General features: G+C 38.0%; 2 protein-coding genes across 11 annotated transcripts; one reads left to right on the top strand and one right to left on the bottom strand.

Annotated features, from left to right (window-relative positions):
• Window positions 1-290: 290 nt before the first annotated feature.
• Window positions 291-52,072, top strand: LOC148861789 (uncharacterized). Its single transcript, XM_088982305.1, has 9 exons — window positions 291-773; window positions 5,339-5,400; window positions 19,334-19,388; window positions 38,142-38,240; window positions 38,714-38,800; window positions 39,711-39,827; window positions 40,041-40,133; window positions 41,060-41,090; window positions 51,656-52,072. The coding sequence occupies exons 1-9, from the start codon at window positions 678-680 to the stop codon at window positions 51,838-51,840; spliced, it is 825 nt and encodes a 274-aa protein (XP_088838431.1). The 5' UTR covers window positions 291-677; the 3' UTR covers window positions 51,841-52,072.
• Window positions 52,073-57,063: 4,991 nt separating this feature from the next.
• On the bottom strand, window positions 57,064-64,594 carry LOC148861790 (transcription factor LRL2-like). 10 transcript variants are annotated; one of them, XM_088941778.1, is made up of 9 exons: window positions 64,456-64,594; window positions 63,720-63,903; window positions 63,473-63,572; window positions 63,279-63,356; window positions 62,997-63,152; window positions 62,718-62,783; window positions 59,799-59,864; window positions 58,194-58,253; window positions 57,064-57,506 (listed from the first exon to the last, which is right to left on the bottom strand). In XM_088941778.1, the coding sequence occupies exons 2-9, from the start codon at window positions 63,869-63,871 to the stop codon at window positions 57,339-57,341; spliced, it is 846 nt and encodes a 281-aa protein (XP_088797904.1). In that variant the 5' UTR covers window positions 63,872-63,903; window positions 64,456-64,594; the 3' UTR covers window positions 57,064-57,338. The 10 variants fall into 10 exon arrangements, with proteins under 10 accessions (XP_088797904.1, XP_088797907.1, XP_088797906.1 ...); XM_088941781.1 differs by having other exon boundaries at window positions 63,279-63,381; XM_088941780.1 differs by having other exon boundaries at window positions 63,473-63,576.
• Between the last annotated feature and the right edge of the window lie 7,495 nt (window positions 64,595-72,089).

Below are 72,089 nucleotides of genomic sequence, written 5' to 3' on the forward strand. Positions count from 1 at the left end.
TAACAATCACCAACAATTTTAGATTTTTTTTTTAATTTTAAGTGCATAAAAAACTGAAAAATCGAATCGCGATTAACTGATTGCACCGGTTCGATTTGAAAAAATATAACGGAACCGTGAGCACCCCTTGGAAACCCTCGGATCGTAGGATCATGCTCAGATGATGAATCCGAAATCCGGATTCTGTATCGACAAAGTTACAAGGTGGTCAGTCTCATCATGGCTTTTGGAAGCGTACACGTATACGTTAATTGATATGAAGGTTGTAGGATATTGTACTCGTCCTTGTCGTCCGATTAAATGACCAGCTTTAGAAGGAAGCTAATCAGATCCGTGCGATCGAAGTCTCAGATGGGAGTGGGTCAGTGGGTCCTTCCTGCGTAAAAGGAAAACTAGAGAGAGAGAGAGAGAGAGAGAAAGTGGCGGTGGCAAAAGGAAGGAGGTGAAATTGGTCACCTGTTTACCAGTCTCTGCTATAATTGGCGGAGCTTTTCGTTTTTCTTCCACCAGAGAGAAAGAGGAAGGGGGGTTTTGTGTGCTGGTAAGGGGATAATCGGCTAAATTTGGGGAGCCTAAATCTGGCAACCTTTGGAGGATTGAGGGCAAGGTCCTCCCTAAAGCAAGCCATAGCGGAAGACGACGAAGAGGAGTGTAGGCCTTGGCGTCGAAGGTTGTCCATGGCGGTAACACGGGGCTCCACCTTCAGGATCGCCCTCCTCCTCCTCCTTTTGGCCGCCATTATCACCGCTTGCATTACTCTCCCCATGGAACAGGTTCGACCCTTTTATGGGTTTTTCCTCCCTCAATTGGCTGTATTTTATTTCGTGATTCATCACATTTCGCCCTTGTTCGGTTGCTGGAGCTTTTATTTGTTTGATTGTTTCTTTTAATTTTTATTTCCCAAGCTTAATGCAATGTTGTATTTTCTGATTTTATGGCCTTGGCACTTAGTTCATCGATTGGATTATGCATTTCGTGGTGGTGCTTCCACTGGTTTACTTTAGAGGATTGCATTAATGCATGGATTCTGTAGTGTTGAGTTGGGGATTACTGGTTCAACTTATTATTTGGTTTACAAAGTTGTATACTTGCATTTTATACCACCTGTTTTTTATTGGATGAAATTGGGGAGACAAATGAGGATCTTCAGTGTTTAGATACTTAGGCTCTTCGCTTATTTTGTTCTATTCGCATTCTTTGCAATTGGTGTTCTGTGCTTTAGGTTTCAATAGCTTCATGATTACATTTTTCATTACTAGCAGGAAGATGTTCCATAGTCTTCTACAAAAATAAGGCCGTGAGTTTGGTTAGAATAACAAAGCCACTAATGGAGCCATGGATTTCAATTTCAGCAGTCTTTAGTTTTTACTCTGGTTTCCAGGGCAGCTGTGATGATACAAGTTGGAAGATAAAACAAGAGAAAAAAAATAGAAGTGAAAACTTCAAGTTTTATTTACTTATTACTAGAACGATATTCTTGCAACTTCAAGCGGATCTCAGAATGCCTCTAAAGTTTGGGCCAATTTTTTCATCTTCCAGTCAAATCAAAAACCTAGTTTTTAGGCAATATGGATAAATGGACTTCCTATGTGAAACATAATCTGTAAACACAATGCTTAGGTAGTTCATATATTCTACTTTCCTTTTAAAAGTTAAAACATTTACAATTGGAATATGAATCATCTGGGATTTGGGATTGTTCAAAACAAGTAGAGCTTCTGAAAATGAGGGTTTCCCCACCCCTGGAATGAGGTCGACTTGGATAGCATGCCCGAGCAGGTATTCTACTCATGGTTCAAAGTATCTATTATGTACGATACACATTGATTTTCAGAATAGGTGATACATGAAATACTATGAAATAGGTTGTATCTAGATCTTTGAACATTGGTCTTCATTAGGGTGTATCAATTTTCAAAATAGGCAATACGTGGAACACTAAGAATTAGAGAGTATCAATTTTTTGAATAGCATGATATGTGGAAACTACTGATTTCAAATTAGGGAGTATTGATACATTGAATCTTGATTCTACTTGAATTATGTTTTTGAAGCTGGGGGTTAGTGGAGTTTCCACTTATTAGGACTAGCAGTGTGAGTATGCTTTCTTAAACTAAAGAGATAGTAGGAAATTTTGAGAAAAAAAAGAAGAGAGAATACCACTTTGAGGGCGTCAGACCACCTTAAACACTTCTAGGGCATTCAGCCTCCTAAAATAGATCCCTTCTTCATTCATAAATAAACTCAACAATACAACCAATTTATAGAATCCAAAAAACTTAAACAACTAACTCACACCTTAAATCCACCAACACTCATAACATCCCATTAACCCACAAATCCACTAACCACCAGTTGTGTAATGTAGTGAGAATCAATCTAAACACCAACACTAGACGACCAACTTTGTTAGTGTTCCTATACATAATGGTATCGACTCCACCATGGGGTCTCTTGAAGGGATGAGAGATCCATCATATGGATGGCCGAACCCTACAGGAAGGTTGGGCGAAATTTCAAAAATTTCTTTCTCCCATGTGGGAATCACATTCCCTATTTTAAAAAACTGCATTTTCAAGGATCAATCTTGAACCTAAACCAGACCATATCTGAAACCAAAAGGGAGTGGAGGGATATACCTGATACAAAGTAGTAATAACCTCCAATGAAGGTGTTCACGCCCAAGGAAAGATCCAAAGACTGCTTTCACCGAAGATGACACGGTGCAGGATGAAGCAGAATCAGTAGGATGGTTCTTCAACAAGAATCGAATTCTTCAGCAAGAATTTGATGGAGGGTTAGTGAGCACTACTTCAGATTACCTTTTCTTCCAAAAGGTAATATCAAGAACTCTTCTTGATCTCTCCCACAGGTGGAGATCAAACTGGTATGGCAGCAAGAGCAGGAGAGAAGGAGACAGGTGCAGTCAAACTGTGTTGTCTCTCTCTGGAAATCAGCAGTCAGTCAGATGATTTCTGATGTGTACTGAGGGTTCGCCCTGCTCTCTCCTATTTACAGCCTTAAAGAGAGGTTCTCCTAATCCAAATATTTTATTTGGATCTGAACTCTCTTTAAGAGATAAGGATAATCCCTTATCTTATCTGCCGATAAAGATCAGCCCTCCTAATCTAATTAGGAGTTTCCTGATCCAAATCTTTATTTGGATCTGGACTCTCTTAGTGGATAGGGATAATCCCTTATCCCATTTGCTGATCTAAATCCTAGAACCGCCCTCTTTTAATTAATCTTATTAAGCCAGTTTGAATTGGACTTTAGGCCCATTAGTCTATATGCTCATTTACCCTCCAAATTGCTGCCCAGTTGGATATCCTTGTATAGCATGGGACCCAAACATTGATCTACACATCAACCACATGGGTTCAGCCCAGCCTCTGTTACAAGGCCTGGCTGAATTCACTGTAGGAGACAGTGAACCCCTGAGTCCATCACCATGGGCTCTTGATGGGCCCAACATTTACACTAAATGGTCCTTGGGTCAAGCCACCTTATAAGATCCCAAGGACTGTGGGCAGATGCAAGATTAGCCCATCGGGTATTACCCTCAATGGTCTTACACTTAACCTCTCAGCCCATAATGATCAAACACTGCCCGACAAGAGAGAACCTCTCCCTCGACTGCAAGGTACAGTGCTGCACTCTCTACTCACTTGGATCCCGGGAATTAAAACCTTTTGCAAACATTTTGAAACCAATAATATATATATTATATATATATATATATATATATATATATATATATATCTACATAAATATATTTTGCAAAACAAATTTCAACGGTTGAAATCGACTGTCGGCAGTTTTGGTTTTCATCAGAGAGAGTGCATCCCCGATCATTCACTCTGTCCAACAAAGGGGCTGATTCTGCCACTATGATTATCCACTCGGATGAATTCTCAGACTGTCCCAACATACCCAGGTTTTGACCCCCTCTAAGGATCTCACTAATTGGCATATCAAAGACGGCCCAATCCGACACCTAGTGTAGTATCATAATCGAGTCTAGGGGTCAGGTGTAACATTCCAGTTTTGCCCATCTATCTCCAAGGTCCAGGGCAATACTGGAATTTTGGTCCGGTTCAGGGTTTCAAGAAAACCCACACTGCATGTACCTCAGGTCTCACCCTAGCAGCTGAGACAGGCCACCCCAACTAACTTGGCGGCACATCAGTGTCAGCCTTGGCAGGATAAATCTCCCCAGATCTATCCAACGGCTGTGAATATTCTAAACTAACACGAGTCTCATATGTATCCAGTTTAAGGGTATTACATAGAAACACACCATAATAACATAAATCAAATATGTACTTTATTCATTTACATTAAATATTAGTACATCATTCTAATTGGAGCTAAGGGCATACATTGTCTAACATCTCTAACATGGTGTTTTAAGTCTCAACATTTGTATCCAAATTATGGCATTAATAATCAAGAAAGTTAGTTGTTTTGTCACATAATACAATGCACAGTTGTTTATTGTAGTTTAACACATATAAACACCACTAGGCACCACACAAGACAACCAAAGTTGAAACACCCACTCTGTTGGGGGATGCCAGAAAATGTTTTCCCCAAACACTCCCATGCACATAACCTGATGTAAAGGATGGTACAAACCTTTGAGGTTTAATATACCCAATCAAACATGATTTTGGTCCTAATGTCCTATAAAGTTAAAGCACCTATATGGTATTTACATGGACTCTGAATGGGAAAGCAACACTATGGCTTCAAACACCAATGAGTGTATCAATAAAAATTCTGAAATGTAAGGTCCCCCTTTTTATATGCATTGATCTGGAAAAGAGTAGGCAATTGTCATGACAAAGAAGAATTTCTAAAGAAAAATGCTAAGCCCCTGGATCATCATCTTTTATTGAAGTCAATGATATCTCATGAAGTTCAAAGCATGTTTTTATTCAATCCTTCTTGCTTAGTACTTTCCACATCATCATCTAGGGATTGACAATCTATTTAGTATTCCTTTGTCAGGATCTTTTTACCCAAACTGCCAGTATATATATATATATATATATATATATTTTCCTGCTACATCCTTTATATTTTGACTGTCTAACTCAGTGAACTATTACTACATTAACTTTTAGTTGTTTGGTTATGAAAAATAGCATTATTTGCATTTGTAATGCTTACTATCATCACCATATTACCATATATGGAACATTGTAATTTATAAATTGAACTGCAGAGTTAGGTACTAAATCTATATGCATGTGATGATCATTGTATTATGTTATTTTCTCCCCATCCCCTTTCTTTTCTACTGTTATATACTAAACTGAATTGATTTATGCAGATCTTAAAGGACTTTTTGCTGTGGATTGAGAACAATTTAGGGCCTTGGGGGCCACTTGTTTTGTAAGTAATGCTGTAGCTGCTTCTTTATATTGATCTTTCCTATTTGTTGGTAGTGGACCTCTATTGTAACTTGGTCTTAGCTCTCTGTTTCATTTACGAGTTGATGTTAATCATAATCCTTCTCCCAATTATAGTAGCAGTTGTTTGTTGATCTGGGAAATTTTCCATCAACATCACGCTTTTCTCCCAATTTTTTTCTTATTTTTGAAAATTATGAACTTCTTAACTTAATTTCCAGGGATATTTTCTGGGCAACCTGCTGGGTCCATTAGTTTTTTTATGATAATAAAAGAAAATTTTATTAAAGAAAAAGAAAATACATGGTCAGGTGACAAGGAATCACCAAAAGATAAAAAAAGAAAGACAATAATCCATCTCTTTTTTTAATAAAATATCCCCAACAAATCCAGTAAAAATAAACCCCCCCATCAAATCCAATAATCCAACTCTGTTCAGTTGAGCAGAGTTCAGAGGAAGAGGTCCCCAACATCTCTTTTATTCTACCACTGCTGAACTTCTCATGAGCAAAGCGAGTGCTAATTGGAGTTATCCCCAAAACACCACGGTCCATGGAAGCCGACTATAGACACAGATATATTCTGGTTCCTTCCCTCTAAACCTTGGGCAGTTTGGCCCATAAACCCCAGTGAAAATCCAAGTAAAACCATTTCTCTATTAGAGAACAGAATCAAGACTGAAAAAAAAAAGCTCCATATATCTGTCCCACTTCATCCCAAATTATAAGTAAACCACTAGAGGCACCATTCGGAGGAATATCCAGCCACTTCTTGTTAAACTGGATGTTCAATCAGATTCTGTTTACTTAAGAGTATGTGTACTATAAATTTAAGGAACATTTCTTTCTGTCCAATATATGGCATACTTGTGTAGATCTGGCAGCAGTATATTAAAAATCAGCTAGTGCTATACATGGTCACTAATAAAATTTGTTTTTTGTTTTTCGTTTTTTTTTTTTTTTTTTGATTGGTAACCAGAAGAACAAAGGGGAAGCACTTATTAAAAAGGCATATAAAGAATATTGTCTTACCTTCCCAGTTGTGAGGGAGTAGATACCAATGTTCCGAAAATCGTAATTGTATTGTAAATCATAGAGAAAATTGAATCGAATCATGACTTGCATCGTAAATTGTAAGATTAGATAATTTCTGTTGAGGCACGGGATGCAGCTTCACTCTTAATAGAAAATTACATCTAACAAAATAGAGATGAGATCATACTCAATTATAAAGCATCCCAAAACAAAGAATCCCTGTTAACCCCTTGTTTTGCAAGAGAGTCAGCTATCTGATTTGTTGGTCTTCTTATCAATTGGACTTTCACTGTCATATTCCTTGTTAACCAAATCACTTTCTTAAGAAGATCCCTAAAACCCCACAAAGAGTCGAGTCTGGATCCAGAAACCATCTCACAACTATCTTGGAATCACCTTCAATTAACAATCTTTCTACACCAAGTTGATTGGCAAGCTGAATCCCCTGTACAGCAGCTAGTAGCTCTGCTTTGATAGAGTCTCTCAAACCCACTGGGCATGGGAACAAAGCTAGAACAATGCTGTCCTTATTCCTCAAAACCCTTCCTATGCCAGAGAGGCCAGGTTACCTTCGCTGCTCCCATCAAAGTTCAGTTTAACAAAACCTTCAAGAGGGACCCAAACTGCACCATAACTCTTCTTTGAGGAGGAACTACTAGCCATTGTTAACCAGTTTCTCTAAAAGTCATCAAAAGAAAAAGAAAGGAACATGTTTGTTGTTCTCAACCAGTGTATTGCCCATGTCAAAATGCAGTCTTTGATCCCTGGAAGGCTTTTCTCCTTATTGTGGAAAATTCTAGTATTTCTTTTCTCTCAAATAGTCCATAAAGAAGCTGCCCTAGTACACCTCCACATCAACCTTCCTCTTTTTGATTGCTGGCCAAGGATTGAGGGTTCAAATAACCGAGAAACTTATGCTGGCAGCAATCACATACAACCAAAGATGACAGAAACGAGATAGCTGTAGCAAAGGGGCAGGATAAAAACAAGTGGTAACACTCCTTACCATTAGATTTGCAGAGAGAACACCAATTTGGGGATAAGCACAAGTAAGGCCTTTTCTTCTGCATTTTGTCCAAAGTATTAACCTTCCCATGGAATACTTCCCAGCAAAACACCGAGACCTTTGGGGGAATGAGCTTAGTCCAAACTTCCCTTACAGGGAAGAGTAAAGAGAAAGAGGACGAGCAAAGGATTTTGAAAAAAGAAGCAGCTGAAAGGAACTTTAGGCAAAGGAAACCAAATCTTTTTGTATGGCTTAAGGGGGTTCGAACGAACATTACCCAAAAGAAGCAGAAGATCTGTAACAGAAGCCAATTCTTCCTCACTTAGGCCTCTTCTAAACCCAAAATCCCAATTCAAAGAATCAAGGGTGATAGGAGAAGAAAGACACCTAGCAACAAGCTCATTTTTTCTTGCAAGGAAACTAAGTAGAGAGAAGGGAACAAATCCTTAAGGGATGAATTACCCACCCAAATGTCTTCCCAAAACCTTACTAGGTTCTCAGAGCAAACATCATACTTGATATAAAGGAGGAATTGGGGGAGGATCCTTGAATTTGCTTTCCATGGTGAAGCCAAAGTAGCCTAACAAGATGATCCAGCATCTCATACATTCTCTAAGCGTCCATGTATGCTACCAATTATCTCATGCCACAAAGACCCTCTCTCGGGGCACCTCCATAACCATTTGCCCGACAAAGCCACATTCTTGCACACTATATTTCCTAGGCCCAATCCACCTCACTCTTTGTTCCTACAAACTAAGTCCTGACTTACTAAATAATCCTTTTTCTCTTCCCTGGGTTCCCAAAGAAAACTCCTCATTAATCTCTCTAAGCTCTTAGCTTCCCTAGAGGGGATTCTATAGATAGAGATAAAATAAACTGGTAAGTTAGCTAAGGTGGCCCTAATCTAGGTAACTCTACCACCCAAGGAGATGTAATTCTTCTTCCATGAGGCCAACATTTTTTCGAATTTCTCCAAAAAAGGAATCCAGAATCGACTCTCTTTAGGGTTTGCACCAAGATGAAGACCTAAGTAGGATGTAGGCCAAGAGGAGATGGGGCAATCTAAACACTCTGCAATAGACACAACAGCCCTATCCTCCAAATTAATGCCCATTACACAACTTTTGGTCCAATTGACCTTCAAATTGGATACACTTTCAAACAAGATGATCAAATCTTTGAGATTCCTCACCCTCCTTAAATCGTCTCCTTCACAAAAGATTATTATATCATCAGCAAATTGGAGATGGGTGATCGGAAGATTATTCCTACCTATTCTCCAACCCCTAAGGGCCTTCTCTTCATCAGCTTCTAAGATTAATTGGCTAAGCACATCACTGACAAGGGTGATAGGGGGACCTTGTCTTAGTCCTCTACAAGATGGAAAGAAGTCCCTCACAACACCATTAACTAAAACCAAATAATGACAAAGCTTATACATCCAAAGGCCCACTTACACCACCTCTCTCCAAAACCACAATTCCTAAGTACCTCCACAAAGAAGGTCCAATCCACCAAGTCAAGGCCTTCTCTGAATCCAACTTACAAACAAAACCTTGTTGGCTATTCCTTCGTATATACTCCACACATTCATTGACTATCAAAGTCTGATCAGTTATGTGCCTTCCTTGTACAAAAGCCCGAGTCTGACTAACAATAGAGGGAAGCACAACTTCAATCCTTCTTGAGGGCACCTTTGCCAAGATTTTGTATAAACTAGTCATTGGGCTGATAGGCTTAAAATCCTTGGTGTGCCGAGCTTTTTCTTGGGGATTAGAGTGATGGAGGTGGCATTTACTCCCGAACTAACCTTAAATCCATCTTCAAACTCTCTAAAAGCATCAAAGAGATAATCTATAATCACCTCCCAAACAATCCTGATAAAAGGCCATAGTGAAACCATCCAGGCGTGGTGCCTTTGATCTATCCATTGAGAAAACTGCTCGTCTAATCTCTTTTCTTCAAAGCTCCTCTCTAACCAAACATTAAAGTCCTCTTTCAATCTTGGCCATTCCAAATCTTCCAAATTCTGCCTAAGATTTAAGGGCCTCTAAAGATTGATTTAAAGTACTCCACAAAAATACCTCCTATTTCATCTTGGGAAGTAAGCTCTTAACCGTTGACCTCTAATTTACCCACAAAATTCTTCTTCCTCCTCCTTCCATTGGCCAATGCATGAAAGAATTTAGTATTCCCATCACCTTCTTTGATCCAATTATGTCTTGATTTCCATCTCTAGGAGATTTCTCCTCTCAATAGGACATCTTCCAACTCCTTTTTTAGTTTCCATCTCAAATCTCTCTCTTGCACACTCAAGGAATTCTGATTCTCCTTTCAATTTAGTTCTTCAATTTGGGACATTAGGAGGGCTTTTTGTTCCTCTGCTCTCCTAAACTGACCATATTCCACTCTTTCAAATTGGCTCTAAGTCTTTTCAATTTCTTATGTAATCTAACCCCTTCCACTTCACTCCTCTCAATTCTTCATTGCACCACTCCTTTATCTTATCCACAAAGTCTGGGTATGTTAACCACATACTTTCAAACATGAATGGTCTTGGTCCATTTTGAGAGGACTCTTGGCCTATTTTAATGGGATAGTGATCATAAGTGACTCTAGGAAGGTCTCTAGCCACTAGATCTCTCTAATGATTCTCCCTTCCTTTTTCAGGTGGCACATGAAAAGGGGAAGGGCTATGTGGAGAGGTCTGAGGGCTGCAGTATGCTGGACATTATGGGAAGAAAGAAATACTAGGATCTTCTTAGAAAACGAGAGAGGGGCTGTGATCCACATAAGGGCAGTACAGTGGCTGAAATCACTAGAACTATTACAGATTACACAGTGGAAGACATGTTGAGAAAGTGGGGCGAGATCGCAAACTGCACTCTGGTCAATCCAATAATAAGGGTGTCCTATTGATAAAAAAAAATAATAATAATAAAATAAGGGTGTCCTGGACTCCCCCACCTGCTGGCTTCTTAAAGTTAAATTTTGATGGGAGTTGTAGGGGGAATCTGTGACAATCAGGGATTGGAGGTGTTTTTAGGGATGAGAATGGGGTCATTTATGCCCTGTTCTCAGGCCCAATTGGTGTGGGGGATTCCCTTGGAGCTGAGATCTTTGCAGTTATGGAAGGAGTTCAGAAAGCCAAGGAGATGAATGTCAAGAAACTCATAATTGAAGGGGACCCGGAGGTGGTGGTAGGGTGGCAGATTAAAGATGACTGTGGTTTATGGAACTACAGAAATGAGAAGAGGAAATTCAGGTGGCTGGTGCGGTGGGAGATGGAAATCAGGATGAGTTGGCTTAAAAGATCATCTAACTCTTTAGCTGATGGATTAGCTAAAGAAGGGATAGAAAGGGAAGCAATGTTTTGGGCTAAGCTGTAACTTAATTGTTTCTTTTTCTCTTTTTCTCTCTTTGGAGGTTTTAAGTTGTATTCGGAAGATAAGAGTTCTTGTCTTCCTTGCTGTAAATATTTTGATATTTCAATGAATTGAATGAATTTGTTATTGATAAGAAAAAAAAAAAAGAAATCTATACAGCTTAGAGCAGACAAGATTTTATCAAAAATTTGACCAAGTGAAGATAGGTTGCAACAAGGGGATCTCCTTCAATTCACAATTATTAATGAACTCATTAAATTTTTGCATGCTAGTTGTGGTAGACTGATGTGGGTTGTTGGTTTCATTATGGAATCTGATTACATTAAAGTCTCCACCTACGCACCAGGGTCTCCCCCCCCCCCCCAAAAAAAAAAAAACTGTGCATTCCATACAACTTCCACATCTCGTTTCTTTTCCTATAGCTGTTTGGCCCATAAAAATTGGTTAGTACCCAATTGAATTCATCATCCGCATTTTTGAATTTTAACAAAATTAGAAATTGCCTAACAACTCCTCTAAAGGTTCCACTACATCTTCCATCCAAATGGTAACCGAACCTCTAGATGCTCCCCAGAGCGGCAATGAGGACCAATTCACTCCTCTAGCTCTTCACACACTTCTGATCCGATTTCTGTCAAGCTCCAATAACTTTGTTTCCTATAGCAACCTCTCTTTCCTTAGCAGCATAGTTTTCAAGCCGTCTAGGCGATTCTGGGCGACACTGGGGTGCCTAGTGGCCTAGTTACCGCCTAGGCGATAAAAGTTTTATAATATAAAAAACCGACTTTTGGTTAGATTTTTTTAATCAGCAAATAAGACCTTTTATTAATCACAGAGAAATATTGAATTACAATAGTTATAGGTTGCAGCACTGTGTTAACCCAATCTACATACACATACAAACAGTTACAGTTCTGCCCAGTACAAGGTAGACCTATTTGCCCCCTATTTTGCTAGGGTATCCGCCAACCCATTTGCAGTCCTTCTGACACAACCAAACTGAGAGTTGAACCTCCTAGTGAGTATGCCAATTTCTCTGTAGATAAATTTGAGCTTACAGGGTGCTGATGTGATGTGTTTAGCCCAAGAAATGACCAGTAGTGAGTCTCCTTCTATTTTTAAATCTGTTGTTCCAATCTGCTCAGCCAACTTTAAACCTTGAAGTAGAGCCAGAGATTCAGCCTGTTTTGAGTCACCAATACCTATTGGTCCTGAGAAGAGTGCCACAACTTCTCCTAGATGATTTCTAATCACACCCCCTATACCTGCCCTTCCCGGGTTACCAAAGGAACTCCCATCAAAGTGTAGTTTTAGTTTGTTCAGTGCAGGTGGTTTCCATTCCGCTCTCACAACTTCTTTGGGTACATCTGTTTGTGCTACTTAAGTCCAGTTTCTTAGAATGTCATTCGTGGAGAAGTTTTTGAATAGTTCCATGGTCATCACCCAATGTGTAGTTTTGATTTTTATGGCATGACTTCTTTGGTTTAGTTTTTTCAGAGAAGAGTCTTTGGTTTCTTTCCTCCCATACCACAGTAGCTCTTGCTGCCTTCCATAAGCACTTTCCTGTTTTCTTCTGTTGCCTCAGGAAGGAGGGGCTAAATAGACTTACTTACTACATCATGTGGGGGAGCCCATCTGCATCCAAAGAGAGAACAACCAATTTCCCAAATACAAGAAACAAAAGAGCAGGATAAAAATAAGTGGGGTAGGGTTTCACCACAATCCTAACAAAGGACACACATGAGGAGAGAGGCATTTTTTTGGCCTTCTTTTCTGTAGCACATAACAAGTGTTTACCTTCCCTACGAATACTTCCCAACAGAAGGCTTGTACTTTAGGAGGGATTGGTTTACACCAGATTTCTCTCATTGGGAAGTTCACCTCCAAAGGATTGTAGTGAGTGAGCAAACTGAAGAAAGAGGCACAAGAGAATATGGAAAGGCTCCTCAGATGGTCTCTTCTCTTGTTCCTCCCTTTTTAGTGTTCTTGCCACACCTAATAACCCGGATGGAGACTTCCTTGTAAAAGAAATTTGGAGTAAGCCTATCCCCCCAAAACTTCAAGCCTTCTGTTGAAAATTTTCCTTGGCAAGGTTAATACTTGTGATATGCTGCAGAGAAGAAGGCCTTTTGCTTGCCTTTCTCCTCACATGTGTTCCCTTTGTAAGGAAAGTGGTGAGACCTTGGCACATCTATTATTATCTTGTTCCTTTGTGCATCACATTTGGGAATTCTTTTGTTTTCTCTTTGGTTGCAAGTGGGTTTCCCCTCAAGATGTGGTAGGACTTTTCAACCGAGATTTTTTGAGGCAACCAAAGAAAAGGGGGAAGGTTATGTGGAAAGCTACAAAGGCAGCTATTTGTTGGGTGATTTGGGAAGAAAGAAATAACAGAATATTCCTGGACAAGAGTAGAACAATTGAGGAGGTAATCGACACAATTAAAGTTAAAGTAGCTCATTGGGTAAGATCTTTGCATATCTTTCAAGATTTCTCAGTAATGGACATTATAAGATCCTGGACAGAAGTAGCACAATCTTCAAGAGTGAAAGAGAGAGTAAGGATGGAATGGAAACCTCCAGATGGTAATAGAATCAAATTGAATTTTGATGGAAGCTCTTTTGGAAATCCGAGACTATCAAGTATTAGGGGAGTAATCAGAAATTCTGATAGGAGAATATTAGCATTATTCTTTGGACCTATTGGCATGGGCAACTCTCTAAAAGCTGAGTTAATGGCAATGCTACAAGGATTGAAGACAGCTAAGCAACTAGGAATGAGGCATATTGAGGTTGAAGGGGACTCCAAGGTGATCATCTCTTGGGCTAAAAACAATAGAACTACTCCATAGACTTTCAAACAAGTGATAAGGGAAGTGGAAAAAGGTTGCAAGGGAGGTAGAGGCTGGATTCAAATGAGTAGGAAGGAGTGCAAATGGGCTAGCTGATTATCTTGCTAAACAAGGGGCTTTGAGGCAACAATTGTTTTGGGCTGCAATGTTAAGAGGGACAGAAATATGTAATAGTGTGGGAGTTCGAATCCCATATACAAAGTTGTGAAATTTTAAATCTAATTTCAAATAAAATTCTTTTTTGCTGATAAAAAAAAATAAACCATTAGGAGTTGGGGACCAAACTCTACTATCATCTGTAGTTTGGTCTAAGTGGACCTTATCTAGGGTTGGGATCAAGAGCAATAGGGACTCACATTCATTTTCCCTCCGCCCCCTTCTGAAGCCAAAGTCCCAAGAGATACCCAAGTCTGAAAGCATGCCAACCCTAGCAATCGGTTTGTTTTTAATGTTTGACAAAGAGTAGAGGTCCGGGAATTTAACCTTAAAAGGTAAATCCCCAACCCATAGGTCTTTCTAGAATAAAACTTTATTGCCACACCCAACATCAAAACGGATAAAGTGAAGAAAGGTTGGTAGTACCTCAAAGATTGCCTTCCAAGGGGAATTTGGAGCTGCATTGGAGGCTAGTTTTGCATCCTAGCTGTTTTTTGCTTCACCATGAATGCTTTTAATGACCTTGTGCCACAACCTATCTTCTTCACAAGGGATTCTCCACAGCCATTTCCCTACGATGGCCACATTTTTCTTTAAAATGTTCCCAATACCTAGGTCACCTTGCTCCTTAGGTTTACAGACTTGCTTCCACTTCACTAAATGATCCCTCTTTTCATTGCCAGGTTCCCACAAAAAATCCCTCATTATCTTCTCTAGCCTCCTTGCTATTTTCATCGGGATCTTAAAGGTGGAGAGGAAATAAGTAGGCAGATTTGGTAGGGTGGATTTTATTAGAGTGATTCTTCCCCCCAAGGAAATATAACTTCTCTTCCACATTGCCAACTTCTTTGTGAATTTCTCTAAAACTGGCTTCCAAAAGCTTTCAGCTTTCGGGTTTCCCCCAAGGGCATACCTAGATATTCTAGAGGCCAGCTTTTCACTTCACAACCTAGCAAATTTTCCATGGCTTGGATGCCCTCCTCTCCTAGGTTTATTCCAGCTACATAGTTTTTTCCCTAATTCACTTTTAGTTTGGAGTCCTACTGAAACTTATCCACCAAATTTTTCAGATTCCTCAAACTAGATTCATCACAACTCTCACAGAAAATGATTGTATCATCAGCAAATTGTAAGTGAGACACCACCACCTTTGAACTAACAATCCTCCAACCTTTAAACTGATTTTCTTGGTCAGCCTTGATGATTTGTCTACTCAAAACCTCAGCAACAAAGGTAAATAGGAATGGGGATAAGGGATCACCCTGTCTCGGTCCTCTTTTAGCCGGGAAGAAGTCCTTTGCTAGCCCATTTAAAAGGATAGAAAAATGTGCCAAGCTAATACATCCTTGATTTGATCCACCTTGTTATGGACTGATTGGGGTTGTATTTCTCGTTTGTGTACCTTACCACATTGAAATCCCATCCCAAACACCATGGTCCCTCTCAAAGGCCCCTAACTGCATCTAGCTCTCCTCAGAAGGTATCCCTCTCTTTGTATGAGTTTGAGTCATACACATTGGTCAGCATCCAATCCCTTCCATCACTCATCCTCTTGGATTTTATTGATACTTACTGAGGCGCCCCAAGATGGGGCAAAAGACCAACTTAGACCCCTACTAATCTCGATACTTCTTATCCATCTTCCATCCAAATCCGAAAGTTTTGTTTCCTGGAGCATGACTATAACCGGTCTCTCGGTTCTTATCACATTCTTGATGATTCTTCTCTTCTTTGCACATCCTAACCCTCTTACATTCTAACAAAGAATCTTCATTCCACTTTTTTGTCTAGACCCTTCCTTATTTCCAAGTTCTAGTCTCCTCTCTTTTTCTCCCTCTTGTTTACTGTCTTCTCATAGGACACTCCATAGGCAAGCTTTTCCACCCCATTCATTCTTCTTTTTCTTTTTTTTATCATCTCTGCTTCTTTTCTAAGATAGACCTTTCCTTTGGTGAACTTTCCTCTAGCTTCTTTTTGTTCCTTCCCTTTTAGTTTAGATGGTTCTTTGCAATCATCTTTTTTCTCATCTAACACACCAAGTTCCTTCCCCTTTTCTTTTGTGCCTACAATAGTTCCATTTCCTCCTTCTTCCTTCTCAAATTCCTTCTCTTGAGCCACATTCAGGATTACTTCCCTCTCCTTGTCTTTATCTCCTCCCCCATCTTCTTTTCCTGCCGCACAAGGGTCATTATCCGCCACCGGTGAGGTTTCAACAGCTGGATCTGCAAAAACCAAAGGCCAAGGATTACTATAAGGACCAATATCAATTGAGTTTTGAAAGGAAAGAGGGGAGTAAGAAAGGATGGGAGTGAGGGGAAGGGGGGAAGAAACTCCCTGATCCTGGTTTTCATCGACCACTCCAAGTACAACCCTTGATGGTTCGAGTTCAGGTTCAGTAACCACCTGTGCAGCTGGAGGGAGGTGTTCTTCAAGCGGTTCCGCATTTGGTCTGCAGCTGGTAAGGTTTCAATAGCTGGATCTGCAAAAACCAAAGGCCGAGGATTACTATAAGGACCAATATCAATTGAGTTTTGAAAGGAAAGAGGGGAGGAAGAAAGAATGGGAGTGAGGGGAAAGGGGGAAGAAACTCCCTGATCCTGATCCTGGTTTTCATCGACCACTCCAAGCACTACCGTTGATGGTTCGAGTTCAGGTTTAGTAACCACCTGTGCAGCTAGGGGGAGCTGCTCTTCAAGCGGTTCCACATTTGGTCTGCAGTGGAAATCCCACTCCTTAAAACCGCTACCCTGCCTTTGTTCTTGACTTGTTTCTACTTTCTCCTCTCTCTGAGAATCATCTGAAAGGCTCCCACTTTCCACTGTAGAGTCACCATCCGCTGATTCTTGTAGTTCCAGAACTTCCATACTAGCTTCTTCACTAAAGAGGAGTTCAGTTCCAAAGACCTCAAGGTTTGTGAAATTATGGGCCTTTGTTGAGCCGAGGCTACCTATACTCGACGGATGATTCACTTCATCCTCTTTCACATCTCTCAAATCCTCCCAGTCTGAGTCATCTTCGGAGTCCCCTTGTGAGCCCCTATTGTACCGAGGGTTCGGCTTTTCAGGGGTCGTGGAGTTCTCTTCAGCTGCTGTCCTCTACTGTAGTTTCTTTCCTTGCGCGGATGAGGCACCTTCTGCCTGGGAAAGAGAGGAGGGGGGGTATCTCTGTTTGTCGTACCCATTTGGGGGAGAGAAGAACGAAGAGAGACTGAGGGGGACGATGATAGACTACGATTATCGTCCCCCATAGGCGCAAAGGACCTTCAGCATGTTTCCTAGTTTTATATACCATTCAGCATGTATGTTAATTGAAAAAAATAGCAATTCTCTTTATTAAGAACATTAAATTTCCTCTAAAAATGTGGCAAATCATCACATCTAAAAGAGAAGGTTATTAACTTTATGTGGTAAATATTCAAGATGGAAAGTAAAATAAAAAAACAAGGATGGAGTTTCTGTTTTATTTAATTAGAGAGAGAGAATAAAAAAAAACTTTACTATTCTATTCTTTCCTTCCCCTTTCTTTTCTTTCGTTCTTTCTTTCTTTTTTTCTCCTCAAAACCCTTTGATCTTTTAAATTTAATAGTAAAACATTAAAACAAAGTATAATTGATATATATATATATATATATATATATATATATAGCATATAATAAAATGTATTAACACACATTAATAAGATACATCAATATAAATGATATTATAAAAGGCGCCCACCTTGACTTTTAGCAACTAGGCGCCCTTCTAGGCGACTAAGCGCCCAGCCAAGGTGACAAAAATGACAAGGCATTTGGGCGAGGCACCCAGCCAAGGGTGCCTAGTCTAGGCGACGTCTTGACAACTATGCTTAGCAGATCCTTAATTACTCTCCTTTTCCCAGCACTCCCTAGACCTCTAACATTCCAACTGACAATCTTCATTAACTTGCTAGGTAACCCTTGTTCTACCACTGAATGCTCCCTACTTGGAATCTTTCCTTCTAACCCCTCAGGCACTGAACTCAATGTCTCCCTCAATATCTGAGATTAATCCTCTCCACCTCTGACCTTTTCTTCTTTTTTTCTTTTTCCTTGTCCTTCCCTCTTATTTGAAATCCTCACTTCTACTCCCTCTTTCAAGATCCGAACAAACTTTCCATTAGTCACCTTATTTGGACTTCTGTCTGAAATCTCGTTACTTATCCTTTCTGCAATGAACTCTCCTTTCTCTCCAAGGGTCCTAGTTGGCTAGGATGGCCTAAAGCTTCTTCCTTTGCACTATACTCCTCTAATAACACACAAATTTGTTGACAGGTTCTTTCCAACTCCTCCTGGTCTCTCCTATTGAATAAATCCATCCCCTGTCAATCCTGCCAACAACCTCAGGTCTTGCTTCAGATACAACGGTTTGTGGCTGGGATGCTCTATTTTTTGATCCGTATCTACCATATATGTACCTAAAACACTTCAAATTTACCACGTACAATAGAAGCATAAGATGATATAACCAAGTGAAGAGAAGTTAAAGAAAAAAACTCTGGTGAAAGGAAGCGAAGCTTGGAACGAGGTAGTTTCAGATCAGGAGGATGTGTTCGTGGATGAAGACTGAGCTTCTCTGTACCAGGGTTTTCAAGGTTTTTAACTTGAGTCTGGTTTTGTCTGAGTCTTTGGTTTGTAAATTGTGTGTTTGTTTTTTCGGTGTTGTTAAAGGGTCTTGTTGTTTGTTTTGTTAGGTCCATTAGTTGTGTTCCCCTTGATGATATCTTATCATCTCTTCTGTTGTATCTCTTTTTTCTTTTTAATGAAAATTTCTCTTTACACTTAAAAAAAAAAAAACCAAGTTTGACTTGAAATTCAAATAAACCAGTAAAACCACATAGAATGGCTCTTTAACCTACATATAATGAAAAATAAACTCAATATCAGATCTGAGTGCCATGTCTACTTTCTACTTGCTGTAATTCTGTAACTGATTCTCTTAACTGAATAAAATTATTCTCCTTTTGCTGCTCAGAAAAAAAAACCGATCGTAAATAATGCATATAAATGATTTTCTAGTAACGACTTTTAAACAAGTCTCCTTTACAAAACTAAATATAAACAAAAGAAATGACAAAGTAGAGAACTAATTCTTATTTGAATTTATTTGAATCACATTAAGTCTTAGGAATTGTATAAGTTGATAAAATTTATGAATCAAATTTTAGGTTTCAAACAAAAATCGTAAGATTTTGTTTAAATCATGAATCACATTGTAAATGGTAAGATTTTGATGACATAACAAATCCCAAAAGTTGGGAAAGCTAAAACATAGCCAAACATAGCCAAAAGCATACAAAGGCAAATGCCATATTGGGAATAGATCCCCCTAAGCCAATTCTATCTCTACCCCTCTAAACATGCTATCATCCATGGGATTTATTGATCTTTTGGTGTTTGAAATTTAAAAATTGTCTTTAATTCTGCACTTCCCTAATTGAACTTTAATTCGTTGGAATTTGTGTAGGGCTGTTGCTTATATCCCTCTAACAGTTTTGGCAGTTCCAGCTTCAGTACTTACTGTAAGCATCTAACAACTACTCCTGATAATCTGTGCATTAAATTTTTTAATGTTGCTTATTATAGACAATCTTTACGAAGCTTATGGGCACTTAGGGTTTCTAGTTCAGTAATGGTCCTTAAAATTTGGCTTTTTTTGGCTTTAGATATTGCTTGTGATTAATGAAACATGTGTAAAGTGTGTTATTCTTTCTTGTCAACAATTATAGGAACTAGTATTTTTAATGCATATATTCTCTACTACATTCCCTGATGGGAAAATCTTGATATTAGTAGACAAAATATATCCTAGTATAATCCACTACTTCATATCAATTCATACATATATTCATTTATCCTTTCTCCCATAGAATGTGTGTAAGCTTATTCTAAACATGCAACATTAAGATGTTTTTTTGTGTTTTCTTAGGTATTGTGGCTATTGCCTCAATTCTCAGAAGTAATATGGGAATTAGAGGACTGTTTTGGTGAGGGGTGCTCACAGTTAGAACTGAACCATGGGCACATATTTGATTTTTGATTTTTCATGAGCACCCCTTACCGGACCAATGATAGGTTGTTAATGCAGTGATTATATTTAGGGTAAAGTGAACCCATGGACATTGTACAATTCTAGTTTCTAATAAGATCTGGACCTGTGTCTTACTGTTAGGAATGTGTGCCTGACTGGTACACTTAACATATTACCTCTTTTTCATTCCTTTATTAGACTTGATATGGGTAATGGTTGTATAGTTAAACTTAAGGCCTCTCTGCTTGGCTTCCCCACACATTTTCTAATATAAAACATAGTGCTTGTATTGATATATGGCAAGAATCTATATGCTTCTACACCTGTACCCTCGTACACCAAAAGCCTCGTACAATGAGAGGAAATATATGAAAAGAAATTTATACATCAATTTCTAGTTATAAACAAAGGATCAAAGTTAAATATGAGGAATGAGATATATCCCTGAAGCATTTTTCCACTGTCTAAGCATTACTTTGAATTTGCCTTGTTTCAGAGATAAGAGTGTTCCTTTCATAGTCCTTCCAAAAATAGTGAAAGGTATCATGGCCCAAAGAGCTTTTTCCCTCTTTTGCTTAAACTTCTGAACTGCCATCTGCTGAAGAGGGAGCAATGGTATTCAGGACTGCACTTTAAAGATGCCAAGAAAGTGAGACCACATGCTCGAGGTGAACCGGCATTGTATGAAAAGGTGTTTGCCAGATTCAGAGGTGTTGGAACATGGCAAAAACCACAATCTGTGCTCTGCAACTCTATTCCTTTTCTATTTAAGATGTAAATAGTTCGACACTTTACTAAGGCTTTTGGCCATGATTCCTGGAAACCTTTTCAAGGCTAGTATACTGGTGTTGCACATGATACATAAACTCATTAAACACCTCTTTTAGATACTTTTCCAAAAATTCCCAGCAATCTTGGGAAAAAGTCATAGTAAGCCCATCTAGCCCTAGTGCTTTTGATCTTTCCATGGAGAATACAGCCTCTCTAATTTCCTCAATGATAAAGGCACTCTCCAACACACTTGATTGACTATCTGTCACCCTATCCCAATCCAAATCAGAGTCTTCTTGTCCGTTTCCCTCCGTTCTGCAAAAGATGCTCTTAAAGTGGTCCACAAACACCTTAACAATCTCCTATTTTCTTCTTACCTCAACTCCATCCATTTTCACACTTTAAGTTTTTCTTTCTCCTCCCATTTGATAAAGAGTGGAAGAATCTTGTATTTTCATCCCCCTCCTGAAGCCACTTACACCTTGACCTTCGTCTCAAAGATATTTCTTCCATTCTTAAAATGTCTTCCAACTTCACCTTCATTTTTCCAGCGCTTTTCTCCTACCTCAATCATTTCTCTCACAGCTTCTTTTCTGTCCAGTTCCTCTATCCTAGAGGAGATTCTTTCTTGAGCTTCTTCAATTCTTCCAAACTAGTCTCTATCCCAATCTTTTAATTTCCCCTTTGAGGCTTTCAACCTCCTCAAAAAGTTAACACCCTTTATTCTACTTCTCAGCCTTTCCTCGATCCACCAAGATTTTACTTTTTCCTTGAAGTGAGGGTCTTCCAACCACATATTCTCGAAATGAAAAAGGTGATGGGCCATCAAACAACTCTTGGCCAAGAGAGATAGGGCAATGATCTATGGTTACCCTAGGCAAGGCTCTAACAGTCGGATTTTCCCACAACATTTCCTAATCTACCGAAAAGAGGAACCTGTCCAGTTTGGAACAAATTGGGTTGGCCTGAAAGTTTGTCCAAGTGAAGTCAGCTTGTAAAAGTGGGGGTTCCTTTAGCTCAAAAGATTCAATCAAATTATTAAATTTCCTCATTCTAAGAGTAATCCCTTGGTTTGGGTTGTTTGTTTCCCTTGAAAATCTTAAAACATTGAAATCTCTCCCTAGACACCAAGGTTCCTCCCACAATCCACTTACTGCACTCAACTCTTCTCAAAACTAGTCTCTCTCTCTCTCCCTCTCCCTCTCCTCTCTCTCTCTCTCTCTCTCTATAAGAATTTGGACCATACACATTAGTCCAAACCCAGTCCCTCCCATCGTTTGGACTTTTAATTTTGATCGAGACTGAGTAGTTCCCAATGAACTCCTCCAGGCACTCCATTTCCTCATTTTTCCATACAGTGAGTTTTCCCCTTGAGGTTTCCCAAGGTGCATAAATCCAGCTTAGGCCTCTAATTCCCCAAATGCTTCTAGCCACCTGCTATCCATCCCTGAAAGTTTCCTTGACCAAAAGAATATATCTAGCTTCTCTTTCCTCTGTACGCTCCTTATTAGTCTTCTTTTCTTTGCACCCCCTAGACCCCTCATATTCCAATTAATGTTCTTCATTCTCAATCAGACTACAGACCTGTACCTTTCCTCTCTCCTAATGCACTTTCCTTTTCCCCTTCCTTTTAGTGCCCTCTTCATAGGAGATCTCTGTGGCCAATTTCTCCACTTCACTTTTCTTCTTCTTCTTATTGGGATTCTTTCCTTCCCCCTATCCTTTTTCTGTTCTAATATATACTTCAACATCTGGAGGTGAAATCATGACATTCTCCCTTTGGGTCAACTCATCTCCTTTTCTTGGTTCTAATGCTTCCCCTCCTGGGCTACTAGACTCAGCTTCTGCTTCAGTTTTCCTATCCTCCTCTTCCAGCAACACTGATAGGTTCTTAACTACTAGTCTAAGATTCTACCCTCGCTCTTATCCTCCTTCACTTCCTCACTTAGTGTCCCTACTTCAGGCTTAAAGGCGCAAGGGTTCTCATCATTCACAACCGGCTGGTCTGGAACTGGAACTACATACATAGAAAGAGGAGGGCAAGAGGACACAGGGTTAAACACGCAAATCGAAGCGGAGGAAGAAGGAAAAACAGGAATTAAAGAAGAGAGGGAGTTAGAGTTTCCCTGTTTCCCTGTTCCAATATTTTGCAAGCTTCCCTTAAATCCAGCCTTTATTGGTCACCTTCCTCTTGAGAAGCCACCTTGACAGCATCTATTTCTGTTCCTACTGCGCTTCTCCACTTTAAACAAATGATTTACCAAGAATCCCAAGTCGTTGGTTTTGTTCATGGCCTTGTATAGGTTGCACCGTGCTTTGATCTTCAGGTTGTAGTGAACTTGTCTCACAGGATGGGATGGGTTCTTCTCTTTCTGCTGCTGTCAACTGAATCGTCCTTTCCAAAGGTTGTTCTTCAAATAAAAGCTCAGTTTCCAAGCAATCTTTGTCTGAAATTCTGCAAGCTTTTATGGAGCCTATACTTTCGACGCTCAAAGGTTGATTTACCTCCTGGTCTTCTTTGTTTTTAAAATCTTGAATATCTTCCCAGTCATTGTCTTCTTCCCAGTCTCCTCTAGGTTCTTTGAAGTATCTTGGATTTGGTTTATTAGGTGTTGTGGAGTTCTCTGCCTACACTGGTATCTAAATTAGATTTGGGCCTCCTAACAAATTTTTGGAATTTCTGCTAGCATTGCCTGAGGAGAGTTACTTCAGGCCCTGTTTCATTGAGCACTCGAAAGGAGGGCAGATGTGTTGCAACAGGGATGATGATAGACCCCTGTTGTCATCCCCTAAAGAGATTTGGGGGTTAAGTGATCACGTGCCCTAGTTGCCCTCACTGCATTAGGAAATTTAGTTCAACCTCCCATTTCAACCTCCACTTTGTTAATTTCCGGTTCAGTTGGGTGAGCAATCTTAGTACCCGATTCAGCCATGTCTTTACATCTTCCCGTCTCCCTTATTTCCTTGCTGAGGATGTCAGGTGGGTCTGACACCACCTTTGCATAAGATTTAAATATGCCCCTTTGGTTGACCATCAACAGTTCACCTTGCCTTATAGAATTAGTAATCTGCTCTCCTTCTTTTGCTAAGGCAGATGGTTGGGCTACTTTTGTAGTTGACCGTTTACTTATACCAACCAATGGAAGGGTGCGACATAAGCATCTCAAAACCACGTCATCTTCTTCCATTGCCTCTTTCCATAGCTCCCTCTCCATTGCTACTAATATCCAAACTTGGTAAGCTGTCTCTTCCACTGTAACTTCAATCATCCACGGTATGTTCTTCAATTTAACCCCCAACAGCTAGAGAGATGCTACTTGGAGATTTGTAGTGTTCATTCCTGCAAGCACACTGCAGCAGAGCTAGGCAATTCTTTGGAAGTTTGAAAGTGACCGGAGATGGAAAGGTAAGCCCACTATTTTCTCCAAGGCATTTTCCTCCAACTCAATCGAGTTTGAGCCAGGACTCATGAAATAAGTATAAATCCCGTTAGTGTCGACTGTATAGGGGTAGTTTTGTCAATTTGTTTATGTTTGGTGTGAGGTGTCATGTTTAAATTAAGTAATGCGTCCCATACTTAAGTAGGGGCACAACAGACCTTTTGTTTTTTCATTAGAAAAGTATAAATACAATATGGCCGACTAGGGATAATAGAACTCTCTCTGTAGTTCAAACCTGTTTTTCCTTCTCTCTTCTCTTCTCTTCTTCTTGTTGGACAGTTTTGTATGCCCTTAGCTTCAATCAGAATGATGTACTTTATGAGTTTATTGTAAATGAATAAAAGTGCATATTTGATTCATGTTCCCTTGGTATGTTTCTGTGTAATACCCTTAAATTGAACACTTAATGAAACTCGTGTTAGTTTAGAATGTTCACAGCCAGTGGGTCGGACTGGGGAGACCTATCTTGATAAGGCTGACACTGTTGTGCCACCAAGTCGGTTGGGGTGGTCTGTCTCAGCTGCCAGGGTGAGACCCTAGGCACATACAGTGTAGGATTAATTGAATCTTTGAACTAGACCAGATTTTCAGTATTGCCCTGGACCTTGGAGATTAATGGGCAAAACTGGAAAGTTACACCCGACCCCTAGACTCGATTATGATAATGCACTGGGTGTCAGATTGGGCTGTCTTTGATATACCAATCAGTGAGATCCTTAGTGGGGGTCAAAACCTGGGTATATTGGGACAGTCTGAGAATTCATATGAGTGGGTGATCATAGTGGCAGGATCAGCCCCTTTGTCGGACAAAGGTAATGATCGAGGATGCACTATCACTGATGGAAACCAAGACTGCCGGCAGCCGATTTCAATCGTTGAGATTTGTTTTGCAAAGTATATTTTATATGAGATATAAAATTATATATATTATGGTTTCTAAAATGTTTGCAAAAGGTTTTAATTCCCAGGATCCAAATAAGTAGAGAGTGCAACGTTGTTCCTTGCAGTCGAGGGAGAGGTCCTCTCTTGTCGGGTAGTGTATGATCATTATGGGCTGAGAGGTTAAGTGTAATACCATTGAGGATAATACCTGATGGGCTAATCTTGCATCTACCCACAGTCCCTGGGTGTTACAAGGTGGCTTGGCCCAGGGACCACTTAGGGTAAGTGTTGGGCCCATAGAGCCCATTTGATGGGTTTCAGGGGGTGGGTTGTCCATAACAGCGTATTCGGCCAAGCCTTGTAACAAAGGCTGGGCCGAACCCATGTGGCTGATGTGTAGATCAATGATAAGGTCCCACTCCATACAAGGAAGCCCAACTGGGTAGCAGTTAGGAAGGTTAAGTGAGCACATAAGCTTAATGGGCCTAAAGCCCATTTCAAACTGGACTTATTTAATAAGTTAAATATGGGCGAATTCTGAGATGGATCAACAGATAGGATAGGGTCTTAACCCTATCCACTCAGAGAGTCCAGTTCTGAATATGATTCAGATCTAGAAACCTCCTGATGAGATTAGGAGAAGGTTGATCTAATCTACAGATAAGATAAGGGTTTATCCTTATCACCTAAAGAGAGGTCTGATCCAAATATGATTTGGATCAGCAGCTCCTAATTGGATTAGGAACTGATCCTTTGAGTTTACAAAAGGAGGGGGCGGCAGCCTTTAGAAACATCACATAATCAGGTCCTCTTTAGAGCTGAAATCAGAGAAGAAAGATTTCTGCAATCCCTGCGAAGATCTTTCTTGTCGCCTCCTTCCTGCAACCGTCAGGCATCCAGTTCGATCTCTAGTTGTGGGAGAAGTCAAGATTCGATCTTGACATCAGTTCTTTGAGAAAGAATTGATAGGAAGCTGTGCTCACGTGCCATCCTGTTGTTTCTTGCGAAGGACAGAATTCTTGGAGAAGAATACTGCTGATTCTGCTCCATCCTGCATAGCGCCATCTTCAGTGGGAGCAGTCTTTGGATCCTTCCTTGGGCGTGAACACCTTCGTTGGGAGATACTTTTTCTCCGTATCAGGTATAATCCTGTCCTACTCCTTTTGGTTCAGATCTAGTTCGGTTTATGGTTCAAGATTGATTCTTGAAAATATGAAATTCTAAATAGGGAATGCGATTCCCAATTGAAAGGGAGAGAAATTTTTTTGAAATTTGCCCCTTTATTCCGCAAGATTTGGGCGCCCATACAATGGATCTCTCATCCCTTCAATTCTCTCTCTATCATTTTTTTAGTTTTCTGCTACCGTTATTTCTTACTGAATTCTAGTGCAGGTCTGAACTTTATCATGGTATCAGAGCAACTGTGACAAATTCAGATCTTCCCGGAATTTTCTTTACCACCACTCAGCAAGGAAAAGGGCTGAAAAGGAGTGATCGCCCTTTTCCTTTGGAGGCTTTCATGCCTTTAGTTGGTGGTTTAGTGGGTGTTTGTGGTGGTTTGTACTTTGTAGGGAACCCTCTATTCGATAGTACGAAGAGGGTTATTTCGGTTGCTGCAGTGGACAGTTGAGTGCAGGTTGTTTCTTTGCTGATCGAATAGGTGGATTTTATGGGCGTTTTAGTGTGAATCGAGTGGTTGGTGAGTTGCTATTTTGAGGTAGGTTTGTGGTACTGAGAACAAAGAGTATCAACAACTGTTGTTGCTGAAAACCATCATTGTAGGTGTTTCCACTTGTGTGTAGTGTGGTGACAAGTGGTTGTAGGTGTGAAGTGAAGTAGAGGTGTGATATATAGGTGAAAAAAAGGAGGAAGAAAAAAAATCAGATATGGGAGACAATAGTGAATACAAATCTAGTGTCATGGTTCCCATTGATTACCTGAATGTTCAGATGACCTCTATCAAATTGAATGGGGAAAATTATGTGCCTTGGGCGAAATCTGTAGAGGTCTTCCTTAGGGCCAAGAAGAAAGTGAAGCATGTAAGAGAAGAAAGACCTCCCATTGATTCTCAGGAGTATAGTGATTGGGAACAAGAAGATGCACAGATTATGACCTGATTGTGGAATAGCATGGAACCCAAGATCAGTGTGAATTTTATGTTCTTAGATACAAACCGAGGAGATTTGGGACCATGCCAAGAAGCTGTACTCGGGACAAGGCAACACTACTAGAGTGTACCAGCTTCATCAGGAGTACTTTAATTTGCAATAAGGTAGCTAAAGTCTTGAGGAATACTATACTAGCATGAGGAACCTTCGTAATGAGTTGAATGTGTATCATCCCCTTACTTCCGATGTTAAGATTCGACAACAGCAAAGAGAACAACTAGATGTAACTTGATTTTTAGTAGGGCTAAAACCTGAGTATGAACCGGTGAGAGCATAGGTACTAGGTGGGTCATCTCTTCCCTCTCTAGAAGAGGTGTTTGCCAGACTTCAGAGGATTTTTGTTGGACCTACAAAGACTTCTAATATCTCTAACAGGTTTGCCTTTGCAGTGATGAGAGGGGGGAGGTCGTGGAGTTAGAGGTGGAGCTCGGGGAGTTCAGCCCGGTTGTAGTGGTGGCAGTGGACCCATGTATGGTCGTAGTGGTGGTGGTGGACCCATGTATAGTCGTGGCGGTGGACGTATTGGAGGTTGAGATTCAGGAGTTCATGGCAGAGGATGTAGTAATGGTTCGAGGAGGTGTACACATTGTGGTATGGAAGGCACCATCAACTTTTCTTATGATTTGCATGGCCCACCTTCAACTTGGGCAAATCATGCAGTGTGATCAATGATAGTAGTTCCAAACAGGATAGTCAACAAGTTGATCAGATGCTTTCTACATCTATAGATGTTTCTGGGATGGAGATGATGAGTGTCCCACGTGATGAGTATGGACGGATTATTTAGGCCACATCTCAACAGAATACAACTACCCTCGCATACTCAGGTATGGCGTGCTTGGCATCCAAACCCAACCCTTTGATTATTGACTTTGGAGCTTCCGATCACATGACTGGGACTCCGGGTGTGTTTTCCTCCCTTTCTCAATGCTCCATACCTCACTTTGTTACCCTTGCTAATGGTTCCACATCTTCCATTTGTGGTGTTGGTAATGTTTACATAGACTCTTTATCCTTGTCCTCAATTTTGTATGTTCCATAATTCCCTTTTAACCTTATGTCTGTTAATAAGCTGACCAAGTCTCTTAATTACTCAATCACTCTTTACCCTTCTTCTTGTGTTTTTCAGGATCTCAAGACGAGATGAAGATTAGTGGAGGACCTGAAGCTGGTGGACTGTATTATCTTGACAGTGGTGGTGGTTCGTCAACAGCTCTTCAGACATCTCTTTCTCCTCTTCAGTGGCACTATAGACTTGGTCATCCATTGCTTAAAGCACTGAAGTCACTTGTTTCATCATTGAGTCATCTTTTTGTTTTGGATTGTGACTCATGTTAGTTGGGGAAACATTATCGTGTTCCCTTTAGTCCTAGGGTTGATAATCATAGGTCGAGTCCTTTTTCTTTAGTTCATTCAGATATTTGGGGTCCATATAAAACAATGTCATACAATGGGTACAAATGCTTTGTTATTTTTATTGATGATTATTCAAGAATGGCATGGCTTTACCTTATGAAAGAAAGGAGTGAATTGTTTTCCATTTTCCAAAAATTTTATGTTGAAACTCACAACCAATTTGGTGTACACATTAAGATTCTTCGTTTTGATAAATGTCGAGAATACTTTTATACACTGTTTCAGGAGTATTTAGAAAAACATGGCTTTATCCATCAAACTTCATGTACCTACACCCCACAACAAAATGGGGTAGCTGAGAGAAAGAATCGTCATCTTTTGGAAACTACTCGGTCCCTTATGCACCATATGAATGTACCCAAGCATTTTTTGAGTGATGCTATGCTTACATCTTGCTTCCTAATCAACCAAATGCCCACACCCATCCTTGAAGGTTCTTTGGGTCAAGTGATGTCCCTTCTTTTTCTTCTTCTTTACCTCCTCCTCCTCTTCTAACTCCCATTGAGGACCCCATTCCACTTGTTCTAGTTGTGACTAAGTCATTGCCTCTGGTGCAACTTCTTGTTGAACGACCACCATCCGTCATGTGTATACACATCGACGACATGTACTAGCTCCTCCAGCTTCGTCACCGTTGACAGATCCGACAGTTGTTCCTACACCAGCCACACCCCCTGTTTTTGACTTTGATCTTCCCATTGTCTTGCGGAATGGTAAACACAGTTGCACACTTCATTCAATTTCTAATTATGTTTTTGTCTCTCACCTTTCTGCTTTCCATCACCAGTTTTTCTCTATTTTCTTCTATTTTTGTTCCTATGGATGTCCAGGAAGCCCTTGCCTCTCCAGGGTGGCACCATGCAATGGAAGAACTCTTTGCTTTAATCATATGTGGAATCTCACCACGTTCTCTCCTGGTAAGCATGTTGTAGGTTGTAAATGGGTATGCACTGTCAAGTATTTACTTGATGGTAGTGTAGAGCGGTTGAAAGCTAGACTGGTTGCCAAAGGATATTCCCAAACATATGGTATTGACTACACAGAGACCTTCTATCCTGTTGCTAAAATTGGTTTAGTTCATGTTGTGATATCTCTAGCTGCTATGTATGATTGGCCTCTATTTCAGCTTGACATCAAGAATGCCTTTTTACATGGTGATCTCGTTGAGGAGGTTTATATGGAGCAACCATCGGGGTTTGTTGCTTAGGGGGAGGATGGTAAGGTGTGCAGATTAAAGAAGGCTATTTATTGACTTAAACAGTCCTCCTATGCGTAGTTTGGTAGATTTAGTGAAGTGATAAAGAAGTTTGGTATGAAATATTGTTAGGTTGATCACTCAATATTCGACTATGATTCACATGTTGGGAAGATTTTACTGGTGGCATATGTAGATGATATTGTCATTACCAACAGTGACAGATTGGGGATTGATAGGTTGAAGAGCTTTCTACAGGAGCACTTCCAAGCAAAGGACCTTGGTAAATTAAAATATTTCTTGAGGATAGAAGTAGCAAGGTCTAAGCACAATATTAATATGTGTCAGAGGAAGTATGTTCTTGATTTGTTGGAGGAAACAAGATTGCTAGGTGCCGAATTGGATGAAACACCTATGGAACCAAATATCAAGTTGAGTAGTGATGTGGGTGAGGAGTTCGAAGATTCTAGAAGGTAAAGGCGGTTGGTGGGTAAACTAAACTACCTAACCATTACTCCGCTAGATATTTCATTTGCAGTTAGTGTGGTGAGTCAGTTTATGCAAAATCCTCGGGTTCCACATTGGGATGCAACTCTAAGGATTGTAAAGTATTTGAAGGGAGCTCCTGGTTGTGGCTTGTTATATAAAAGTGGAGGAAATTTTGAATTAGAAGGATACACCGGTGCTGATTGGGCTGGCTTTATATTTGACAGAAGGCCCGCTAGAGGTTATTGTACCTTTCTTTGGGGTAATTTGGTGATATGGAAGAGTAAGAAACAGATAGTGATGGCAAGAAGCAGTGCAGAAGTAGAGCCATGGCACATACAACTTGTGAGCTAGTGTGGTTGAGAAATCTTCTACAAGAGATGGGGTACTCAATTGACACTCCAATGAAGCTTTATTGTGACAACCAAGCTGCAGTCCACATTTCTTCTAATCCGGTTTTTCATGAGAGAACAAAACATACAGAAGTTGTCTGTCACTTTGTGAGGGAGAAGGTGCTAAGTGGAGTGATGGCCACTGCATATGTTAACATAGGAAATCAATGGGCAGACTTATTCACCAAAGGGTTGAGTCGGGGAAGTGTTAGTGTCGACTGTAGGGGGGTAGTTTTGTCAATTTGCTTATGTTTGGTGTGAGGTGTCATGTTTAAGTTAAGTAATGTGTCCCATACTTAGTAGGGGCACAACAGATCTTTTGTTTTTCATTAGAAAAGTATAAAAAATACAATCTGGCTGACTTGGGAGAATAGAACTCTCTCTCTAATTTGAACCAGTTTTTCCTTTTCTTCTCTTCTCTTCTTCTTCTCCTTCTTCTTCTTCTTCCTCTCTCTATTCTTCTTTTAGTTTTTTGCTATTGTTATTTCTTACTGAATTCTAGTGCAGGTCTGAACTTGAACATATTTATGAGTAGAAAAATAAGAAAGGCAAGAAACATACAAAACATAAGGGTTGGGCCCTTGTTTTGGTCTTTAGGAAGAAGAAGAAGAAGTTCTATTGATTGTTCTTGTGTGTCAATTGGATAAAATCTTCAAGTTATTTTTTACTTATCAATTCAGGTTTTAAAGTCCTAAAGGGTTCAAGACTATGTCACTGACTTGTGTCTCGATTGAACCCAAACAAATAAGAAAATAACAAAAGGAAACCAGTATAAGAATAACAATATTAATACTATAACCCCACAATATGAATAATTTAGTCAAATTAATAACATAAAATAAAAATATAAAATGTTATGTGGTGTCTTACATATAAATATGTAGGTGTTTAAGCGAGGTGACCCTCCAAGAATGCCTTATCACCCAGGCGTCGCCTTGACAACTATGCATTAACGTGGCCTTCTTTTGTTTGGATTTGGGTTGTGAAGAAATCTCTTAGAGGGATTGAGAGATCTAGGATTGCCTTGCAATCACAAAAAGGGGTAATCGTAAAGTTGCCCTCTGTATTTTGCTTCATTTTCAGGGCTTCATGTAGCTCCTCTCAGTTCTTTATTTTATGCTTCTACCACCGGTTTTTTCCCGCAAACAATTTGAATTTGGGTGATCGCATGCAACATGACATTTGCACATCATTGTCTTCCTCCTTAGTTTGTGTAGGAGTTAAATTCTTCTCCGTAACTTGCTTTGCCTCGTTAATTCTAACAGCAACCATTTGAGTGTTCTGTTTGCTTTGTTGAAACTCCTGTAAAGTTTTCAATATTATGTTCCATCCTTGCCTTTGTTTTCTGATTGGGAGATAGATCAATTGTTTCTATCTTTCCCAAACCACATTATCAAAGCAATATACCAGCCCTTTGTGTTATATCTTGTTTCTGCTACATAAGATTCACCGTTGCTTTTCAAGCTTTTCTTCCATTCCCGTACTTTAAACATCTTGTACTTGAACCATAGCAAAGTTTCCTCTGCGGTAGGAATTGTAGCCATCTTACCTTCTCAAATCTGCACCATCTCTAGACATTTTGTTCTATATTTTCGAATATGAAAACCTTGGCTCCCACTTTCACTATCTTTCTCTAGTTTCATGCATGCTTGAAATGCTTCTTCCCCTTTTGGAGATGGAAAACATTGATCCAAGCTTGAAAATAAGAAACGAAAAATTCGTCGGTGGAACCCTAGCAGGTAGTTGGCATAAACAGAGCAGGTTTCAAGGAAAGAGAGATGGCCAAAAAAGTATCATCTACTCTTTTCTGGGAGGGAGAAATGGAAGAGAGAGAGACCACCAACGATGATATTGGCATTGACGTAAATAAGGGTTTCAGCTTTTCGAGGAAGGAAGAGGAGGTTTCAGTGGGAGAGAGTAGAGGGAGGGGTAATTTAAGAAAGCTAAAAAATTCAAAAGGTCTCAAGGTTTCATTTGATTGTAGTAGTGATGCTAAGGAGGAATTAATTGAGGATTGGGTTTGGGTTAGAACGAGATATGAAAAAGGAGAACAAGAGAAGTTGAATCCGAAATGCTTTGAGTACATGGAAGGTGTTTGTAGCAAGATTCCCACAGCAAATGGTAACTCAAAAGCCTTGTAGGGGGAGGAAAGGAAAGGTTCATGTGTAACCACAAAGGAGAGTGAGTGATAGGGATTACAGTTTAATTTCTACCCAAGTAGTATTAGAGCAAGTGAAGGAGGTTTTCATTGGTGGTCAAGAAACCTAGAGGAATAGGCAAGTCCTTAGTGCTGTACATAACTTAAGTCTTCTTGCATTTAAAAGAGGGGCTAGTTGGGGCTGGCCCTAGTAATAAATATAAGAGAGCGTTCAAAAGAAAGGTGTAAATCTAAGAGCCACAACCCATAAGGTGTTGCTAAGGTTAGCCTTGATGACCAAAATGGCATTGAGGCTTCCTTCTGAAGGGGAGTTGGAGAGGAGTTGGGATTTAGAGGAAAAGGAAAGGGTGAATCTGAAGTCTTGGGGAAAGATGACAAGCTGATTATAAAAGTGGAGGAAAGGAAGATTAGTGGCGGGGGATTTAAGGAAAATTGTTGATAGGGACGTGGAGGTTGGCAAGGCTTTGGATATATTTTTCTGTGCTGGTGAGGCTTTCGCCAGAAAAGCTTTTGAAGAATTCAAGAAAAGGAAAAAGGAGGAGAGGCTGAAGAAGTCCTCTTCAAGGGAAGGAGGAAGGCATGGGCTGAAGGAGGACAATTTTGTTCAGTTTCTGCTGTAAGGTTAGGTCGTGAGCTGGTAGCTGTTTCTGGTGTTTTTTAGTTTCTTTCTCTCGGGTGGTCTTCTCACCTTTCTATTGTTTTCTCCTTTTCTCTTTTTTTTTTATCAATAAGTGTGAAATATATTAATTAATATTGAGAAGAATTACAAAGCAAGGGAGCTAAACGGTCTTAGCTCCCCAGAACAGACTATGAGCAGCAAATACAATTACAATAAAGCCCAAACAAAGAGTTCCTATTTACCCCTTGCCTAGCTAAACCATCTGCCAGTGAGTTTACACTTCTCTTAACCCATTTGTACTGAATTTCAACATCCTTAGTCAGCCACTTAAATCTCCTTCCCCAATTGGTCCTGAAAACATAGCTAACAGATTCCCATGTTCATCTCTTATTGCTCCCCCTATTCCAGATGGACCTGGATTACCTATACTGCTGCCATCAAAATTCAGTTTAATAAAGCCGTTAGGTGGAGGACTCCAGCAAGAAAACAGATTTCCATGTTCATCTCTTATTGCTCCCCCTATTCCAAATGGACCTGGATTACCCATACTGCTGCCATCAAAATTCAGTTTAATAAAACCGTTAGGTGGAGGACTCCAGCAAGAAAGTGATGCCTTCTTAGCTGAAGCTAATTCTGCAATTTCCTTCCAGTTATTTACCATCTCATCTACTGAGAAATCTGCAAACAATGCCAAAGTTTTCAGCCAATGTATCACCCTAATATGGATTACCTCCAAAATTGCTTCCAAGGTTCTCCCCTTTTCTGAGAATATCTATGAGTTCCTTTCCTCTCAAACAGTCCAACGTACTGCAGCCCTCGTACATCTCCACATAACCTTGGCCCTTTTTGTTGGTCCACTCGGCATGTAATTGAATAAACTCTGTACATTCAAGGGGGGGGGGGGGGTCCACCTACACCCAAACAAAGAAGTACACCACTCCCAAATGCCTTTAGTAAACTGACAGGAAATCAGTAAATGGTATTCAGACTCACCATCAGCTTTACTTTACAAAGAGCACACCAGTAAGGACACAAACAACTGTTGGGTCTTTTTCTTTGAAGTAGATCACATGTATTAACTCTTTCCAGAAGGGCTTCCCAACAGAAACTCCCAACCTTAGGGGGTATAGGAAGATACCACACCTCTTTAACAGGGAATGACAGACCCAAAGAAGGAGGTTGTGTTAGAGCTTTAAAAAAAGAAGCACATGTGAAAGAACCAGAGGAGGTGAGAGACCAAACTCTACTGTAGTTCTGGCTGAACCCAGAAGTTGAGTTAGAAGGAACAAGGAAGGAGGAAACTGAATCATTTTTAAGAGTGGAAAGAGTGAAAAGACTCGGGAGTTGGTCTTTTAAAGGAGAATCCCCAATCCAGATATGTTCCCAAAAATTGATGAGATTACCCGAGTGCAAGTCATACCTGATCCATGGAGAGAACAAAGGCAAAATAGCTTGAATAGCTTTCCAAGGTGCTGCTCTTGTAGTCTTTGCCGAAATCCCAGAATCCCATCCATTGTCTGCTACCCCATGAATGCTGCCCATTATTTTCACCTACAACTTATCCTTCTCCAAAGAAAACCTCCACAGCCATTTCCCTAGTAGTGCCAAATTCCTACTCTTTATATTCCCAATACCCAAACCTCCCTCCCTCTTGCTCATGCAAACCATCTCCCACCTAACACTATGGTCCTTCTCCTCCTCCAACTCCCAAAGAAAATCTTTCATTTGTTTTTCTAACCTGCTAGCTACCTTAGCTAGAATCTTAAAGACCAATAAAAAGTAGACAAGAAGGTTAGCTAATGTAGATCTATACAAAGCGATTCTCCCACCAAGAGGAAAATAGTTATTCTTCCAAGTTGCAAGTCTCTTTTCAAACCTCTCCACAACCGGAATCCAAAACTCATCTTTCTAAGGGTTGTCTCCCAATGGCAAACTGAGGTAATTTAATGGCCAATTAGAAACTGCGCACTCAAGGATGTCTGCACACTCCGATTTCTCCCCCTCCCCCATATTTACCCCCACTAGACATCTCTTCTCAAAATTCACCTTAAGGTTTGACATTTTCTCAAAGAGTTGTATAGTGAGCTTCAGGTTTCTTATCCTATTAAGGTCCCCTCCTTCACAAAAGAGTATTGTGTCATCTGCAAATTGCAAATGTGTGAGTGACACACTCTCCCTTTCAACTCTCCATCCTTTTATTAAGTCCCTGGAGTCTGCTCTAGAAATTAATCTCCCCAAAACCTCTGCAACCATCGTGAATAAGAATGGGGAAAGATGATCTCCTTGTCTTATTCCTCTCAAAGCTGGAAAGAAATCTACCATTGTCTCATTTATCAAAATGGAATAGTGGCATTTTCTGATACATCCCATCACCCACTTACACCACCTGTCTCCAAACCCAAAATTGACCATCACCTCCAACAGGAAAGACCAATCCACCACGTCATAAGCCTTTTCCAAATCCAATTTGCATACCACCCCTTTTTTCTTGGATCTCTTGAACTCCTCCAAACTCTCATTTGCTATAAGTATTTGATCTGTTATCTGCCTCCCTTTCACAAAAGCTCCTTGGTTGTCTGTTGTAGTTGCTGGGAGCACTTTTCTAATTCTAATGGACAACACGATGATCTTATATAGGCTATTAACTAGGCTGATTGGCCTATAGTCCCTCGGATGATTTGCATTCCTTTTCTTGGGAACCAAGGCAATGAATGTGGAATTTAGCCCCGGGTTTATCACTCCTCTAGAATTCTCCTTTTCTCTTTTAATGAAAAATTTTATTTTACCATAAAAAAAATCTCGATTTCTCAGTCATTTTAAGCTCTTTAGTCTTAGGTTCCTCTTTACCTCGGAGTTGGATAACTCAAAATAGCTAGTGAGTAGTGACTAGAGCATCTCGATTATGGACACTAGATGAGAGAGGGAAAAAGCTCCAAGAGGTGCCAAGAATGCTTCTATTTCATAAACCATTTTGGCATTTTCTTTGTCCCTAACAACATTTCTTGGAATTTTGACTTCATTAGAAGCTTTAGAGAGGCTGCTAACAGGTAAGCTGCCTCTTTTGAGTTAATTTCTAATTTATTCTTGTCTTGCACAAAATCTAGTTGCAGGGTTTGGAGATCCAAACAAGTTTATATTTTTATTTTTCCTAACCATTTTTATTTTTTTCCTGACCCCTTAGCTTCATGCAACTCCCCAATTCCATTCACAACTTGTAAGGACTTATTCTCTATGGCTCATGGAAAGGATGAATATTTTGATATGTTACAGAAAAGATGGTATAATCATTATCTGTTGTCATCATGCATATGTCTAACTACTCTTTTGCTGAAGACATGCAGTACCATTTCTTTCATATGCATGACTTTGATTGAGATCATTCTTCCCGTGTCAATCTTTGATATCCTTCAATAACAGAGACCACATGGACTTTGGATTCTCTTTTTTATTGTGGAGGTGTATCTTAGGCGTTTTTATTTCTTATCTATTGTTTTATTTTCTCAGGGGCATTCTGTGGAGTCCTGTAGAATGTGAAAGGAGGAAAATGGAAGTTCAAGAATAAATTTACCCCTATTCATAAAAAAAAAAATGGTAAATTTACCCCTCTTCCTCTCTTCCAGGATAGAGTCTTATTTTTGGTGGCCTCTTGGGTCCCGGTTCAGAGGAGTTTAGGGGCGTTGGGCTTGTCATGTGTATAAACCTGCTCATAATTCTTGCATCCATTCACCGGTGTTATTGTTAATCACTCTGAGGAATTCAATGGGGAATTGAGATTGAGTTTCAAGTATAGCTCCCCATGCCTATGCAACTTAGGAATGCCAACAATTGAAGAATTTGTTTCAAACAGGATTGTTAATATGGTTAGGGTTTCAGCTGTTGCATTGGTGAGGCAGATTCCACAAATGTGGAGTTGATGCCTTTTCCTTTGGAGCTTAGGGGAGTCCTTAAGAGGCAAGGGTTAAAGTATCGATACGCCTGGTGCGTATCGATATGACTAATACCTATCTTCTTTTGTGTGTTTTTTTATTAACTTTTATAGGTATTAGAGGGTCCAACTCCCACTTTTAAAGTTTTAAAGTTCTTAAAAAGTTATTGTAACGGTCCGATATGGACCGTATTGATATTTTAATCCTTGTTAAGAGGTGGAAAATGTTGGAATGGGCCTGTGAAGATTCCCAGATATTCTTATTGAACTTTGGCTGCCCTTCAGTTCTTGTCCTAGTCCTAATGTCTAGGGGTGGAATACTGGAATATAGGGAGTTGAACATGGTGGCTTATGGTCTAGCTAGATCAGAGGTTAACTGGGACTGGAATGTAAAGCTACCATCTTGTCCTCATTGCCATAAAAAAACTTGTACAACCAACTTTCCATACAGCTTTGTGATGGGCGTCTTTTTTTTCTATCCTGATGTCTGTCTTGTATGTCATCTTCTTTAATCTTAATGCGCAAGTCTATTAGCCGCTGCTTTCCAAGAAAACTAAGACAAAATAAAATAAAGAAAATAAATAATGTGTTCATCATCTACCAATTATGATCCCATTATTTGATACACTATATGTCCAAGTCTAATCTTCAGCTTCAGTCTAAATTTCCTTGTCATTCTGTTGCATGTTGTCCTTTTGTGCTGATGCCTTCTCATGAATGGATGAGTCTGATTTTGTTTTTTCATCTTTATTTGTAAGTGCAACTTAATGATGCATTTTCTCAAAATACCAGCTTGGAGGTGGTTATCTCTTTGGACTGCCCATTGGCTTTGTTGCTGATTCAATTGGTGCTACCATAGGTGCAACAGCTGCATTTCTTCTTGGTAGAACTGTGAGTTTCTGAAACTTATTGATAGATTTGGACCTAAAGATATACTAATATCGGTATGTCCCTTAAAAACCATGTTCATATATACATGCAGAGATTTCTACCAATATTTTTGTCTCCTCTACGTGAATAGATTTGGGGGATGACTAGTTTCAGGGGGTAGCCAGGTGTTATACGAACCCCCTGAACATGTTTGAAAAAAACGAAAAAAATAAGTACATTATTGAAAAGCCCGATGCGCCAGATAGGGCATATTGGACTGTTTCGATAGTTTAAAACTTGTTTGTAGCATAATATGTTTTTCATTGTAATTACACTCTCCAAACAAAAAAAAAAAAGGAAGGAAAGAAAAGAGAAGAGAAGAAAAGAAAATGACATTAGAGAAAGGACAATCACTAATTCATTCATATTTTCTTTTGGCTGTAGTTCATTTAATTGAAAGGTTTTGACCTGCATATTTTGTTACTCATCTGCAGATTGGGAGGTCATATGTTACTTCTAAGCTCAAGGATTATCCACAGTTTCAAGCAGTTGCTATTGCAATTAATAGATCCGGTTTTAAGGTCTGAATATTACATATTTGCTTGTTCCTAAATGTGATTATTCTGCTGATTTCATATTTCTTTTGGACCTATAGCTAGCTTTCTCCAGCATTTGAATGGTTATGTCTAACATGGGGAAGGTAACAACTTGGTACCTTTGAAGAGCTACTAGGGAGTAGGCTACTCTTTCAATACCCAAAAGGGCGGCCATAAAATAAATTTTACAATTCCTTTCTCAAAATTGTATTTCTGACCTGATTTTGTTAGACAAATTTGAGTGTGTATTTTGCATATTCAAAACCTGTTCATTCACCCAAAAGGAAAACGAAAAACTTATCCAAGGAAAATTTGAATCCCTATTCTGAAGTATGCAGTAAATGATTAAGGTGGATTCTGATTAATAATGAGAAAACTTACGTGGAGTTTCTTCAGAATAAGAGGAAGGGGTTGCTTGGTAACAGCTGAAATGGCTGAACTGAATGACTTATTTCTTCGTCTTTTAGTAAATATTTTATTAAGGAAGAGGGTTGTTGATCATTACTAGCTGGATGAAATTGAGTTGATTACTAACTTGACTATTAATTATTTTATCCACTAAAAGACAAAGCAATAAATCATTCAGTTCAGCCACTTCATCCATTAGCAAACTTTAAAGTTGCAAATTTAAAACAATCGCATAAAAGCAGCCAAAAAAGCTCAGCTGCACTGGATATTGCTCATGATCTCAATCCTAGAGTCCAGAAATTGGCTCTTTAGGCTGTCTTAGATCACCAATCATGAATCACCCATGACTAGTATCTTTAACTATTACCTATTTTCTTAATAGGTACACAAATATATAAGTTGCTGCCCTCTTTTCCTTTTCAAATGGTACACAAATATATGAAATTCTATAAGTAAGATTTCTAAATTTTCTTTTGTCATTCAACAGATTGTTTTGCTGCTTCGGCTTGTGCCCCTACTTCCATTTAACATGCTAAATTACCTCCTTTCTGTCACTCCTGTTGCTATAGGGGAATACATGTTAGCCTCCTGGTTGGGAATGATGGTATTCTCTTAACCCTTATATTATTACTACTGTAGTGATTAGTTTTAAATGATTTATTGAGTTTGTTAAATATCTGGAAAACTATTCTGAAACTAAGCAACCAGACTTGGCTTCTTAACTTTCTCTGCCATTTGTCCTTGCCAATCCTTTATCTCTCAAATGGTCTGGTCCACATGAAAAGCTCATTTGTGTATATGGTTTTCTTCATTTCAGCCAATTACTCTTGCACTAGTATATGTAGGAACAACTCTCAAGGATCTTTCTGATGTCACACATGGATGGGGTGAGGTGTCAGCAATTCGTTGGGTAAGAACCATTTTACCTGTTTTCTTTTAGGCCTAGTTAGACATGATTAACTATTTATTTTTATTTATTAATCTTAACTCTGAGGTCTTTATAGAATTAGTTTGATCATGTCTATACTAAGAAAATTCAATATGGTGATATCCATCATCGCCATGCCTTATCCCAACTATATGGGGTTGGCTACATAAATCCTGTTTCACCAATCCGTTCTATTTAAAGTCATATTCACTGTTAAATTATTAGTGCTTGAATCACTCTTCTAGCCCCTTCAATGTGGAGTCCATCATATACTTCAGGATTAAATATGATGACTGGTTTGGGCACATCCTATTTTTGATAGGCTTGAAATGTCCTTGGTGAGAAGTACGGATGCCAGTGGGTTGGGTTAAGTGGTAAACCCACATTAGTCCAACCGAATCAAGCTAGGGATCAACCCTAACCAGGCTTTTGAATGGGTTGGGGTTGGCGTAAACCCATACTGAACCTGGTCTGTTGACATTTGCAGCATTGAAACATTTCTAGAGAAAGCCTTGGTTGAATATAGGTGTACTATATGTGGGACAGTTTGGGTCAGGATCAGTATCATCTTATCTTATTTGGGCCAGGTTGGGGACTTAAGGTCAGGCTTGGCATCCCTAATGAAAAGACAAGATGACCCTGATTGTAATGATGAAAAATAATGCATAGTACCTTTGTTGTTTAATATTTATTCTAACATAATTAGGGGCTTAAAAAATGGATGTGCCCAATTACTCCCTTGAAGTAAATCTGAAATCAGTTTTTCGGTAAGCCTATTTCAACAGAATCATGGCATTTCATCACTACCAAATGGATTTTTTTTTTTAATTCCTGAGTTAGAGTAGGCACTTCTGGTTACTTGATCATATTTTATTCTGATATTTTCTTCTCCATTACTGTTGGTGCAGGTTGTTATTGCATCGGGTCTTGTGTTTTCTGGTAACTCAAAATTGATAAAACACATTTTTCTCAGAATTTTTGCCTCATTTTTGTTTTAGTATCGCTCTTTACTGCTTGTATAATAAGTTCTTTTTTATAGGTAATTAGAAATTTTATTATAATAAGTTACTACATTCAATCCTCATTGGGGATGATCCCCCAAAACAAGTTGCTTCTATTTACCCCTTGCCTAGGAAACTCGTCAGCTTGGAAATTGACTGATCATTTTGTTTCTTAATTTTGTTGCTACTTGCTATAGTGTTCCTCTTATATCTGTGTTTCCAAGAGTCAGTGATGGAATTTGTGTGATGAGTTGTTTAAAAACATGAAATCTGTACACTGCTGTTGATATTCAATAGCTTGGGATCAAAAAAGAACTGACATGAAAACAAGAAATAAGAACAGAAAAATGTTCTTTGTTATAACTGTATGAAGGTTATTATACTGTGGAAGTAATGAAGCAATGAGCAAGAGACTGAAACTAAAGAGTTGTTTTCATGGACTTATTGGGTAATGATATTTCGGATATTTAATAGGAGCAACTTTAGTTTCTTCACTATGGAATCAGACAAGTTTTGGCTTGATTGGAACTTTAGGATTGTCAATCTTTTGTGATTGCAATGGACTTGCATTTTTTAATATTCTGAGCTGAAGGAATCTTCAACAAAGCCGGAGCAACTTAGCCTCTTCTTTGGGCTGAGGTTTGTTTGGGACCTAAGATCCCTATGCTTATAGTTGGGGTAGCACATGTAATTAATCTAGGACGCGATGGAAAGTAAGAGATTTTAAAAATGCATACATTCCTCAAATAACACTGTTTTGAAGGGTAAAAGACTTACATACCCTGAGTTTTTAAGGTGGACTTAAACATACCCTATAGCCATTAAAGACTTGTTTACCCTTCATTATTTTTCAAATTTTCAAAAGAGAACTATAAAACAAGAAAAGAGCAGCGCAATGCATGAGGTTCCCACCTATGAGGGGCCTGGGGAGGGATAAATGTATGCAGCTTTACCCCTGCACATACAAAGAGGCTGATTCCAAGATTTGAACCCTGGTCACTCAGGTCACAATGGAGAACCATAAAACAAAAATCAAAGAGAAATCAAAACTTTCTTTTTGGGTTTAAATAGTCATCTGCTTTGGATCATCTATATTTGGAGTCAAAGGAATTTTTCCTTCAAAAGTCATCAGATGAAACTCTAGTGAGTTTCGATTTGGAAGATATCACAATGGCATTTTATCAGGATTTTTGGGAGATCCTAAAAAATAATATCCAAGGAGTTTTCAACAAATTTTTCAAGAGAGGTGTGATTAATCCTGGTTTAAACTCCATGTTCATTGCCCTAATTCCAGAGAAGGATGATGCTGTTCACCCTAAAGATTTCAGACCCATCAGCTTGGTGAATAGCCTCTACAAAATTATTGCAAAGGTGTTATCTCGTAGAAAAAGGCATATTCTCCCTTCCATTGTTTCCCCAAATCAAGGGGCTTTGTGAAAGACAGACAAATCATTGGTCAGATTCTTACTGCTAATGAAAGTGTTGAAATGAAAAAGATGGAAAAAAAGGCTTCATTTGTAAATTTGATCTTGAGAAGGCCTATGATTTGATGGATTGGGATTGTCTTTTAGAGGTCTCAAGGAGTTTTGGGTTTGGAGACAAATGGTGTAAATGGATTAAGGGGTGTATCAAAACTTGTCACTATTCTGTTTTGGTGAATGGGAAAGTTGTTGATCATTTCCGGGCTCTTAGGGGAATTAGTCAAGGGGACCCTCTCTCTCTCTCTCTCTCTCTCTCTCTCCTTTCCTTTTCACCTTGATTGCTGAAGTTATTGGAAGACTGGTCTCTAGGGAGGATTCCAGAAATTTGGTGAAGGGATGGAGAGTGGGTAGAGAGAGTGCCAATCACCTATTTACAGTTTGCTAATGATATTATCTTGTTCTGTGAAGGGGGAGATAGAAGGTGGACACAGAATTTGAAACTGGTGATTCAATTATTTGAGAGATTGTCAAACTTAAAGGTGAATCTTGATAGAAGTTGCATTGCAGGGATTAGCATGGATCAGAGGGAGACAGTTGATATTGCTGAAATCTTAGGTTGTGGGGTGGCACAATAGCCTTTGATCTATTTGGGGCTTCCTTTGGGTGATAATCCAAGATGTGCTAATTTTTGGAACTCAGTGATGGAAAGGTTTACTAAAAGTCTAGCATCTTGGAAGAAACACTATTTGTCTTTTTTTTTTTTTTTGGGGGGGGGGGAGGATTACATTGATTAGGTTTACTTTGGCTAACTTGCTTGTGTACTACCTATCCTTTTTTAAAATTCCAGAAGGTGAGTAGAATTGGGAGGTGGTGAGTAAGAGAAAGAAATTTGGTGGTCTTGGTATTGGAAATATCCAGAAGAGAAACATGGCTCTTTTAGGGAAATGGTTATGGAAACTGCTAGCTGAAAAGGACAAATTGTGGGCAAAGGTGATTATTAGCCTTCATGGGCTTGTAGCTAATGGATGGGATGCTGGATTGTGGAACAGGGCAACAAGAGCTTCACCATAGAAATCAATCTATGAAATTCTTCCAGTTTTCCTTTTGTTTGTCAGATACAACCTGTGCTTGGGTAATCTTGTCAAATTCTGGGAACATGTGTGATTGGGTGACCTCCTGTTGAAGGAACAATTTCCCTCTCTTTTTAGACTTTCTATCTTTAAGGATGAGCTTTTGTCTTCCTTTTTGTTACCTTTTAGCTCAATTTCAGGCTATACCTGGAATCTGGGATTTAGAAGGAATCTCAGGGAGGCTGAATTGAGTAGTGTTTTAGTTTTACTTCACTATTTGGATGGAGTATTCTTGAACCCTTTAGAGTTGGATTGTAGGATTTGGTCTATTGATTCTTTTGGTTCCTTTTCTTGTGCTTCATTCTTTTCGGCTTTGACCCAACCTTCTGATAATTCAATGGTGGCCTTTTTGGTGAAGGAGGTCAAGAACAAGCCTATTCCTCCTAGGGTAAGTGGTTTCTGTTGGGAAGTTTTCTTGGGTAGAATTGCTACTTGTGATCTTCTTCAAAGAAAGAGACAAAACTAGTGCCTCTCCCCAAATTGGTTCATCCTTTGCAAGGCTATCGATGAGATTAGCTACCACTTAATAATTTCCTGCCCTTTTGCTCTTCATATTTGGGAATGGTTTTTCTTTTTGTTTGGGTGCAGGTGGAATCCCCCACCAAATGTTCAAGGATTGTTTGATTCTTCCTTCGTTAACTAGAGAAAGAGGATGGGAAACCCTTTGGTGGTGTACAAGAGCGGCAATATGCTGGACAATATGGGAAGAAAGGAATCAAAGAATTTTTTTCAGACAAGGAGCAGAGAAGCAATCATAGAAGCCATCACTGTCAGAGTAATCCATTGGGTTAAATCCTTGAGAAGCTTTGATGACATTCCCACAAATGACTTGCTTAGAAAGTGGAAGGAGGTAGCTGATTCTTCTCTTCCAAGAGCTGTTATAAGGCCTGTTTGTGTCCCAACTCCTAGTGGGTTTTTTAAACTGAATTTCAATGGTAGTAGTGAAGGGAATCTGAGTCCTTGAGGTATTGGAGGTGTTTTTTGGAACAAGGATGAAGGAGTTATTGCCCTTTACTTGGGACCAATAGGTGTGGGAGACTCCTTGAGGGCAGAAATACTGGCTGTGATGGAAGGGATCCAAAAAGCCAAGGAGCTGAATATAAGTTGATCATAGAAGGGGATTCAAAGGTGGTAGTTAGCTGGCTGCAAAAAGATGAGATTGTATGGTGGAAACTTGTCAATGAGAGGAGGAAGTTTAAGCTTTTAACTCAGGATATAGAGATCAAGTTGCAGTGGGTTAAAAGGAGTGCAAATGCCTTTGCTGATGTTTTGGCAAAGCAAGGGATGGGAAGGGATCAACACTTTTGGGCTGTTCTGTAATTTCTGTACCTTTGCGTCATCTTGGAGAGAGCCAAGAGAGTTTCTCTCTCTCTCTCTGGGATGTTTTCTTGTATCTTCATTAGTTAATGAAATATTCTGGTTATTGATAAAAAAAAGTCATCAGATGAAACCCACCGTCAACCAAGTCTACCTTTAGTGTGGAAATTCAATTTTTTTCACATATTTTAGAGAAATTAATTGCAAATGAAGACCAAAACAAAAGAAAGCAAGGGTTCTTTGGAATAACAACCCGTGCCGATTGGCAGCAAGAGTACAGTGAACAACCCTTTCTATCAGCGGGGAAACAGTCAAAAGAATTCAGGTTTCCGTGCTCCTCTTCTATTGCTTCTTTTAGGTACTTCTCTTAGGCTGCATTTGGCATTCCTTATTTTAAGGACTTACCTCCTTTTTGCAGTTAAAATGCCCCCTATGAGCAGAGCTTTTAACTTCAAAAAGGAGATACGTCGTTAAAATAAGAAATGTTGAATGCAGCCTTAGCATCCTCTATTGATGTTTCCTGCTTCTACTCTCATAATTCTAATTACCTACCTTGATATTGTTGGCATGGTCATGGATCCGTATAGGATTTATTGTTCTAGGGTTAGAACCCAGTGGTAGAAACACTATTGTTAGTATTTGGTTTATATTCTGCAGCTTTAAATGAAGTTCATGTGATTTGACAGAGCAAAGTAAATATGCAATTGCACTCGCAATGTTGGTGTGAGCTTGAGAGTTGTACTCAAAGTAGAGGAGAGGAGAAGAACACCACTGATATGCTGTGAATGTCGAACTGTACTAGCCAGTCGACCATACTATTATTTATATTTGAATGTAGTACAATGATACAAGTAATTACTAGAATGCCCCTGATTAGTGATGGGACACCCAGTTAACTTAAAACATTAAACAGGCCTAGGCCCATTAACACAGGCCCAGTTACAGGATAACTTAAACTTAAGTATGGGCTAATAAGAACTCTTATCAGCCAAACACTCATACAAAGAGACTTCATTCTAACATTCTAACACTCCCCCTCAAGCTAAGCATGGATATCAATCATGTTTAGCTTGCCAAGTATGTCCCTGAACTTTGTTGCTGCCAGCCTTTTAGTCGATACATTTGCAATTTGTATCTCTGATGGAGTATAAGGCACACAGAGCTCTCCCAAGACAATTCTCTCTCTGACAAAGTGTCGATCAATTTCAATATGTTTTGTCCTGTCATGTTGTACAGGATTGTTGGTAATGTTGATAGCAGCTTTATTATTACAATACAGCCTGAGAGGACCCTCAGCCTTAATACCAAGCTCATTAAGAAGAGTTCTGAGCCATAAGAGTTCAGCAACCCCGTGTGCCATAGCTCGGTATTCTGCTTCTGCACTTGATCTAGCCACAACATTCTGCTTCTTACTACGCCATGTGACCAGGTTTCCTCCCAAGAATGTACAGTAACCTGAGGTTGATTTTCTGTCTCCAACAGACCCAACCCAATCTGCATCAGTGTAGGCTTCAATTTCAAGTTTGCTGTTTTTCCTGAATAGAATTCATTTCCCTAGGCAAGTCTTCAAGTACCTAAGAATTCTTTCCACTGCTCTCATATGAGGGATCTTTGGTGAGTGCATAAATTGACTGACAACATGCACTGCATAGGCAATGTTTGGCCGAGTAAGGGATAAGTATATCAGCTTTCGTACCAATTTTTGGTACCTCTCTTTATCACAGTATTCCTCACCCATTGATTCTTGTAGTCCATGGTTCGGTTCTATTGGAGTGTCTGCTGGCCTGCACCCCATCATGCCTGTTTCCTCTAGGAGATCTAGCACATATTTCCGCTGACATATATAGATTCCTTCTCTTGATCTAGCAACTCCTTTAGCCTCTTCATCTCTTCCACATCATTTTCGGTAATCACCATATCATCCACATAAACAATGAGTGTCGTAAGTTTGTCATCCCGTCTCCTTGTAAACAATGTATGATCTGCACTGTTCTGAGTGTATCCCACTTTCTTCATGGCCATACAAAGTCTCTCAAACCATGCCCAATGAGACTACTTCAAACCATATAATGCTTTCCTTAGTTTACACACCTTCTTTCCAACATCATAGCCTGGTGGGGGTTCCATGAATACCTCTTCATGAAGATCACCATTTAGGAAGGCATTTTTCACATCCAGCTAGTGGAGATCCCAAGAGAAATTTGCTGCTAGTGACAGTAGAACCCGGATTGTGTTGAGCTTTGCTACTGGGGCAAAGGTTTCTTTGTAGTCAATTCCCTCCTTTTGTGTAAATCCTTTTGCCACAAGTCTGGCCTTGTACCTCTCAATTGACCCATCTTCCCTGTGCTTTACTGTGAATACCCACTTGCACCCAACAGTGCCTTTCCCCTCTGGCAGGTCTACCAATTCCCACATTCTTGCTTTCATTAGGGCTTTCATCTCTTTATTCATGGCTTCTTTCCACCTTGGATCAGATGCCGCCTCTGAGTGCCTGGAAGGGACACATACAGAGGAAAGAGCAGATACAAAGGAGTGATAAGCAGGAGATAAGTGTGAGTAAGAAACAAAATCAGCTATGGGATGCCGGGTGGTACAAGAACGAATAGGCTTACGGAGAGCAATAGGAAGATCCAAATCCGAAGTGAGTGAGTCAGAATTACCTTGGATTGCAGAGACAGATTGATCTGAGTTCAACTTGTTGCAATCATGAGGTTGAGGACCCTTCTTCCTTCTGTTGTATGTATCTCTTTCTCTTGACTACCGGAACCCTCAGGAGCATCTGTTGTATCAGGAGAAGTAACTGGCACAGTGGGAGCCTCACTAGATTAACCCAGAATGTCACAGCTAGGAGTAATGGAAGGTGATGAAAGAGGAACAAAAAAGAAGGGAGAATGAGAATCCTCTTCCAACCCACTAGTCTCCCTCTGAAGAGGATTCTAAGACTGGAAATAGGGTTGAGACTCAAAAAAGACTACATCTCTGGTGACATACTTTTTCTTGGAGACAAGATCATAACACTTGTACCCCTTTTGTGTAGGAGAGTACCCCAAAAATATTCCCTTCGTAGCCTTGGAATTCAGCTTGGTTTTCTTTGGATCCTTCACATGTATGAAGCATGTACAGCCAAAAACCTGTGGGGGAAGAGGAAATTCTGGAAGAGTGGGATGCAAAACAGAGAAAGGAACCTTCATACCCAATACCTTAGATGGCATCCGATCTATCAGGTATGATGCAGTGAGTATAGCTTGAGACCAATATTGCTTGGGCACTTTGTGTTGGAATAGTAGGGCTCAAGTTATCTCCAATAGGTGCTTGTTCTTGTCAGCAACCCCATTTTGCTTAGGGGTGTTAGCACAGGATGATTGGTGTAACGTGCCTGCATCTTCCATGAATGAGTTCAGGGATCTTTCAAAGTATTCAGTTGCATTGTCTGACCTGAATTGCTTAATCTTCTTATCAAATTGTGTTTCAATCATCTTGCAAAAAACCATAGTTATCCGTGGTACTTCATCACGTCCTTTTAATAGATAAATCCAAGTGCACCGAGAATAATGGTCAATAAAACTGATAATGGAAGCCATCAATGGAAACAATGGGTGAAGGTCCCCAAACATCATAATGAACCAAATCAAAAGGAGCTCAAATTTCATTACTAGAAATTGGATACACTGTTCTACATTGTTTTGACATTTGACACACATCACAAATTAAACTTTGACTTGGAATTCCCTTAAACAATTCGGGAAACAACATTGCTGAAGAAGAGAAAGACACATGACCTAGCCTAGCATGCCACAGGTGCAGCCTAGTTATTGACTCCACACTTTCCGGACTAGTAGTAGCAGAAGCTTGTAGGGCCGAGCCGATGTCTGCATCAAAATAGTAGAGGCCCTCATACTCATGACCACTCCTAATCGTTCTCCTCGTCAATCTATCCTGGAAGACACAATGAGAAGGAAAAAAAGTTATACTGCAGTTCAAATTTTTTTGTAAGCTTTGAAACAGACAAAAAATTTGAGGTAAGACTAGGAACATGTAGGACTAATTTAAGAGAGAGATCCTTGCTTAGGTCAACCACCCCCTTTCCAGAGATGGTGGAGAGAGACCCATCAGCCACTCTCATCTTATCTTGGCTAGACAACAAATGATATGAAGAGAATAAGGACATATGTGTCATATGGTCAGTGGCTCCAGAATCAATCACCCAAGAGGTAATGGAACTAGTTGCACTAAATGCAGAGACTGTACCTGATTTGGCAAGAGAGGTGGAAGCTAAAGAATTGTTCTTCAGACGGGCTAATGCCCGGTTGAGAACCTCTACTTCACTAGCTGTGAAGCCCAAAGTACTTGGTCTAGAGGAGTCAGCGGCCTGCCCTGTGGAGGAAGAGGACACTGTCGGAGTACTCTGTGAGTTGTCACTACTGTTGTTGGTGGCAAGATTCCCACTTGCTGTGTGACCCTTATGTTGCCTTTTGTCCTTTCTCAAAGCAGCTGGCTTCAGATGAGGACACAAGACCCAACATTTCTCCTTTGTGTGTTTCTCACCACCACAATGGGTACACTTGAGGGACTTCTTGTCTGGATATCTATTTCCCTTAGTGGAGACTAAGGCTGAATGTTCTCCAAATAGTTCAGTTGATTGTGTCTGGTAGTCAACTTGCATCTCCCTTCTCCTGACTTCTTCATTCCTCACCAGGTAATAGACATGGTGATGCTCCGGTAATTCATCTCTCCCTAGAATTTGTGACCTTATACCCTCATATACTGCGTCTAGGCCAGCCAGAAACCTGAAGGCTCTGCTCTCTTCAATTTGCTTATCATGGCTCTCCTTGTCCCTGGCATTTTCCCAATCCAATATCAAGTGATGATCAAGCTCTTCCCAAAGGCCTTCCAAGGTTGCTAAATATGTTGCCACGGACACGTCTCCTTGCCTTAGAGCTGCAATATCTTGGTTCAATCTGTAGATTCTAGCATTGTTCTTTTTCTGGCCGTAGGTCTTGGATACTTTCTCCCAAATCTTCACAGCTGTGGGGAAATGATGAACAGTTCTAGCCACCCGAGGAGTCATGGAGGCCAGCAACCAAGACATGACTGTGGCATTCTCCTTGCGCCACACGACATGCTCAGGACTACCAACTTCAGGTTCTTTCTTGTCTCCATCCAGATAGCCGGTGAGATCACGAGAAGTAATGAACAGTCTTGCTGAGACAGACCACTCTCTGAAGTTATATTCATCCAGCAACACGTTTGTAATCTATAAACTGTGCAGATTAGGGTTTTCTAGGTTAGAGAACCTTGCGGCAGGTCTGTTATCTCTTGAGGAAACTTCTCCGGATAGTGAGGACATGCTGACTTCAGTCTTAGAGTAGTTCGGGTACAGTGTTGGACAATCTGGAGCAGGCAGCTCCCTAGGTAATCTTCACTTGAGCTGAAGCAATTCGGGTACAGCAGTGGAGAGAGGTTCCAGACTGATAACCAACCTGAACTTGGAGCTGTTTACCACTGTGCTATGCTGGTTTTGCTGGGGCTTCGAAGCTGCAGTTGTGGAGAAGCTCTCCCCCTTTCGGCTAGGGCTAGGACTACTGAAATCAGTCTTCAACTAGGTCTGTCCTATACAGACCTCTCTGAGTAGCCAAATAGCTACTATTTGCTGAAAAAAGAACCTAGTAGGACATCCGCTTCTGGGCCTTACCTCCCTTGAGCCCTACAACCAAGGGAAACCCTAGGTTTGGATCTGCTTTGTTCTCTTACAACCCTAGTTTTTTCAGCAACCCAGAAAAGAAGAAGGAAGAAGATGGAAAGAACAGCAAGAGAAGAGAGAGTAGAAGCTAGTGCGCCTGCTGAAACCAAAGAAAAGCTAGTGCTCTGATACCATGTGAGCTTGAGAGTTGTACTCGAAGTAGAGGAGAGGAGAACACCACTGATATGTTGTGAATGTCGAACTGTACTAGCCAGTCGACCATGCTATATTATTCATATTTGAATGTAGTACAATGATACAAGTAATTACTGGAATGCCCCTGATTAGTGATGGGACACCCAGTTAACTTGAAACATTAAACAGGCTTAGGCCCATTAACACAGGCCCAGTTACATGATAACTTAAACTTAAGTATGGGCTAATAAGAACTCTTATCAGCCGAACACTCGTACAAAGAGACTTCATTCTAACATTCTAACAGTTGGCATCAGGTGTTGGTATGTTATCTTGTATGAAGAATCCCAACCGGACCAGGCAGACAGAGAGATGCCCAGGTTGAATTTAGAAGCATTTCAAAGGGCATAATTGGGTTTTGGGAATACTAAAGAGATCACTTAACGTCACATGTTAATGTTTCCTCAATGGAGAGTATGTTTTAGTCCAGTGGGATCAACTCACAAGGTATAATTAAGTCCACCTTAAAAACTCAAGGTATGCTTGTCATTTTCTGAAACCTTAGTTAACTCAGCCGTAGAAAAAGAGAAACTGAACAAGATGATCCTTGAACTTTTGCATGCGTTTAAAAATTCAGACCAAATTGACCTATTATATTGCACGTTTGTGGCTCTAGAACCATTTCCCAATGTTGGTCCTTCTATCTGGGTTGTATTATCAAGTATTCTCTGATTTTATTTTTCTTGTTTTTTTTATGCAGTGGGTATGATGGTGGCTGTAACAAAAGTTGCCAAGGCATCTTTGGACAAAGCACTTGCTGAAAACGTGGAGATAGAGGGTGTCTTAAGCTCGCCACAGCTGCCTAGTGTGGCTGCTCCACAATTGGATCTTCACCAACCTCTCATAATCAAGATAGACACCCCTGCAGACAATCATAACAAGTGAAGCCCCTACGCTTTGTACATTCTTCCCTTAGTTCCTTATATCCCATCTGAATTTGTTTACATGTGAGTCATAATTGGAAAAAAAAGGAAAAAAAAAAAAAACATGCTTGTTTTTTGTCCTCAACATTCCTTTGCAGCAGTTTTTACTATGCATTCTTAAACAATGTAATTCCATGGTTCCATCTTTCACATTTGTAATTTCTCTATAAAGAAACTAGCCATTTTACAAGTAACAATGGTGCTCTCATTATTAATCATTTTACAGACCATTCAGACCGTATTCCAAGCAACACGACACATAGGACAATTATGGCTGTTCATAAGAAGGCTCAACCCGATCAAATCAACCAACCCGAACCGACTCAACCCGAGTTAGTTGGGTTTTCATCAGCACGAGTCGGTTTTGGGTTGTGTAAATTCCCAAATCGATGATTCGGGTCGATTTCGATTTTCACACAAGAAAACCGAAACCGACACGAACCGAACTGACTTAGTTCCTAGTTCAAACATGAAGTTCCAAAGCCCATTAGGCCACCTAGTTTTTGAATGATTGCAAGAAACTTTGGATTAGTGAATAGTGATTACAACTTTTGTGATTAACTTTTCATTTAAATTTTATCATAGGAGATGGCTGAAATGATGTTCAATTTATGACTGTTTTTTTAAATTAGCAAGATTTTATCACAGGAATGAATTTAGAACCGAAGCCGACCCAACCCGACTCAAACCGACCAAGTCGGTTTTGCTCAACATTGGGTCAATTTCGGTTTCTATGTTAGGTAACCCGATTAGGTTAGGTCGGTTGGAAAAATCACAGTAAACCGACCAAACCCGACCCGTGAACAACCCTAGTGTACACTAGAACAAGGTTCAAAGTTTCGATATGTCCCATACGCCAAATTTGGTGTATCAAATTTTGTATCTACACATTTTTTTTAGTTTTTTTTTTTTTCAAAATATGTTCAGGTGATCAATTAAATGCCTAGTTATCCCTTGAAACAGGTTATACCTCGAAATTCCTTACATTTTGTGTATCGGTAGAGGTGTAAATTGGATTGTGCCGCTCGTGGCCCGACACAATTTTGAGCCAGCCTAGCCTAGCATGATTGTATGGGTTGATGGGTCGTGTTAGGCTTAAGGTTTCAGGTTGGCAAGTTGGGCCAACACGGCTTGGCTCATAGGTCTGCAACAGACTGCACTCGGCCCGTCTGAAGAACTAGCTATTGGAGACCCCCCGCCCCCCAACGGCTATAAACAATTATGTATGGCGTATTTATGTATTTTGGCTTTGGGGGAGATAAAATGACAATAATGCCCCCTTTTAACAATTATATAACAGTTAGTTTAAGGGGTATTTAGGTAAAGTGATAAATGGTTTTATAATGACCAAAATACCCCTCCTAATAACTAAAAATAGCTAGTATTTAGGGTATTTTGGAGAATTAAATTATTTTCAATTCCTATAAATAACTTTATCCTTCATCATTCTCATCACGTCAATTCTCAATCTCTTCTCATACATCATACTCTCACATATACTCTCATACTCTCTCTACTATCCAATTTTCAACTTAATGCAAGTTTCAACAAGAAGAATGCTTGCTTGGGTATCTCAAGTTAGTAATTTGGGAGACTTGGAGGTTTCAACCGTTGAAATCAAGTTGAAATTCCAATTCAACAATCCGAGTAAGTGTAATTAAATTAATTTTTATTTTTTATAATTAAAAAAAATGGTTGGCTCCTCTCGCTCTCGTAACTGAATTCCCCAACGTAGTCAATGTCAACTATGTTAATGTTCAATTGCAATATGATAGTGTTAGCATCGATATGGATGTTGTTGATATTGCTAACATTTCCACCCCTAGTATTGCTATTAGATGTAGGGGAAAGAAAAAGAACACTAGGTGATTAACCTGGTTTAGACGATATTTAAAATAGAAGAGATTGAGTGGAAGAGAAAGAGAGTAGTTTGTTAAAAATGTAAGAGTGGCTTTAGTTATAGTAGTAGTAGCGGTATTGTTCACTTGGGTAGACATCCATTTTTTTTAGCTAAAGATACTAAACTTGAACAATTTTTACATAAATCTCTAAATTCATAATTTAAAAAGGTTTCTAGAAATACTATTAGAACAGATGATTTAAAAATTTTTTATTCATATAAACAAAAATTAATTTCTATGTTATCAATTTTTAATTCTAAAATTGCAATTACTTTTGATATTTGAACATCTAGGTTTAACATAAGTTATATTTGTGTTAATAGTCATTTTATTGATGAAAAATGGCTTTAAAAGAATTTTAAGTTTCACTAAGCTTGAATGGCCACATACTGGCCTAATTATTGTTGCAAGTTTTACTAGTAATAATGATTCAACAATAAATATTTTAAAATCTCATGTAAAACCATTTTTAGATGGTAAATTATTTCATATTAGATGTGCATGTCACATTTTAAATTTATGTATCTAAAATGTTTTAAATATTACTTCTCATTATATTTCTAAAATTAGAAATTGTATAATATATATTAAAAGTTCTAGAGCTAGAAAATAAGAATTTAAATATTTATATCAAAATTATGGTTTAAAATATAAACATTGTGCATTAGATGTTCAACATATTTTATGTTTGAAAGTTGTATTGCTTAAAAACAAATTCTTAGTGATTTTTATAATGCAAAAATGCTACATGATTCTATACTTGAGGAAGATAGGTAAATGGCGATTTGCATAAAAGATTTAGTACAAATTTTTTATGATGCAACTAATTAATTTTCATGTGTTTTATTACTCAAGTAGTTGTCTTTTAGTTAATCAGTTATTTATAATTGGTGAATGTTTTCCAAAATATAGGAAAATTCTACTATTTCAAAATATTATTGAAATAATGGGAAATAAATTAAAAAAAAAACATTGGGAGATAATTTCTCCCCTTTATTGCTTAGCTATAATATTAGATCATAGGATTATGAAAGATGGTTTAAAAATTTTACTTGAATCATATTGTGAAAATATGAATATTGAACTTGGAAATAAAATTGAAGTTATAATTTATTATTTTAGTTAACCAATTATTTAGTGAATGTTTTCCAAAATATCGAAAAATCCACTATTTCAAAGTATTATTGAAATAATAGAAAATAAGTTTAAAAAAATATTGGGAGAAAATTTCTCCCCTTTATTGCTTAGCTATAACATTAGATCCTAGGATTAGGAAAGATAGGTTTAGAAATTTTACTGGAATCATATTGTGAAAGTATGAATATTGAAATTAGAAATAAAATTGAAGAAGTTATGATTTATTATTCGAAATGTACAATTTATATGAATCTCAAGTGGGTGGGCATAAAAAATCTTGTATAGGTGCAAGTTTTACTTCTGAAACAGCTTCCAATATTGGATTAGACAAAATTCAGTATCCAGTACATAAGATGCAGAAATCTACTACTAGTTCATCACCAAGTTCATTTACTAAACTTAATTTTTATTAACAAGCAAGCATTTTTACTCTAAATGATTCCTACGACAACAAGAGATGGGATAATTTTGATATTTTAGCATAGTGGAGAGGACATGAAAAAAACTATCCAGTCATTGTCACCATAGCACGCAATCTACTAACCCTTTCGGTGTTTACAATTCCATCAAAGTATTGTTTTAGTGTAGGCACTAGGGTGTTGGACGACAAGATAAACTGTATGAATGATGAAATTTTGGAGATGTGCATCTGACTTAAAGATTAATTGGATGTTGAGAATAAATTATAAGATAAAGGAGGGCATGGCATTACACCTGATGTTTCACCTAAAGCAGATGATGACAATCAAGGAGATGATTAGATGAAAATGCATGGAGGTGGAATTCAAAGAAAAATGATGAAGTCAATATTTTTTATTCTTTTGTATACTCAATATTTCATTATTTCAATTATTGTAATTTTTTTTCAATTTTATTTATATTAGTTGTTATTTTTCAACAATGTAATTTTTTATTATTAATTTATAATTATATTATATTTTTTATATTTTATTCCATTTTCTATATTTCATTCATCAGTTGTCCATTGACCATTGTATTGTTCTAATTCAAGAAATAAAACTCCTAATTTTTTTTAATTTGTTATCCATTTTGTATTTTATTAAGTATTTAAATATTTTTTTAATTTCTTTGTTAGATTTTTTTATTTTTCCAATTTATTCCCAAAGCTCAAAGAAATTATTGAATTAAGAAAGTGAAGCATTTTAGCAAAAAAAATCAAAATGTAAAAAAATAAAAATAAATAAAAAAATTGGCCCAATTTGACACGGGCCCAAGGCCTGGCTTGTAGCCTAACTTGACGTAAGCCAGACCCACTACACAGCCCATAGCCCACCTGGCATAGGCCTACACAGGCTTGAGCCGTAGGCTGAGTTAGGCCAAGCCCCCAAAGTATCTCAGGGGAGGGAAGCATGACCCAGTCCACAGCCTGATTTATACCTCTACATATCAGTGCGTCAGGCCAGCCGGCACGTAACAAAATTTTGAACCTTGCCCCTAGGCATACGGAGGCTGTTTCCCGTCACTCTTATGTGATTAATGGAGTATAATCTTCCATCTCTGTCATTAGACAAAAAGAGTTCTCTGAAAGTCCGAATTCTGAATACATATCGAGGTGTGATGTCAGAGGCCACATCCTGGGTTCCACACTGAGACACAGAGACACTTCAGAAAATAAAGTTCCGAAGTGAAAAAATTAAAAAAGAACGACCCCTAAAGCTTTACTCCTATCAGGGAAAAAAAAAACGCTCCTCACACTTCACAAGCAAAAAAACCGATATACATTTGCCAACAATAACTCCTGCCGATTAATTCTTGCATCTAAATACCACCCTTTCACTAACCTCTTAAAACCAGTAAGTTTCTAAGGTGGGCTATGTTAATTTTTTTTGTTCCTTTGTTGTCTAGCATTGACAATCTCCACTATAGCACGCAAGCCGCAAACTCAATTGGATTTTTTTTTTTTTTGGGGGGGGGGGGGGGGGGGGGGGGAACCAATTGGATTAAAAATTGGATGCGTACAAGAAGCACCAAACAACCAAATATTTTGGACAATGTTTGGCTCCTACTCGGTTGTAGACTTGGTAAAGCCACGTCATCCAACATTTAAAAAAACTTTAAAAAGTTATAAAAAAACGAGGCGTGGTGTTAGCAATTTAACATCCTACCGTGACCATGAAAAAAAAAGGTGCAATGTAACCTGTTCTGTTACATGATTTATTAACAAGCCTACATTTTTTTAAGACCAAAAATGTTCATCTTTCCAATGGCTAAAACCCAAAATGGCATCAACTGCCCATCGCCCAAGTTTCCATTATCCTTATCATAGGGTTTGGAGTTGGCTTGTTTAAACAAACAGATGTGCCCAGTTTTAATTTTGGAATGACCAAGGAAATATATTCTCTCAGAGAAACATAAAATAGCATGATGCTGAAAATAGAGACAGGTCTACCAACTTCCCTTCTTACCCAGCTTGGAAGAGCTTTTCTGCCAAACTATCTTCAATCACAGCCAGGCCTTTGCTTTGCAACAGCTGGGTCACTTTTCCCATGTCCACCTCCATCAACCGTCCCATTATCTCTTCAAGGGGTTCCTTCAGCATCTGTTGATTAAGCAGGTAATGGCCGTAACCCTGCAATGTATCACAAAAAAAAATGTTCAGTTGCCTAATTCAGATAATAAAGACAGTCACCACCCATGATTTACTTAAACTATGCTAAGGTTTTTTTCTTTTTTTCTTTTTTTCTTTTTAATACTTTGCACTATACTAAGTTTGACATCTTCATTACTTAAAAAGTTAAATGTGGAGGAAGCAGTGGTAAAAGCTGGATGAATGATTACTTAAAACTGTCAGGAATATGCAATGCAACAGTGAAAATCATGGTAAAAAAATGCCAAAGAGATGAGCGAGATCACATCATATCATCTGTGTTCTAGATTTAGTTTTAGTAAGATCAACCAATTAAGAAGACTCTCTCTATCTTTGTACTCATCAGCAATAAAAAGAATCTTCTACATACAAAAGAACAATCATGTAAGATCTAAAGCCCTAACTGGAAACAATGTTCTGGAATCAGAATCCTCTGATAAATAGATTTAAGCCCACACTTGATCATTATGAGCACAAAGTATAGAGAATAAAAGGCCAGGCAAGGCATAATTAGAATCATCATCCCTTCCATATAATGCCTCCAGATTTCCAATAAACAAGAAAAATTACTCAAAATGCACCAACATTATGAAAACTTCCAGGTATGTTTACAGCTTCAAAGCGAAGACTACTATTCCCAGAAAGAATGAAAGGTCAAATGAATTTTACCTCGAGATGAACAAGAGGAGCATTAATTGCCTCACCACCCAGTTTGCTTTGACTTAAGACCTGTAAAATTAAGCTCATATAGAATTCATTGCAGTACTACACTACCATTAACAAACAAATGCAAGCAAAGCATTACAGAATGTACAAAATTTGTATTGGGAAAAGATAAATATTTTCATAATTTGTTTCTTTTAGTTGCAGGGAAAGTTGATACTTGTTTCTGTTTCTGTAATGTTAGGGATGGACTAGATCACAATCAAAATTTTCAAATAGATGATAAAATGATGGAAAGTAAACTAAGATGGTCTTATCATTTGCATAGAATGATATCTTGCAACCTGAAAGTTAGAGTCAAGGGTACTAAGTTGACCATAACCATCCTTGTTCCTTCTCAGAAAGAAAAGAATATTCTGAATATTGTTTTAATTTATATTATTGTGGGAAATCAAATGTGTTTAGATAAGTTTCATGGCATAGGATTTCCAAAACTGCATTAAGCATTATCAAAATGGAACAACTTTTCCGCTCACTTGGTTAAGTGGTTAATTCACTTTCTTAAGAATTTGCAGAACGCCTAGTGCTTAACCTTCACGAGACTATGTGAAATGGTACTGCTCAGAAAGAACAGATGTTTGCATTTCAAGATGACTGAAATACTCAAGCACATGGAATCTTTTGTGGTTTGGTGATTTCTTCATAGGAGAAGAATAAAAGTGATGTCAGCAATTTCCCATGTTTTAATAATCCCCATTTCTTTTGGTACTTCTTTTGTTACCCCTATCTTTTGATGGCATTCCCCTTGTTAGCTCTTGAAGAAAACAAAGAAAGGAAAGGTGTGTCAGTTTCAATTTTAAGCATATAAGAAGGAAGAAAGGCTGGAGCAGTCAGATCTGAGAAAAGAAATAGGCTGTGGATGTGGAGAAGAGAGAACAGTTACCTATCCAAAACAGCAACAAGAAATAAACCCGTCTAATTAATAACCACAAACAAAACAAAAGATATTAAAGAACCAACATCGCAATCAACCTATACTTCTAATAAATAAGAAAATAAAATGAAAAAAAAAAGCATTACCAATTTACCAGCTCCAGGCAGTGTTCTGAAACCCAAAGAATCAGTGAACCCACAAAGTAACTGGACCTTCACATTAGCTGTTTGGCCAGTGGCTGAACCACTGACCTATCTGATCCTAAATAAAACTATTTGAAAAGAAAAATTACAAAGAAAGCAACAAAAAATATGGAAAATAAGAAAAGAAAACAATATGAAAAGAAAGCAACAGAAAAAGTGTGTCTATATCTTATATATTAAGAAATAAAAGAAGAAAAAACATTATAAAGCACCAGAAAAAGTCAAACATAGTAGGTTGTGCCTGAAAACTAGTTCGGCCAGCTGATTTTGATGGCTAGTTATAATGGTCAATCATATTCTTGGTTTTCAAGCTCCCTGGTTCATGGGTTTACCTGGACCAGTTTAGGGATTGGGCAATGGTAGAGAAGGTTCAACCATCTGTTTCTGAGTTTCAGAACAATGTTCCTGAGTATTCATTTATCATAAAAACACTTCAGCGACATACATGTGCTAATTAGGAGAACAAAGACCAACCTTAATCTGAAACTGCAAATACTTGACATAGTCAATAACATTATCCAGTAGAGAAGCTTTATTACCCTACAAAACCAAAATGAGACTGATCATTTAGATGAATATACAACACAACATAATTCAAAAGAATATATAATGAAGTTTATGTATCAATCAAAAGAATTAACAAAGTTATAGACAGATGCACATACAGATTTCTATGTATATTTACTTGCATAGCATAGAGGTAATTGAAAATTTTATTAACAAGTGATATAATATATAAATAGAGAGAGAGAGTAATGATACACAAAAAGGCCCAAGGAAGAAACATTACACCATACGGTCCATACCCCCCCACCACCACCTTTAATTCATTGAGAACAAGAGCCCAATCATCAAGAAAAGATAAGAGTCACCACAAAGACACACTAAAGGCCTATTTACTTCAAAAGTTCTACTATTATGCTCCTTCCACACAGCTGGAAAAAAAAGAACAAAAAGAAATAGAGACCACAAAATAGCTCCTCTTGAGCCCACCACAAAAGATGTTACATCAAAGTTGGACAACTCCAAGACATCTAAAAAAAGGAAGAAAAAGAACTCCCAGAGAAAAGAGGTGGCTGGACAAATAGGGCAAAAAGCATCAAGTTCTCTCTGAAAGGAATTAGGCTTAGCCCTCAAAGTTCAAATACCTAAAAAAGGAAAAAGAAATATGCACCTGTAGCTGTAATGCAGTTTTTTCTGGTATTTAGTGAAGACTAGCTCGGAATGGGATTTCTTTTTATTCCGGTGTAAAAAAGGATCCGCAAGACTGTGTAACAATGGTGTTATATAGAAGATCAGCTCCATCAAATATTGGATGGATATTCAAATTGCATTTGGATTGTCCATATATTGTCAGTTTGCTTCATGAAGGCAGGGGCCTTTAGGTTTGCACTTTGAACATATTCTTGGCTATCTTGATCATAATTTCCTTTGTTCAATACATGGACATACAAATATAAAAATCCATCTTAATCCAAATTACCAAAATTTCAGACTTATTATTTCCAATTCCATTTTAATTGTGATTTGTGACAACTAGAATCAAGTTTCATAACTTTTGGAATGAGGAATTTCATACAGTGGCCTGATATATTTTCATTGTTGGTTCTCAGTTATAGTAAGAAAAGATCATTTACCATCAACCTAGTCCTCCACTTCAAAATATATATGTCAATAAGTCAAATTTTAACAGATTAGGAAAAACTTTTTTCCAATTACATCTTCAAACAATAGTGTAGTTTCTGCTTTCTAATTTTTCTGTCTAATATCAATGATCTTGTCTTTATTGCAACTTGGTGTTCACAATTAGGATAATCTTCAGATGGTTATAACAAACAGGTTATGCCCTATTTTATACATGATAATTTTGCAGATCTTGACCACATAAAGTGATTAGTTATTTATTATTGGTTTTGTTCAATAGATAAAACAGAAAAGATAAAATAAGTATATAACCTCCTTGAACAGCACAGAAGATACCATCAAAAACAGAATTAAGCAATAAACAAAACACGGGAACCTATACAAACTACTCTAGGAGTAAGGGCCCAGTATAACTCCAATCTCTCAACTCCTCACTAATGGATCATCTAGGAAGTTGGCTGATCTAAGCACCCAGATCAATGATATTTCACTCTGGCTGCTAAAGATGTGGCCTCTCTAATGTGATTAAGTAAATACCAGTGATGGAGGGTGATTTGACCCGACCTCCTAACTAAGGGACACTTGGATATGACTTGACGTAAGTGATAGCTCATCATGACAGCTTGGCCACAACTCGGCGTAATGAGCCCGCTGAAACCCCGGCAAAACAGCCCGCTACAGAACGGCTTGCTGCAAGGCAGCTCGCTATTGGAGCTCGCTATGAAGGAGTTCGTTACAAGGGAGCTTGCTACAAAGGAGCTCACTATTGAGTAACCTAGAGTCTTCGGGTAACATCTTATCCGACAAGACCGTGCTTTTCAGTCTGCTCCACGTCTCTTGTCCGGCAACGCAGCACCTGCCAGTCCAGAGGACTGTGCCCACGTCTCACGTCAGGCGGCGTACACGCCAACTCTGCATAATGTCTCTCAAGTGACAAGACCGTACCCTGCGACGGATACCTACGCCAATCAAATCAGTCTGACGAATAACGGCTGTAGTAGAGAGCCAGAGGCGGTTACACCCGATTTGCAGCACATTAAAATATAAGGGCTCCAACCCCCAAGAAAAAGGGAATTTTGAATTTTTGGTAATCGAGTAGTGCGCGTCCCCACTTTTAGCTCATCATTGCTCTCTAAGCTTCTCTCTCAAAGGTCTAACTTAAGCATCGGAGTGTTCCCGCCAGGCGAGCTCCCCGGGAATCCTTCATCTTCTCCTTCTCAGGTATTGTCCGTTGTCAGCTAGGAGCAAGGCCCCTTCCAGCTAGGAGTGACCAGATCGTGCTACATCAACCAGAGCCTTTCAACACCATCTCTCATCCACCCTATAGCATTCTGCAAGTCTCCCTCCACCTTAACATGCCGCGAACGCAAAGACAACATCAATTGCTGCTCCCAAAGCATTGCTAAGGTCCCAGCACATACATATTGATTCCCCTATAGCTTTAGAGTAAACCCACATGATCTCTGTCCAAGATTGTGATTTTCAAGAATGTACTATTTTAGTTGCTTAAAATTTCTTAGTGGTGCACCAAAAGAAAATGTTGTTACTGACCAAAAAGAAGCCCTGACCTAACCCATCTCATTCTTTTGAACATGCTATTCATTTTTTAATTATTATTTTATTGCCAAAAGGCAGCAGTTCATGATGCAACTAGATGGGTAATATTAAACTGGAAACATCGGGATAGAGATAATGATATGGACAGTAGCAGATTTAGGAAAACCCCCCTCTTTCAATGCATCTATGCACCTCTTTGAAATGCGGAAGCAATTCTCGCAATGCTTTGAACCCTTGACCAATCCTTTCTCTGCGGAGCTGAAAATAGAATGTTGGCAGTTAAGAAATTTAAAGGATGCTAGTTATGTATATGCAAAATTTACTTTCAAGTCAATTGTGAAATTAGTTAGAGTCTAATATTTAATGGCATTTATACATAAATATGCTAGTTTTATTTGAAATGAAGACACTTTGCCAATGGCATTTATGATTGTGGACAGCAGACCAGAGAACGCAAGGAGCTTTGCTTACACGGTCAGTTACATTACTACGAGAAGAGGCCCTCTTTCTTGATACACTGCCACACAATTTGGAAGGTGAACCTGGGACTGCAATGGTTACTTCTGGGTATGGTTGAAAAACATTGCATGTATCTTCATTTGACTCTTTTTTACTTGAAGCATGATTCTGTGGAAAGAATGAGTATGTTATACAACCAAAATATAGTTGTCAAACAAGAAGCTAGACAATACATCCACTTGAAAGAGGATGCATGCAACACAAAAGACAAGGGTATGAAGCAAACAACCATACTTGGGAGAGAATCTGGTTTTCTACATCCATTAATTTGTTCTCCACTTCTCCTTCACCGAGTGGCCTCAAATGAACTGCCTGTGGTAAGATACCATAATAGAACCTTCACTTTAATCAAGTATTTCTTAATTAGATTGATAGAACAATTATCCGGAAAACTCTAATACTGAAACAGAGAAAAGAATTCCGTGTACCATTGGAACATTATAATTTTCTCCTTCCATCTTTCTATGTTGAACTGTTGCAGAACTCGAGGCTTCAGGATCATTGCCGTTGACTATGTGCGGTAGTTGTCTGGCTTTCAAAGCATCAAAGGAAGAATCAACTTGTATGCTGCCAACAGGTGAAAGAGCACCAGCTGCTACATCTCTAACAGGAATATCACAGAATGCTGTTGAACTTTCAGGGGAAAAATTAGTCTGATTATGAGATGGTTGTTGCCGGTAAATCCAGTGAGGAAGAGGTTGTGCGATAGGCAAGTTTTCATTCCTCTGAGCTACCACATGTTGGTTCGAGATATTCTTGAACGGATAAGGATTCACTACTTTGGCACCCAATCCACCGGAAGTAGATGACATTTGTTCCATGGGCATAAGTAGGCAACCTATCTCAGATTACCTGTAGTCTGTGACAAGAAGAAAACGAAGCAGATGCATGGAAACATAATCGCATAAGAACTTGAAATGCTCGAAGAAGAGAAATCAAATGACAAACAAAGAGAAACTCATCAGAACCACTAAACTTGTTTAGCTCGTATAGAACCAGAATTGTTTACTACTTCTGGAAAGACATTTGATCAAACCCTAATAACTAGTTCAAACGGTTCAAGTCCATGCAAGAAGAATTAGACTCGTAAAGTGTCCCAGATTACTAAAGCAGAGACAGCTATGGACAACGAAGAGTTCCACCGTAGGTTGAAGGGTTTTTTCCTCTCTCTCTCTCTCTCTCTCTCTCTCTCTCTCTCTGCCAGCGCCCAGCTACAGAAAGATACATAAAATCAGAGTGGCCATTAATGTAGATACAGAATAGAAGATTGGTTTGCTTTGGACAACGATGACATGGAGAGATTCGCCATCAAATCTCCATTATAATTTACAGAAATGAAGAAGGAAAGCAAAATATGAGAGAGAGAGAGAGAGGGGGAGAGAGAGAGATGGAGAGGTTCAGGTTCTCTTACAGATGAAAACCAGAGATTTTAGAGGACGATAAAGAGAACACTGGAACAAATTGCGCGCGCTTGTGACTTTTAGTTCGTCGCTGTCGTAGTACACAACATACATGCACAAGAAAGAGGTGGAGCCGTGGAGGGGAATTTAAACAGACGGACTGAGTTAGAGATTTATTGAAATATCGAATGACTAATATACCCCTAGAGAATTCGAGAAATGGCGAATAAATAGGATATTCACGAGGATTTTGTAAAGAGTGTTAACTGCAGAATGAAAACGAATTTCTATTTCAGTTGAATTTTGTAAAAATGAAAATAATTTTAATTTCTTTCAGTCATTTTTGCATTCTAAATGAGAATAAATTAGATGCAACCTTTGCATTTTGGCTTCAAAGTTGGCTAATGTAAAATAGGTTGGTTTTAATTTGGACCGCGAACCCCAATTATTAATCTCGATAATCAGGATGGTGTAATGGTGTATGCAACGGATGGGTCCGAATTTACAAGGCATGCCCGTTTTTCAGCGTTTTTTCAAAAAATACTTGAACCAAACAATCATGTATGTAGGTGTTTGTTGAAACACCTACGTAAATCCAGTGTAACACCGCTTTTTCAGAGAAAACGGCCATGCTTCCAAACATTCCCCAAGTTAACCTGATTAGACTTGATGATATTTGACATCTATAATTAATTATGTTGATAACAATTTAAAACTTTATTTTTTGATAATATAACATTGATAAAAATGATTGTAAAATAGGAAATTGCTTATAGGTTGACAAAATGTCTTAAACCAAAATTATCTTATACAATTTATATGAAATTATGATATTTACCCTTTTTAGATATAAACTTAATGAAAATTGCTAATTGAAATAAAACCACATAACCATAATTGACATAATCGATTTGGTCAGTTCGGTTACCTTGAGTACAAATACAAATATGTAGAGTATAAAACCTTATATTTTATATTATTTTGCATATATTTGCATTGTAAGTATTTACATTTGTACTCCTTTCAAAACTGAGCCATAACAATAGTTGCAAATTTTGCATCACCTTGCCTCTGGATCAATTCTTTCTAATATGAAGTGAGGACAAGTCAGTTGCAAATTTTGCATCACGTTGCCCTTGGATCAATACTGTACTTTGGGCCTAGTGCCACTTTGGATCAAATGCTGTTTAATGGTTGGTTAATGCTAGGTAGGAATGGCAACAAGATGGGTTTAGGGCAAGGATTACATTCCCCATCCCTTACCCCAACCCCCAAATCACACCCCATCCTCATCCCTAATCCCCAGCGAGGAAAGGAATCCCCCCTCCATCCCCGACCCCGGTGGGGAATTCATCCCTATCGGAGACCTGAATCCTCGATGAACTAGAGACCGAGAGTCCGAGTCTCTAAGAGATTGAGAATGAGAGTCTGCAAGAGAGAGAGAGAGAGAGAGAGAGAGAGAGAGAGGACTGTTGTGAGAGCTGAGGTCGGTGATGAGAGAGAATCCGAAGGTGAGGCAACAGCAACGGCGGTCGGCAACGATGATGAAGGTTGAAGGAAGATTAAAGAACTAAAACTCTTTTTCGAGTATCTCTTCTCTATCCTCTATTGAGACACAAGTATCTTTGTCCTCTTTCCGATGTCCAATGGTGATGGACTAGTGGCGATAGTCAGTGACGACAATCGGCGGTCGACGAATCGGCGACGAAGACGAACTGACGAAGAAAGATGAAGCTAGGGTTCTGTCGAAGACTCGAAGTCTAAGGGTTTTACTATTGAGTCATCGAGTGTTTTATTGTTTAAGTGTTTTACTTTTTTTAAGTTTTAATCTTTTAAAAAAATGAATAATGATTATTATAATATATAATATATATAATTATATTATATAACCGAGGACGGGTCAGGGCGGGGATTGCATTTCCCGTCCCAGTCCCCAATTGGGGATTCAGGGGTAGCCCCATCCTCGACGGGTACCTGGCCTCCCCGACCCGACGGGGTTGAGGATGGGGGTACCTTGGCGAGGTCGGGGAAAATTGCCACCCTTAATGGTAGGTACTAGATTGGCACATTTTGAAAATTTGGGTACATTTGAAGTTCACAATTAACCCATCTCTAAGGATTTAAATATTGATACGATAAATCCGATACGGGGCATATTGTATCGGTATCGGTTACTAACAATATGAGATATGTTACGAATACTAGCATATCCCATCAATCATAAACCACTAAGGCATGTTTCATTTCGTGATATAAAGTGAAATAAAATGAATTTTATTAACTTTTTGTATTCACATGCAATTTAAATAAAAAACACATATTTATATTTAACAACTCTAACTAAAAAATAATAATATTTAAAAGTAGTATTTTATAAACTAATAGAATACATAATGTACAAAATCCACATTTATATGAAAAAAGATTATTTTAATATCAAGAAATTTATACAAATAGAATATTAATAATAGAATAATTATTTTAATACTTAAAATTTATAAATTTTCACAAGATATAAATCTTAAAAAGTTTATATACTTATACAAGTTATTAGCTAATATTTTAATTTACACTAATAAGTAATAACAACATATTTATTATTTACAAAAAAAAATATTACATACAAAGTATTGAAGAATAGAATATTAAATTGAATCTGTCAAATCCACTAATATATATTTATTTCATAAAATTTATAGAAATAAAAATATTAATAATGGAATAAATATTTTAGTAATTAAAAACTATGAATTTGTATATGATATGTATCTTAGAAATTTTAACAAATTTGATATACTTTAAGTTAAAATTATATTTTTATAAATTATTAATTGATATTTTAATTTACACTTGAAATCTTAATATTTAGTTGACTTTTTCTTAATGTTAAAAAATTAAAATAGTAAAATAAAAATAATTGATATAATAATTAAAATATAATAGGTACATATGTTTAGTGTTTTGGACTCTTGATTGATGCACTATAAATAAAATTATCCATACCGGTACATTAATTGTAATATATTTCTTCATATATATCCTTAATATTTACAGTTTCTATGTATTTATATACTATTTTATGATCAATTTGATCTTAAACTTAGTGTTATTAATGTATTTATGAAATTTGTGTGTATTTTCCTAGCATATCCATCTTTTTTTATCTATATCATGTGTTTCCAAAATGTATCATTATCAGTATCTATATATGAGTTGTCCAATATGATACCTGATATTGATACTTTAATCATTGCCCACCTCCTAACTCAACCTATCCGTATTCCCATGCATGCACACTAATAACAAAATCAAATGCAATTTTGATAAAAAAAAAGGTGAGCCCATGAGAATAGTATAGAAAAAAGTGTATTAGGTTGTGATATTAGTAATTATTTATGTCATTTTACTTTTTATTGGTAAATAAGCATTAACTCATTTTTTATTGTGATGATAGAAAGATAAACCATTATTATGTGTAATAATAATAATGATGATAGAAAGATAAATAAGCATTAACTCATTCTTTATTATGTGTATAACAATAATGATGACAGAAAGATAAATAAGCATCATCTAACCTTCTTTAAAAGAATATAGATCATCCTTACAACTAATATTCATGGGGTAAAAAGAATATGTTATCAATCTAAGAGAATACTAGTTAAAAGCAATGGCTATTAAAATCTCAATTTGTAACTCATTGTATTCACCATTAAAGGGGAAATAGCCACATTTTTATCTTCATAACACTAATCTTGAATTCTAAGTGGAAGACACAATAGAACAAAAGTCTCAACTTATACTCTTACTTGCTCTTATAAGGTTAGAAACCAATCAAATAATGGAAACTGGATCTATTGAGTTATCTTTTCCTGGTGTGTGCTCATTTTTACAATTTAATTTATTGGTTTAAAAAGGGAAAAGTTGGTCAATGGGGTTTTGATTCCTATTGATGATGATACCTATGTTCTTTTTTCATATTTGTACATGGTCCATGGAAAATTGATTTTCCCTGTATATCACTTACTCCATCTCACTTGATAAGTAACTTTCTCACTTGGGAGAAATTGCCAAGATTTGGATGGAACAAAACTGCCCCTTTTAATAATGGATTTTTATGACTAAAACGGTTATTGTTTTATTTATTTGGGAAACACTTACCTGGGTAATTTCATTTACCTAGATAAATAGCTTCCCAAAAAGCTGGCCTATATTTTACATGGTTGCCTATTTGGCCTTTATTGTTGTGTTTCTTATTCTATTGGATTATTTGAGCATTGCTGAATGAATTGCACCTTGTTAAGATTGGGAAAAAATTGAATTTAATGAGGTGGAATTTTCCAATGTCAGGCATATAAAAGATATAGGGTTAATTTTTTACCTTTATTTTGTACCAATGTAAGAGTACTACTATGCACATGTATAAAATTAAAGGGTGTAAAAGCATACAACTCAACTCTATTTGAATTATAATTATAAGATTATGTGATTAGTAATCATACATGGCAAAAGGTGTGTGGTGGAGGCAATAACATAGCATAATGAATTCAAGCAATCACATCTCAAGATATGGAGTGTGATACAAGCAACATGTATCACATTGCAATGTATAATACTTAGCTTCTTGACAGAACACTACACCAAATATACAAATCACAAACTTTCATATTGGCATTCAGCCAGACTATAGATTATCAAGATATATTCACATGCATCAAAGACACATGGTGACACCCCAATCAGTCTAGATGGCGAACATTAGGCTAATTTTCTAGAAGTGAGTCTAAAGTAGGGGTGCAAATGGATCGGATCATGATCCGATCAAATCCGAGAAGACTCAATCCAATATGTTATATATTTATAAATACAAATATACAATATATATATATATATATATATATATATATGCTATTTATTTATTTATAAATGTATTATTTATATTATATTTTTATAAATTTGTTATATTATTTATTTTTTTATAAAAAGTGAAATTGTCTAAAACTCACCATGAGTTTTCAACATGTTTCTTAAATTCACCATAACTTTTCAAAATGTCTAAAACTTACGATGTCACTAACTTGACATTAAACAGACTAACGGGTGTAAATATATTGGCATTTTAACCTTCATAAAATATATACAAAATAAATTAGTGGGTGCTAATATATTATCATTTTAATAATTAGACATGAAAAAATGAAAAATTTTAAAAAAATATATTTGCAAATATAAAATACATAAAACATATAAATTACAAAAAATATAAAAAAATTATAGAAATTGCAAAAACATAAAAAATTATAGAAAAACATAAAAATTGCAAATAAATAACAAAAAATACGGGAAATTTTATAGATTGTAGAAAAATAGAAAATGTAAAAAAACTGAAATTATAACAAAACATTGGAAATTATAACAAAACACTAAAAATGTAAAAAAATCAAGAAAATTAAAAACTGAAAAGACCATTTTTCCTTAGTCACCATTCAAGGGTAATTTGGTCATGAAATTTGTTATTTATGCTGACATGGACACCTCTGTTAAGAAGCATTAAAAATGCACTAACGGAATGTAAGTTTTGGAAAATAAAAACTTACTGACATGGTGAATTTTAGACATTTTGAAAAGTTGTGGTGAGTTTAAGAGAAATGTCCAAAATCATGGTGAGTTTTAGATAATTTCAACATGTATATGTATGATGAAAATAGTTAAAAAATACTTATTTTTTTGTTTTTCCTTTATTTAAATTAGTATATTTTATTTTTTTTCTTTTAATAAATTATTAATTTTTAAAGAAAAAAAAAGTCGGATCAAATCAGATCCAAAGATTTGATAGGATTCGAATTTAGTCAAGTCCTATCAAATCTAATCGGATCTGACATGAATAGTGTTGGATAGGATTTGAATATACGCTTATTCGAATCCGAACCGATCCGTTTGCATCCCTAAGTCTAAAAAGAAACTTTCTAGAAGGGAGGGAAAAGTGTCTCCAAGAAAACCATACTTCCTAGAAGGAAAAGTGTCTCCAAGAAAACCATACATAAGGGACCTCTCGAAGAGATCTAGAGATACACTACTATTATACACCCCTCTTGAGAGTTCCTAAGATTAGACTTGTAGACTTGTTCGTAGGCAATGCTGATCCGAGTTTGATATGGGCTTTGCCTCTATATTAATAGATCATATTCAGGCTCAAGCTTGAGCCCAAGCTTGAACCACATATAAAGCCTGAAGCTTGATCAAGAAAAAAGGGTAAGAAGATTTTTTTTTAATTTTTACTCAATAATAAAAAATCAACTTGGACTTAGGTTGGATTTTTCTTTTCTTTTCTTTTTTCTTTTTTTTTTTTGAAAAAGCCTAAACCTAATGTGAAATAAGGCAAACCTAATATTTTGGTCCCAAGCCCACTAGCCTAAAATCTTGTTAGGTCGGGCTGGCCATCAAGTTACCGGACCCCATGAACAAGTTGAAGTAGGTCTACATGAGGCAATTATGTACAACTATTATCATAGACTGTTCTCGCTTCAGCCTAGGGGTGATCATGGGCCGAGTCAGGCTTTGCACTTATGATAAGGGCTATAACTTAGGCCCAGGCCCAGCCCGGCCTGGGGTTTCGGGCTTGTAACATAAGCCCTAGCCCAGGTCTACACGGGCTCAGGCCGAGTTGGGCCTAATTCCAAGCCAATGTCTTTCATATATAAAACATTACATATCTATAATATTTTATATTAAATGACAGAACATGCATATAAACTTTTATTTATATATTATATAATATAAAATATTACATATAATTCAATTATACATGTCATATTATAATATTTATATATATAATATATAATATCTATACTACCTTAAAAAGTACGAATGGCCTCAAGAATATTTCTGGAATTTTCTAAGGACAACATTTACCCCTCTATTTAAATTTAATGATAAAAATGAGGGCAAATAGGGTAATCGGTTCTTGATATTAAATGAATTCAAAAGAGGTAATTTAAAGATATTCAATACATTCAATCCTCTCTCATTAAATCCAATTTTTAAGTTATTAACTTGCATTCATGTTCATTGAATATATATTTAAGTCATTTTTATTTCTTCTCATCATTAAGTTCTATTAATTAAATCCATACTTAATAAATTAATAGTTCCAATAACATAAAAGCTTATACCTTTAAAATCTACCTAGCAAAAAAAGTGTTTTCATCTAAGTGCTGGTAAGAAATTAAATCATTTTGGGTCAAATGGGTTAACCCATGCTGTCATAATTAAATAATAAAATTAAAAAAATAGATAAAATGAAAAAATAGAAATTAAAAAATTGGGAACATTTTTAACATACAAATTAAGCAATAATAAGTATGTTAAATAAGAAATGTTTTTATTAATGATGAAAATGGAATGTAAAATTTAAAATCAATTGGAAATAAAAATACTTTCTTATTCTCTCATTAAATCCTATATTTAAAATATATATTTTTTTCATCATTAATTTATTGTAATTAAATCCACAATATTAATTTTAATAGTATACAAATAAATATTTTGAAAAGTAATTTGAAAACCAAACCATTTTCTTCCCTCCCGGTGGTGGGCAAGCAATTTGACCATTTGAAGTCAAATGGATTAATAAATAATGCCATAA

Source organism: Nelumbo lutea, chromosome 4 (genome assembly GCF_056320005.1).
Source record: "Nelumbo lutea isolate HS-2025 chromosome 4, American lotus-T2T, whole genome shotgun sequence".
In the NCBI taxonomy this organism is placed as follows: domain Eukaryota; kingdom Viridiplantae; phylum Streptophyta; class Magnoliopsida; order Proteales; family Nelumbonaceae; genus Nelumbo; species Nelumbo lutea.

What these genes read in the sequence shown, in the direction of transcription:
- LOC148861789 (XM_088982305.1), top strand. Translation starts at nt 678, where the DNA reads ATGGCGGTAACACGGGGCTCCACCTTCAGGATCGCCCTCCTCCTCCTC. An exon ending in CCTCCTGGTTGGGAATGATG is followed by an intron (nt 39,828 to 40,040) that starts GTATTCTCTTAA and finishes TCTTCATTTCAG; the next exon opens with CCAATTACTCTTGCACTAGT. An exon ending in ATCGGGTCTTGTGTTTTCTG is followed by an intron (nt 41,091 to 51,655) that starts GTAACTCAAAAT and finishes TTTTTTATGCAG; the next exon opens with TGGGTATGATGGTGGCTGTA.
- LOC148861790 (XM_088941774.1), bottom strand. Translation starts at nt 63,871, where the DNA reads ATGCCCATGGAACAAATGTCATCTACTTCCGGTGGATTGGGTGCCAAA. An exon ending in ATTTGCAGTTTCAGATTAAG is followed by an intron (nt 58,254 to 59,798) that starts GTTGGTCTTTGT and finishes TTAATTTTACAG; the next exon opens with GTCTTAAGTCAAAGCAAACT. An exon ending in CTCCTCTTGTTCATCTCGAG is followed by an intron (nt 57,507 to 58,193) that starts GTAAAATTCATT and finishes GATACATTGCAG; the next exon opens with GGTTACGGCCATTACCTGCT.